Source organism: Crinia signifera, chromosome 11 (assembly GCF_055691185.1).
Source record: "Crinia signifera chromosome 11, ASM5569118v1, whole genome shotgun sequence".
In the NCBI taxonomy this organism is placed as follows: Eukaryota; Metazoa; Chordata; class Amphibia; order Anura; family Myobatrachidae; genus Crinia; species Crinia signifera.
Window position 1 is genome coordinate 37,598,773 of NC_139227.1, and position 72,089 is coordinate 37,670,861.

The following is a 72,089-nucleotide window of genomic DNA, read 5'->3' on the forward strand; positions in this document are numbered from 1 at the left end:
CATAATTGAAATATTAAAATATTCCGAAATTTGGAATAATCCGTTATCCAAAATTCTCCTGGTCCCGAGCATTTTGGATACGGGATACTCAACCTGTATTTGAATTCTTGTGATTGGTAGTATATATATATAGTAATAAAGCATGTTGATATAGATTATAGACAGATTATCAATAAGGCTTGGGTTTTTGTATCTTTACATAGGTTAGCCAATCAGGTAGTTAGGAGAGGTAACTTGTTGACGGGTGTATTAGGATGATTTGAATTAAGTCACTTCCACTTGAGTTTTTCTGGAAGCCCACCAAAAAAATGGCCCGGTTTCCCGGTGGGCCGGCACATTTTAGAGCAGAAGTGGTCACCCACCCTCCCTATCTGGGCCACGGCCGCAGCACTATACCCTAATTGAAATTGGCCGCGGCCAGCCTTGGCTGTTCCCAAATCCAAAATGGCCGCCGGAGGACTGCTGCGCATGCACGGCAGTTCACAGCACCTCCCATGGGCCTTTGCGGAGCTGGTGAGTGACTGCTCATGGGCTCCGTTCTCCTCCCTACTGCTGCTGCCACTGCCTGCACACATGCGCATGCTTGAGGTTTTTAAAACTTCAAGTGCGGTGGCAGCAGGCTCCCAGCAGCTCCCGACGGACTCTGTGCCCACTCAGCCAGGGCTGGCTTCCTGCACAGCATGAGGAGAAGCAAGGGGATGGTCCTGGCCACCTGTCTGGGCTCCTTCGTGCTGGTCATTCTACCTCAGCCTGAGCTCAGGTAAGTGTCACCCCTGCCTGAGGTGGGGGACTGCAGTGATCACAGGCGTCTAGAGTGCAAGCTCTACGGGCCAGTAGCCAGGCATACTGTTACAATAAAACCGCACCGCCCATGGCATTCCAACTATTTCTTCAAAAGGCAGAAAGGAGTTATCGACCAGTGGTCATGTTGAAGTATAAGTGGTCTCTGTGGCGAAATTACCTCTTTCGAGGATGGCTGGTGATTCCGGCCTTTGTGGGGGGACGTTGGGCACTTCTTATCGGAGTGTTCACGCCATGTCATAGTAATGGGTGTGAGGCCTTCACAGCGCAAGTTATGTCTTCAGCTAGATGGGGCATTTAATCGCCGCCATGTTATATTTGGGGCATTTCAGTTACTGCCATTATTTAACAACCGTTGACTGGCGCTGGTCGTAATAGCGCCTTCCTTAGGGTTATACCAACTAATAAATATTATATGACCTTTTAGCTTACACAGTTGTTTACGTGTATATATTTTTATTCATAAGCTAGCGTAAAATTAGAGTAAGGACAATTCTCAATAATTTAATAGATGCCTTAACCAGACCAGAAATTCTGCAGACCAGAAATTCCGGCAAGGTGTTCAATTAACTGAACTTGTCAATGAATATGAATCTATACAGATGTAGTCAGTCCAGATGTACATCATCCTGGCTGTAAAAAAGTCGCACCTGTGTCTATTTGTTCACAGGTAACGTGCATGTGCGTATCTATTTGCACCCATGATACATAGGCATTACACTGTGTGATCGCAGGCGAGAAAAGTTGCAGCCTGACAAGGTCATAGCATAGCAGACATTTACCGGGAACGGCAGCCATTTAAACTGGAAGCGGTCATCTGATGGGAGCAGAGGACCTCACGGTTAAGGGCTTGAACCTGAGCCAATTGGTGGCAACATGACGCACAATATCAGGGTGCGGTTGAGCCATCTGTGAGCTGGTGCCGTGCAGCAGGTACAACAGGGAGGAGAACAGGCACAAGCCATCCAATCTTATCTGGAACTCAGCCCCAGATCGATATCATTGGCGATATCAATTTACTATTTTAAACTTGTAGGGGAGGAGAGGTGCCCACTTGGGAGCAGAAGCCCGGCGGCAGATGACTCCATTGCATCCCAGAGTTCTGCTTTTAGCTAATCTGTCATTTGATATCACTTGTACAGTCATCATCATACAAGGTTTTATAGTTCAAAGAAAAACTAAAATAAACTTTTCATTAGAAAAAATATCTAAAAGGTGTATACAAACTAATGGTATAAAACCATATAAGATTTAAATAGATCTTAACGAAAACTTTAAAGCACCTCGTACCAACTCAAGTAGAAGCAAAGAGTGGACTTGGGTGGATGCTAAAGAAGTCCCTAACTATCCTCCAATTTAAAATGACAAAAAAAAAAAAACAATGAAAAAAAACAGATCATCTGTAAAAAAATCGGTAAAAAATGTTTTTTTTTTAAACCTAGATTTACATGCTGCTAAAATATATACACCTACTGAACAATAAAAGATTGAATGTGTTATCCCTTTTGCTTCAGTCTCAATAGGTATATTCCCCCAGTGTAATAGACAGTGTAATCGACAGTAAGCCAAGAAAATAATTATGTTAATGTCAACACATTTTCCCCCTTTTCACCCCCTTTGGGGTAGAATTTAGAAAAATGCTGAAATACATTTTAGACACTTAGGGGGAAATTTAATAGGATGAGAGATTCAGAAAGTGAGAGATTTGGTAAGAAATCTCCAGGTTTTTTTAAAGCGGCAATCATTTACACTGCAAAACCAGTTTGATTTTGCAGTGTAAATGATTGCCACTTTAAAAAAACTGGAGATTTCTTACCAGATCTCTCACTTACTGAATCTCTTATCCTATTAAATCTCACCCACAGGGCGAGATTTAATAGGATGAGATTCAGAAAGTGAGAGATTTGGTAGTTTTTTAAAGCGGCAATCATTTACACCCAGTTTGATTTTGAAGTGTAAATGATTGCCGCTTTAAAAAAACTGCAGATTTCTTACCAAATCTCTCACTTTCTGAATCTCTCATCCTATTAAATTTCACCCTTAAGGTAGTAAAGTTTGTATGCTAAAACCAAATCTAAATCTCATCTGGATTGAAAGATACAGAAAGAAAAGTACAACTTTTCACCCCTTTCACATATATATAATGCAGCATTGGCGCAGGAGAAAGATGCCGGAGCCTTTGCTACACCACAAGGGATCCCAGTTGCAAGCTTTGACACACCCTCAAAGCGGTCGCGACGCACCTGCATTTGGTTTATCACTCCCCTTCACCTGTCACCAATGCTCTCTGTCTCTCATTTTGCGAGTAAATTGTTACCTGGACCAACATCGCAATAGACCAGCGGTTCCCAACCTGTGGTACGCGTACCCCTGGGGGTACGCGTCCACACGCTGGGGGGTTCGCCGCGGCCCTGCCTGTAATGGCGGCCGTGCAGGGAGACTGTGTTTTATTATGTGCCCCGCTCGGCGCTCAGTCACAGCCGCCTGTCACATTGATATGTAGACTGACAGGCGGCTGTGACTGTCTGTGAGCGGCGCACAGGGCGGGGACTGGTCTGCGCGGCTGAAATGAAGGAGCGGAGTGGGGAGACCACTCATAGCAGAGTGAACCCGGCGTGGAGGCGGAGCTATTTGCATGTCGCACTGTGTGTGTGACATGCGAGTGGTGACTGCCGGGTAGTGCCTCCCCCTTCCTCTGATCCAGACTAGCCAAGCAGGGGACAGAGGAGGGAGGTACCCGCGCGGTTATGCGCAGGACAGCCAGCAGACCCACTCCACACGCTGCTTGGTAGCCTGGAGCCAGCTCAGCCTACATTTATGTAAGTAACAAATTTTGCTGACTATGTGCTTCTGCTGTGGCCGAGGGGAGAGGGGGTAGCCGGGAGGGATTTTGTCTTTTCTCAGGCGTGGGGCATACTTGTTACTGGCACTGTGGGGCATTGCTGGCACTGTGGGGCATTGTTGGCACTGTGGGGGCATACTTGTTACTGGCATTGTGGGGCATTGCTGGCACTGTGGGGCATTGTTGGCACTGTGGGGGCATACTTGTTACTGGCATTGTGGGGCATTGCTGGCACTGTGGGGCATTGTTGGCACTGTGGGGGCATACTTGTTACTGGCATTGTGGGGCATTGCTGGCACTGTGGGGCATTGATGGCACTGTGGGGCGTTGCTGGCACTGTGGGGCATTGCTGGCACTGTGGGGCATTGTTGGCAATGTGGGGGCATACTTGTTACTGGCATTGTGGGGCATTGCTGGCACTGTGGGGCATTGATGGCACTGTGGGGCATTGCTGGCACTGTGGGGCATACTTGTTGCTGGCACTGTGGGGCATACTTGTTACTGGCATTGTGGGGCATTGCTGGCACTGTGGGGCATTGCTGGCACTGTGGGGCATTGTTGGCACTGTGGGGGCATACTTGTTACTGGCATTGTGGGGCATTGCTGGCACTGTGGGGCATTGTTGGCACTGTGGGGGCATACTTGTTACTGGCATTGTGGGGCATTGCTGGCACTGTGGGGCATTGATGGCACTGTGGGGCATTGCTGGCACTGTGGGGCATACTTGTTGCTGGCACTGTGGGGCATACTTGTTACTGGCACTGTGGGGCAATGCTGGCACTGTGGGGCATACTTGTTGCTGGCACTATGGGGGTATACTTGTTGCTGGCACTGTAGGGGCATTGTTGGCACTGTGGGCACATACCCAGTACCATGGGGTCATACCTGGCACCGTGGTGGCATTCCCGTTTCTGGCACTGTGCGGGCATACCTGGCACCATTGGAGCATATGTGTATCTGGCACTTTTGGGGGCATATGTGTATCTGGCACTATTGGAAGGCTAACGTGATCCGTTGGAATGTCTGTTGCTTCAGTAATAGAGATTTGACAAGGTTCTGTTATTTTATATGCCCTCCGCAGAATGGGCTGAGCTTATATAGTGGTCAAGTGGTTGCACTTTTTTTTTTCTCGTCATTGCCAGTATGACTTGCCCCTGTTAAGCCACACCCCTTTTTAGGCCACGCCCCTGAAAATTTCACGAGGGGGTACTCATAAATGAAAAGCCTAATCAAGGGGTACGGGAGACAAAAAAGGTTGGGAACCACTGCAATAGACCATCGCAGCACATGCGCAGTGCAACATATGCATTGGCAAAAAAAGCCTCCACAGCATACTTCTACCTTGCATTCCTCTCTATGTCCCAACTCATCAGTATGTGGAGCCTGTCTCTATGCACACCACACGCTGCTGAGATGGCAACATAGGCTGGAAGCCTCATCTCTGGAGAGCAAACGGATTTCACAAAGCTGTCCCATGTGTGCCGCTCGCAGGACTCAAACTGCAGATTTCTGAGGGGAATTTAGCGAGGAGCAGTTCTGTCAGAAGAAGCATTTACAAAGAAACCATGACAAGCTTGCAAAATAGTGCATTTAACGCCTTCGTGGACAATATGTCAGCGCGTGGTGTCTGAGATTCAACATCCATGGCTGCAATAGGAATTTGTGTGGGACCAGTACAAATGAAAAGTGCGGGGGCCTCTCACCTCCATGGTCCTCCCAGTAACATGTCAGGAGCTTATTGGTTGGTATTCTCCCCCCACTTTATCGCATTCCAAGCAGCTACCCAACTGGGGTGAGAGATAATGGGCGGGATTCTCCAATAACCCCCGCAGCACATCGCCGGCACTCGCATTGTTAATAATCGCATATGCAGTAACATATGCGATTATTAACGCAAAGGCGATGGTCGGCGATGTGCTGCAGGTCCCCCCTCCCTCCCTGAACCCTCAGCCGGCTGTGAGAGGGCTCCTCTTCCTCCTCCCTGCACCCAGAAGCAGTGCAGGCAGGAGGAGATCACTGGTCCGGGCAGCACAGCAGGAGGCTGCCCGGACACAGGTGAGGGAGGGCAGCGCGGACTGGCAGTGTGGCGGGGGACGCAAAGGGAAGCCCATAGGCTTCCATGGGGTTACGCCATATAGAACTGGCGTAACCCCCCCGCAGTGAAGCCCCGGCGGTGGGGCTTTGCTGTATATGAAAATGCGGTAAAAAAACAGAAAACAGGGTTTTTACGGCATTTTTAGTTTGGTGAATCTCGCCCAATGTAACATTTTTAAGCATGCAAATGGAAGATCAAGGAAGAAGGTCTCAGTATCACCTGTACCTAGAAGATAAATCACTGTAACGCCATTTGTTAATATATGCCAATATTTCCTGTTGCCTCTGTTTTCCTGGCTTCCCTTAATTCGTGTGACTAATATGATTAAACAAATTAATGAAGAGCATACAGAATTTTTCTGCGATAAGCCTGAATTTCATAAACCGGTTTATTAAAATGACTAGAATACTTAATTAATAAACGGTGATCTCTTATTCTGTACATGCCTGCGCAGCTCTTTCATGTTGTGAGTTTGAATTACATTTGTTTAATTAAATGTATGGTGGGGGTTTCCTCCCCTTTTCTTCCTCTAGCATCACCATGCCAATATACTGTAGGGCGCCACTTCTTAGCTTGAAGCGCTTAACCCCTCAGCCACCAGGGGGAGCTGTAATTCACTTCATAATAATAGGTGTAGGAGGGCTGATTTTTACAGAGGTGGAACTAACGGTAGTAGTTTACTGTAGTGGGACAGTGTCTCAACCAGGGACGTGCAGTCAGGGGAGACAGAGGAGGCAGTGCTTCCCCTGTCATTCTGTTTAAAATAATACAAAAAATATATCTATTACACATATTCGGAGTCATAACTATTTTCTTTATATTATTTTAGCAGTTTGCAGTATTTAAAATAGTTTGGGAGGCACACTTATCGGTGCCTCGATGAAGTGAGGGGCATGGCTTAGCAGTGGGCAAGGGTGTAACTACCATTGGTGCAGGGGGTGCAGCTGTTATGGGGCCCAGAGCTGAGAGGGGCCCACTTTGCCTGTCAAAGTTACATGTGCTGTATATATTTTTCAGCATTACGTGATAAATAGGGGCCCTTACAAACTTTTGCTATGGGGCCCACATGTATCTAGTTACGCCACTGGCAGTGGGCTAAAATTGCACAATAAAAATAATACTAAAAGTGGCACTTCTAGAAGGTACATACACACTGAGGGGGGAATTTATTCTACTTCACATGTGATGTTGCTGTGGGCAACCAATCAGAAGCTACTTCTTTATTTAGCACCCTCTAGAAGACAGGGGCGAATTTAGGGGTCAGTCCACCCCTAGGCACAACATTTTTGCCCCCCCCCCCCATATTAATGTAATCATCACCCCCAGTGCCCTGCTTCCTGCTTCCCTTATATGCCCTGTGACCCTCCCATGCCCTGCCACCCTCTCTCCCAGTACCCTGTCAGCCTCTCATGCCCCCCTCCCCAGTGGCCACTCTTATTAGTCTGTGTGCAGCTCATCCACGACCAGCAGCACCTTGGTCCCCATGGACAACACCCCAGACACCCCCCGGCCACCGTGCATACCTGGTCACTTTATTGGCACACTGTCTCAGTCAGTCCCTCTCTCTCATACTGTGACTGAGTGCAGGGACAGGCGCGTCGCTGCCTAGTGGTGGCGCCGGCCCTGGCTCTGTCCCTTACACTGCATGATGTGGTGGCAGCTGTATTGATCATATGATATACCAGTGCTATTGTTTTCAATCAGAAACCCCCCTGCATTTGCCTATGGTCTTAGACCACCAACCCAAGGCACCTCTGCAAGAGTGGTGAAGCACCCCAGGGTGCCTAGGCACACAGTTTGGAAACCACTGAGCTAAGGTAGAAAAACCAGGCCAGATGAGTTAGTAGATGGTAATCTCTGGGAGAGGCTGCACCTTTGCACACTGATACTGCTGTGAATACTCCTCCTGTTTGCACTGCTACCTTCAAGTAAGATGAACTGTTATATTTGATCGGTTAATGGTATTCTTTGCAAGAAGTCAGCTGGAAATAAAGCTTACTTGTTTGCTATACCTTTGCCCAGGGCTTAAAGTGGTCCTGGAGAGGTTGTGGAACTCCGTTCCCCTAACACTGCCCACCACCATTAGGCAGAGCCTAGACCAGTGCCATGGAATTTGTGCCCTACCACCCATAAATGGATAATGGTCCCACAAAACATGGTAGCACAATCGTGTACACATTACACCGCATGTAGTGCCCTTGATTCATATTAAATCACACAGTAATGCCCCTTATACATTTAATGTCCACAGTTCATCTTAACTTTACATTACATATGCCTTGCCAGAAAAAGAAGCCACTGGGACCAGGCTTTTCTGTTGGAATTACTGTTCAGGACTGTGGTAGAGGTGGAACTCAGTTCCCCCTATCATTAGAGTTGGTGGAACTCAGTCCCACCCTGTTCTCCCTCACTTTAACCCCTGCCTTTGCCTCCCATTGGTCACCTGGAACTTACCCACTACAGCCATCGACTATCTTTAGATGCCTAACTAGGCGCCTTTGACCAAGAGCGGTCGAACCTGTAACTATCGAACTTAACAGCGTCAACCCGGCTACCGTGTACAGGAGAGAACGGACCATTCCTAAAAGGAGGAAATTGTATGGCAGAAGCAGCAGATGTGTAAAACATTCCTAGACATAACATGTTTGGAAGAATGATATTTTGGTGCTTTTCTGGGTCTTTCAGAACCTTTGCAGTTAGGAGTCGCTTGTAATCGCCTCTTGTCTCCTTTCTGGTAAATGAATATGAGGCATGTTTAAGAATTGCACTTCAGAAGTAATATGAATGAGAATCCAGCCGTCAGTATCTCGGCGATGCCCGGATTCTCGCCAGTAACTTGGCTGCTTCTATTGCGTGTAAATGACAGGTGCACTTTATATGAGATAGATACAGAGATATTGCTCAGCGGACCTTTCAGACTTAATCAGAAGTAATTTGGCTGTGCCCATGTCACTGTCTAATTGGTAACGTGCAACCTATCAAAAAATCATTGGTACCGGTAAGATGTTGTTCTTTGCATTTAATCAAATAGATTTCCATGTCATCCTCAACCCTGGACTGGTTTTATAATTTGCAGAAATCTTTAAAAAACAAATGATGTAATCCAATAAAGTGATTTGGTAAAAACTGTTTTAGGTGTCACAGACTGTGGCCCTCCAGCTGTTGTGAAACTACAAGTCCCATCATGCCCTGCCACAGTTTTGCTACTAGGCAATGCTAAAACTATGGCAAGGCATGCTGGGATGTGTAGTTTCACAACAGCTGAAGGGCCATAGTTTGGACATGCCTGACTTAGGCGATGCGAACAGTCTAACTGATAAGCGGTCTTCATCAGGGACTCTCACAAGGGGCCAGATTCTCTAAGCTTCAAAAGTGATAAAATGGAGAGTGATAAACAGCCAGCCAATCAGCTCCTGTCTGACATTTTTCAAACACAGTCTGTGACATGGCAAGTAGGAGCTGATTGGGTGGCTGTTTATCACTCTCCATTTTATCACTTTTGAAGCTTAGACCCCTTTTACACCAAAATCCCTGGTCGGACCCTGGTCTTTGAACACAGGAGTTTCCAGGGTTGGACCCAGCTTCATACCCCATTTACACAGCACTGTGACCCAGGTCAGACCCAGGTCTGCGCCATTTACACTGAACCTGGGTCAGCCCTGCTTTTCCCTATGGATGACATTAAAAATGTCCATTTGAGGACTGATAAACTGCCAGCCAACCTTCCCACAATGATTTAAAATAAAAATTAAAAGACATGACTAGTTAGCATTGAAAAATGTTGGTTTGTTTATTTTGTGAAATATTTTTCAAAACGTTTTATTCAGTTCTCAAGCACACATAGCGGTATAAAAGTGCAACATCACCCATGTGCTCTCCCCAGCCCCCCTTCCCTCGCCCCCCCCCAAAAAATATAAATTATACTGCATCCAATTATGATTTCTGTGTGCACTGCCCATATCCTTCCTGGCTGCTGTCTTTTGCCACTGCAGCAAACTGTGGAAGGGCGTCCAGCACTTCTGGTATCCTTGCAGCACTACCCGGATGTCCCAACCTGGGTTAGGACCATTTACACCGCCCACGACCCAGGTCCAACCAGTGTTCAACCCTGGTCAGGACCTGGGTAGGAGACCAGTGTTACTGGACCTGGGTTGGCTCCTTTTACACCAACGCTGACCTGGGTCCGACCTGGGTCCAACCTGGGTTATTCCTTGGTGTAAAAGGGGTATTAGAGAATCTAGCCCAAGGAGTGATGGATTTCCAGACGCCCGTAGCAGAGATATATTCAGATCTAAAGTATCCTGAAATTGGGGCGTAAATATACACAATCCAAAGAACGATCTCCCAGAGATCAAAAAGGACTGCTTGAACATAACATACATACAGTACTGTATATGAAAATTGCACAGATAAGATCATTTGAACTCTGTATCACTATAGAGTGTTATTGGCCAATGAGTCTGGGATCCTCACTGCTGCATTATGTAAACCATAGACACAATACATGTGGAGGAGGAAAAGACAAAATATGTGGTGGAATTGTGGTAATGTGATATGGGAAGCCAACACGGAAGACCAGTCCCTGAGTGCAGACATCAAAGAAGATGACGGAACCAGAATCACGACTGCTGACATCAATAGGAATGAACCAGTCACCAGGCGTGCTTATGGAGATTAAGTGCAGCATAAACAAGTAAACCAATTCTACATGTACATGTACAATATACCCACACTACCCATGTATATACCCACACTACCCATGGGTATTGTAATACAAGGTCGACAATGGCAAGGTTGTCAGTCAAAAGGTCGACATGACAGTTTTTCATGTTAATTATATTTTGTCCCCAATGCTGACATAGTTGACATGTACACCATTAAAGTGTCCCGCGTCCCCTCGCATGGCTCGCTGCGCTCGGCACACATTCTATTCTCCCTCCACTCCCTAAAGGATTGTAAGGCATGAAATACCGCCTGTCGTCTAAAAAAAATGTGAAAAACTCATGTCAACCTTTTCTCTGTTGACCTTCCCATTGTCCTAATGCTTACGTCGACCTTGCAACCCTGTCGACCTTAGCCCTATTGATCTATTTCATTAGTCAACCTAAGAAATCTTCAGTGGTCAACCCAATGCATGTCGACCGTATGACCCGTTTCATGTTAGACCGGACTGCAGCATTGGAGGCAGCGTAAAGGTCTCTGTGGTATAAGGATCCTGGATCCCTATGAAACATGTATCCACACTCAGTATGTGCATGACGGAAGTTGGACTGAGCATGATGCAATTATAAGTAATGTTCTGTAAATGCCATCTACCCCCTGCACGTATTCAGGATCAGTGATCCCTATGTAATATGACATCACGTTGTGTTTATCTGGCAGGGAACGTGGCTCAGGCAGAGGAGAATGCTGTTTTGCAGCCATACGGTAGCAGAAGAATGACTGACATCCTCTGCAGGTCATACTAATGTCATCCGAATCATTTGAATGCAACAAGGTTGGACGGACGTCTCTCGGTTAATTGGGTATTGTACTAAAAGACTGGCGGCATGGCCTGGAAATGCGGTACAGTTAATGTGGCTTTGTCACAGGAGTTTGGGGCTGTGGGTGTAGAGTAACCGTTATTTTGCCATGGGAACTCGAGCAGCTTCCGATGTACAATATACACAAACTAGAGGCGAAGGGGGGAATTTACTAAGATATAGCAGGAGTTCTATTTCAGATGGGATCTATGATCATCATCTAAATAAATAAGAAGTTGATTCGGATTGGTTGCCGATAGCAACATCCCATCCGGAATAGAACTCCCATCTTAGTAAATTTCCCGTAAAGAAACCATTTCTAAAGGGCATGACGCCTACAGAGAATTGAACTATGCTGGCAGAGTTCTATTGGGCCGATTCAGACCTGATCGCAGGACTGCTACTTTTTTCTGCCCTACGATACATCAGCTCCCTCCCTGCCAGAGTTAATTCCCGCCCCAGTGCATGGCTGCGAATGGGTGCGAGGAGGGGGAAATCCATTCTAGATCACTCGCCATGGAATAGGTTTCCAGCCCGCCGTGTGCAGCGCTGCATAAGTCAAGAGTTACTGCGATGGCAGTGGGGACATCAAGGCCACTGATGATGTCAGCGTCCCTCCCTCCCAACGTTCGGGCTCGTCAACGGTTTTTGGTGGGAATCCCAGAAAACACTGGGGTGCCGTCCGCAAATGCCGGCAAGCTGTCAATCAACCAGCGTACGGTCTGCGATCATAGGCTGTCGCTGCCTGTGGCCGCATGGAGAGCTCGCGCACTGCGGATTGTGTACAAAGCTGTATCGGATCTTTTGTCTCTACACATAGGACCACCGAGAGCTGAGCCCAGGTACTGGGGGCATGTGAAAGAAAATGCTGTTGAGATGCAAAGCGGGGTTCATTTGTCTCCTCTGCAGCTGACCCGAGTCCCCGCTGGCCCCCTCCAACAAGCTCAGGCATGGGTAATCCGTACCCTCCCCTCGGCACTCATGGCTACACAACTGATTTCCAATTCTTGGAGTTTCCACTTTAGTAACTTATTTTTGAATAGCTGCGTTTCCAAGTGTGAGGGACTAATTTTTACTCCAGAGATAGGCAACGTGTGACACTCCTTGTATAACTACACTTCCCAGCATGCCCTGATGCAGATTTAGCACTCCCTGTCAGAAAAACTATGGCACCATGCTCTACTCTGTCCCCCAGCATTTCATAGTGATAACCAACCAGCTCCTACCTGTAATGTCACACTCTAGTTGGATTGGACTGATGCATATTTTGGACAGGAACCGAGTGTTCTTAGCCCCGCCTACCGTATGGATCGCTCACACCGTCCGAATGATGCCGACCGAATGGACCGCGAGTAGATGTTTCATGTGAACACCTCCTCCATCTGTGGGTACCTCCCCCATCCTCCGATGGTCGTGCTCCAGATTACTAGGTCATTTGTCCGAATGAAAGCAGGGATATGGGCGGGCAGCAGACATCCGGCTATGTCAGCTGTCCGCTCCCCACACGTGCGTCACGGCCACATTACTATACGTACGCCCAGCGTTTTCATGGATACGCCCATGAAATGCGGGACGTACACATATGTTAATGAACCAAAACAGCCCTTCACGCCCCCTCTCCACCCCCCTGATCTGATGGTTCTGTACGATCATTTTCTGCATGGAACTCACGCCATGTTCGTACGTGTGAGGCGTTCGCACATGCGCAGATACGCCTCCGCACATGCGCAAACACCAACCATTGGCTGGCCGGCTGCATTCAGAGCCATCCAACTCAATCAGAATAAGGGCCACTGTGTTTGAAAAATGTCAGACAGGAGCTGATTGGTTGGTTGTTTATCACTCTCCATTTTATCACTTTTGAAGCTTCGTGCATCTGGCCCTTGGTGAGATGCAGCAATGTTTTAAATGCATCCCTACATACCGTTTTTGGAGGTTTGGCCATGGCCACATATGCACCAAGCCCAGAATGCTGTGGGTAACGCCCACCTCAGATCGGCGTTGCCCTGTAAAAGCCAATGGGATTGAGCTGCAGGGGAGAGAGATGAGATGGTGCAGGAAATCCATAGTTGGCGAAAGATGGGTCCAAAATAGCACTAGAATGATGTTTTACTTGTTGGGGGAATTTACTAAGACTGAATGGATCCGGCGTCCGTATTCTAACCGCCTGCATCTCGTGTGCCGGCACTGTCTGCTGCTGTATTAGGCCCATTGTACAGGGGAATGATCCCATCGTGGCAAGTGCATGTGCCACGATGGGATTGTAGCAGTGGTGGCATGAAGGATTTATTTGCAAATAATTGACAGGAGCTGTTAGTGGGAGGTAACAGGGGAATGGTGACTCAAACAGAGGCGTGTTTCAGCCTGCAACTGCGCACCATATGCAAAAAAAGGCTCCTTACTCTCAACAGTCCACGAGCCTCCCAGCATCCCCTTCACCTTTCAGCAAACCACTCCCCATTGGGAAGATGGAGGGGAGACCACCGAAAGATGCAAAGACAACTGGAGGTGCATGTTTTCGTTTATTTTTTTATCACGCACATCCACTATATTCCAAAATTGGCGTGAGGTCTGCTAAACCTTGTACCCAGTTGAAATCCTCCCCTAGGGTGCCTTGAGGACAGAGCAGTAACTAGACATTTTGGTGCCATGTGCCAGAAAGAGAACTGGTCCCCCTCCCTTACATATCTCAACTTTAGATAAAATAAAAGGAGCATGGCTCCATGGGAAGGGACATGGAAACCAGAATGTACAAAATCACATTACTCTGCACAGCTGTGTCCATTATTCACATTACACCACACAGTACTTTCTGGTATTTATGTCATACAACACAGTAGAGCTCCTTATACATATTACGCCAGTCGAGCCCCTTACACAGATTATGTGACAAAGTAGAGCCCCTTATACACATTATGCCACACAGTAAAGCCCCTATACATAATACGCCATAGTAGAGCCTTTTATAAACGTTACCACCAGGGCCGGTGCTAGGGTGTCCGGCGCCCTCCTGCAAACCATAAATTTTGCGCCCTTTCACATTGCCATTGCAACAAGCTGCAGCCCGATTGTGGGAGTGTATGCAACATGCGATCCTATGGAGGATCTCGGGTGCATGTACATGTAGGCATACACCATCTCAGTGCTGTGTCCACAAAATGTTCCAGGCACTAAAGGTGCCCATACACACGGCGAGAATCACATACATTATGTGCTAGATCGCATCGCACGGCATGCATGCAATGTGTGTGCGATGCGATCCGAAAGCAGTACAAAAAGTATGTGCAGCACATACTTTTTGTACTGTGCGATGCCTGCAGGAGCACACATCACATCGCATGCTGCTTTTGCAGCGTATATGGCCACCTTTAGGCACATAACCCAGCCCATTATTTAAAAAGTGTCTAAATTAATAGTAAAAAAATCTACAAGTATTAAACAAATTGTTGTAAACATGTATAATAAAAGACTCAATGTTCTTTTGCTGTTTAACTCTTGTGCAGTCCCTCCCCTTCTATCTGCGTAGGCAGGACGCTGAGGATGCCATTACACCCCTCTCGTGACTGAGAGGGAAAGGAGGGGAGAGAAGGAGGAGATGGAAGAAGAGGGGAGGAGATAGAGGGGGCGGAGTGGTGAGGACTGGCAGTGGCAGTGGCACAGCACACTGAGAATAGGAAAGGAAGGGCAGCGCTGCTACCTGTTCGTCATTTGTTTGACAGCTGACAGACACAGGGAGCAATGGGTAGGGGGCGGATCATGGGGGCAGACATGAAATGTCATCCAGGCATTCACAGACAGCGCTTCATGCCTCAGCGCAAGTGTCCGTGAGGAAGAGGGGGCAGGTCGCAGGAGGAGGACATTGTGTGCGCGGTGCAGGGAGCAGCTCTTTATACTGCCGCCCGCCCGCTGTCAGACAGGCGCTGCGGGCAGCGTGCAGGAGGCAGTGACAGTGTGCAAGTGAGGGCTGAGGCAGCTTTAGCAGAGCAGGGAGGGACACAGCGCCTTTTCAGCATGGTGCCTCCCTGCTTTGCAGGAGCTGCTGAGTGGGTAGCGCCGGCCCTGGTTACCACAAACAGTAGAGCCTCTTATACACATTATGTCACACAGTAGAGCCCATATACTGTACTTGTTATATCACACAGTACAGACCCTTATAAGCATTACTTCCCAGTAGTACTTTTTATTCACATAATGCTGCACAGTATACAAATTATGCCACACAATAGAGACCCTAATACACATTATGTCACAGTAGAGACCCTCTTTATCATCATCATTCCTCTCCCCCCACACAGGGAACTGCTGTGCTGCTTACCTTTTGGCAGCACTCAGCCACAGAATGGCTCCTCAGTTTCCCAAGACAGAGGCCTCCATTTTGAGTGTGAAGTAGCCAGATTCTCCGTCTTCTGATTTCCTGGTATCTTGGTGGGACCTGTGTTGGGCAACCAATGGTGTCGCCAAGTATCCACACATGCAGCACATACAGGAGGTGTCGGGATACGGTCACTAGGTCTACAAGCATTAGGTCGACACCACTACGTCGACACACTTGAAGGTCGATGTGACTGAAAGTTGACATGGGGTTAGATCAACAGGATAATTAGGTCGACACAAGTATTAGGTCAACACAAGCATTAGGTCGACATGGGAAAGGTCGACATGGTGCTTTTCACTTTTTTTTTTTGAGCCGACATGTGCTGACAGGCGGTATTTCATGCCCTACCATCCACCAGGGCATGGTAGAAGAATAAAATAGTGTGCCGAGCATCACGAGGCACAGCACCCGAATCATGGCGAGTGCCGCAGTGCACTTTTTTAGTGTCCATGTCAGCATTCGGGTAAAAAAAAAAGGAAAAACCCCATGTTGACCTTTTGACTATCGACCTTCCACATGTCGATCTAATGCTTGTGTCGACTTAATGACCCTATCAGAATTACCCCATATTGACCTTCAGTCATGTTGATCTTAATGCATGTCGACCTAGTGGTGTGGACCTAATGCTTGTCGCTGCTGCTTCCATGTACTGATGCACAATCTCACCACATCTCCGTGGCTCTGGAAGCCACGGAGAATCAGAATCTCTGTACGCACACTGCCTAGCATTGGGGTATGAGACCTGGGACAACTATAGACAGATCATTATTTGGAATCGGTGTTTTCACGCTACACTGCGACCACCAAACATGGTAGGTTACCTCATAGATACTCATCACACTTTTAAGAAGATATTTGAAGGGATCTGAATACACTTCTGTTTATCAGTATTACATACTCAGAACACATGTAAGACTTTGGTGGCGGGATTGTACTTTATTTTTTGTTTGTTGCACAATATACCACAACCGACGGCCATTTTGTTCTGTTGCACTGTTCTTAATGTTTCCATTGACCATACATTTTAGAATTAAAGTGGTAAAAGTTTATATTTTAGGAACATTTGCTGAATAATTCTCCAGCATGGCATAAACATAATGATGCAATTTATTTCCATTATTCACAGATATCACGCTCTGCACTTTGTATGTAACACTAATGTCTATCATGGTCTTCCCTGGGACCAACTGAGGGACACAATGACAGGATGAGATGTAGGGTTGAGCATTAGATTTGGTTGCTGTCAAGATATCACCATCCATTTGAATGGTTCTCCATTATGTTGTGGTACTGTAGGTAAATGGTCATAGCAAGTCTTCAACATGGTCACTTACAACATTATCAGTTCAGTTCAAGCGCGTTTCTGGTGGATAAAAACTTGGGGACAAAGAACGTGGTGTCCATACCTGTAATGCAAACTCATTTTAAAGCCCGGTCTTCCATCCAACATAGGATTGTGCAGATGCCAGGATTCTCGGTGATCTAGAAATCACGGTCTACGGTCTGGTCTTAGCCTCTGTTTCTTGTCATGACAATGAGAATGTAGTCGTGTAGTCATTGTTGGCCCTACTGTATACCGGCACCACTGCTAGTTACATAAACCTCGAACTAGGGCACAATGTAATGTTAAACAACACTATAATACAATTCCCCTTCCACCCTGGCCTTGTTGGTTTGCTCCGGTACAGCGGCAGGGTTCTCCGATGGTGGCTTCTCTTTCTTCTCCCCTCTGATGTTAGCAGAATCCCTCCTCATGTTGTAGTTACTGGTGGTCATGTACATGCTTCTTCTCTGGCTCTCCACCTGACCACACTTACACAACCTCTTAAAGGCATTGCGGAACTTCTGTGACATAAGATTGTAGATGACGGGATTAATTGCACTGTTAGCGTAGACACAGACACGGCAAAAGAGAATAAACCAAGGGTCTAAGTATGGATTTTCCATGAATGAGTTCACTAGGACTAAAGTCCGGTAGGGCATCCAAAGGAGTGCAAACAGTACAACCACCACCGCCAACATCTTGGTGACCTGTAAGGCAGAGAGAGAGAGAGAGAGATTAGTCAGAAAGAAATAGTTTCAGGTTTCTTTGGTATTAATTGTACAGGGGTAATGCAGGGAGTCTCCCCTAACCCAGTTCTGTGCTTGTTCTACAGATGTAGCGCTGTTCATTTAGCCGGCTGCTGGCGATAGAATCACCAGCCTCCGCTAGCCCCAGCCAGCCGCCGGAAGCGGGCGCCCCATTCCGACGGAGCTCTCCGCCGCCTCCCCACACCGCCCCCTATCCCTGCCCTTCTCCCTGATGCGGAGACGGGCAGGATTTGCACTCCCTGCCGCTGAGTGACTGGGATGCGCGTGTGTGTGAGATGCTTGCGCATCCCAGTCAGATAGAGAGCCTCTCTGCCAGCCCTCGCCAGTAAGGGCATTCTGGCGAGCCCTGGAGCTGCATGAGAGGCGCTCCATCTGTAAGTCTGAGATGCATAGTTGTAGCATTCTGCAATCAAACTTGACAGTAAGTAAGTTTTATTTATATAGCGCACGTTCTCCAACAGGACTCAAAGTGCTTTACGGACATCAAAACAATGCACAAAATACAGAGGATTTGGGTAGTACAGTAATAGGGAAATCACATAGACATAAAATATAGCCTTGACAGGACTGTAGGCATAATGTAGTGTTGGTGCAGACATTTTGGATAATAACTTCCACAAGTTGTGTATACCACTCTAACAAGGTACCAGGTGAGGCAGCCATCTTGGGCGCACTGCGTAGGTTACCCTGCAAAGGTTACCCTGGGTGGAATAGCTTACCCATAGAAGAAATTATACCAAATGGGGTGATTGCAATGTAGAGTAGGGTCCCAATAAGACAGTCAGGTTCATGTATTTTTCATCCCATCCACAAGTGTAGCAGAGGAGGCAGCCATGTTGGGCGCACTACGAGGGTTATATTGTGGGAGTTGAACCGTACAAGGGCCCAATGCAGATATAAAGTGTATCAAAACATCTATGTGAAGCACATCCTGCCTGCAAAGGAACCATTCGAGACAACCAGCTGGGGTGCACTCTGTAGTTCACTGCTGGCAGGGTGTGACAGTCTCAATCCCTTCCAATTGGGGCATTGACAGGCAGGAGCACATTTCACTGACAGTTAGGGGCACATGTATTTGGCAGTTATAGGCATATTTATCACACTCCACATTTTTAAATCAAATTTACTAGCAATCTCAGAAAAGCTCAGAAAAGAGCCTGACCTTGCAAACAGCTGTAGGTAGGGTGGCAGAGTAACTATATCACAATGCTTTGTGGTTCATGTTCCCAGGCGCCAATACGCATGTGTTACTGCAGCCAATGGAGAGGGAGCCAGAGTATCCCTGTCCGCAAAGTTTTATTAAATAGAAGCCCATGGGCTACTAGAGGGTAATGCCATCTGGAGATGGTGTTATCCTATAGAGACCAACCTCCAGACTGCTTAGTATTCTGTAGCTTGGAAAATCTGCAGCCACCAATAAAAGCTATAGTACATTTGGGGGATACTTTGGGGTAAATTCAGATGGAAGATGGAAGTTCTATTAAAGATGAGATGTTGACCATAGCAACCAATCAGATTCTGTTATCTTCTAGAAGGTGCTAAATAAATAAGAAGTAGAAGTTAATTGGTTGCTAGGGGCAACATCCCATCTGCAATACAACTTCCATCTGAGTTTGTTTATCCCTTAATATTTTACTAAAAGATCCTTATTAGCACTTTCAAAAGGCCCCTTCCTGTCAATCACTCTGCAACAAAGTTCTCAGTGCGAGCAGGATAGCAGCGGCTTCCTCGTGCATTGTAATCATGGCACATGCGCAGTATTCGCCATTGTGCACAAATTAGGCGTATTGTGATAGCATTACTATTATAACTGTAAAACTGGGATGCGCAAACCCCAAACATCGGACGGGGTAGAGAATACGGCCCTCATTGGGGGCCAGATTCTCTAAGCTTCAAAAGTGATCAAATACAGAGTGATAAACAGCCAGCCAATCAGCTCCTGCCTGACATTTTTCAAACACAGTCTGTGACATGGCAGGTAGGAGCTGATTGGCTGGCTGTTTATCTCTCTCCATTTTATCACTTTTGAAGCTTAGAGAATCTGGGTCTGAGTCGTACCCTCGCTCTCCGGGTGCAAGCAAATTCCTAGCGGCAGAGACAGTCTCAACATGCCTGTGTATGTCTAACCACCCCCCCACTACCGCCGCCAAACGCTGATTGCCTGTCACTCCCACTGTATGGCCGATTATTTCCTTTGAAGATAGTATGGAGAACATACAGCAGAAATGGCCTGCGGCCATCTGACATGACCGAGAGCAGTGACGCTTCCCCCCCACTTGCGTCTGACTCTCACTACAGATAAATTACAATGGAGTGTTGGGATTAGTAAGCTCTGACAGATCCAACCTAGGTCCCCAGATCCGCAGCACATATGTATATATATATTTCATTGCAATGGGATTTCCTGCGAAGCGGAACGATGGATCTTGTGTCAATAATATACCAGAGCAGAGGAAACTCTTAAGCTGTTATCTCAGTGGGGTGGGGGCTCCACAGTAATTATATAGAGTGGAAAATCAGACGTATCCGTCACGCAGCGTGTATATTGCTGGTCAGTGGGGGCCCCCCTGGCCCCTAAGCAATTTATGGTGTTTGATGTGCTGCGTATACATTTCACTCTGTCTTTTATCTAAAGGAGCCCAGTGGAATTTCTCAGTTCTGTATGTTCCTCTTCTACTACAAAGCACTAACACTTCATTCCATTATGAAGGTGGGCGGTGACTGTCACATGATCCACTGTGAGATGTCATAGCAGTAAAAAAAAATTGGACAAAGGAGGAAATTTACTAAGATGGCAGTTCTATTTCAGATGCGATGTTGCTGTGGGCAACCAATCAGATACTATCTATTACATTCTAGCAGGTTCTAAATAAATAAGAGGTAGATTCTGATTGGTTGTTGTCCATAGCAACATCCCATGTGAACTAGAACTCCCATCGTAGCACATTTCGCCCCAAAAGTTTGATGATTTACTGGCAATTGCAAAAATAAATGTTATCTGCAATTCTGGATGCATTATACCATCTCCCCTATACCAGTAATAAATTGGCCCTTGCCGTCTCCTCTTCAGAGAAAAGTAACCATCAGGGGACTGCAGACCCCCAAGTAAAATCCGCCATCTCGCTTTACCTTTTGCAGACCAAATTTTTTTTTTTACAATTCAAAAATGGGCTACATTGAATGTTGAATGATGTTAATGTTCTTATTTTAAAGTGGCTCACCATTGGATGTGCTACTAGCGCTAGGGCTGTTGAGCCTCACTAGACGTAGGACTTGGAAGGGTTTATACCAGGGTTGCCTACTTTTTAAGTCTCTTTTCTGGGAGAACCCCGCAGAAGAGACTGTCAATAGCACTTCTGGGGGCGGGGCTTGATGTAGACATCATAAAGCCCCGTCCGCAGCACGGCAAATCCCGCAATTCGTGGGTCTTCGAGCAGGGGGCATGGCTAAATAATGTGATTTGCATATTTATCCCCACTCCTCCCCAAAAAGCTGCAAATCGCAGTAATTTAAAGCTGCCGTGGGGGGATGGGGGGGCGTTATCCGGGATGGTTGCTAGCCATTCTGGGAGGGTAAGCAACCCCTGGTTAATATCAAAGAGCAGCAGAGGCTCCAGAGGAGGGGCTACCGCACAGTTCAAAATTTAATAGGGGAGCCAAATCCACAGCCACCAACTGCCATTCCAAACTGACTCACTGGCAGTTGGCATTACTTCTCTATTTGAATTTTGTACTTTTTTGCAGCCCCTCCTCTGGAGCCACCACTACCAGTGAGCCAACTGCAATCTGTGGCTTATTGGAAGTTCTACCTGTCAGTCACAGACACTACAGGCCACAACATTGGGAGGAGTATTCTCTGCCTGGGCCTGCCAGCCTGGGCTGCAATAACCATAGAGGAAGATTCCTGTACAAAGCATCTCCCTGCCTTTTGTGCAGCCCTAGCCAGTTTCCACAGGCTGCAGCTGATTCCCGTTCTGATGCATCCTGGCCTGCTGTTCCATTTGACTTATCTCTTTATGGTAGTACCAGATATACGCGTAACCCAACCACCTGCCTCACTGTCAGCCCCATTGGCCAGAGTACATCTCCCAGCACCATTTGTTGTACCGTAACCGGGGATGTGCTAGAGAGAGCTCCACATTGACACAAGTTGATGCCCGGAGCTGGTATATCATTCCAGAGTCCATACTGTTCCATCTTTTTCCCAATCCTCACACTGATCGGCCTCACAGCATAGGCGTAACTCTGTGAGGCAATGGAGTCACCTGCCGCCGGGCTCCTGCTCCCAAGGTGGCACCTCTCCTCCCCTGCAAGTTCGAATCAGTTAATTTATTTATTTATTAGCAGTAATAGTAGAATATTTGACCATTCACATCAGTCCCTGCCCCAGTGGAGCTTACAATCTATTTTCCCTACCACATGTACACGCACACACAGACATTCTAGGGTTAATTTTTGGGAGCCAATTAACCTACCAGTATATTTTTGGATTGTGGGAGGAAACCGGAGTACCCAGAGGAAACCCACGCAAGTAAGGGCAGAATATACAAACTCCGCACAGTTAGGGCCATGGTGGTTATTGAACCCATGACCTCAGTGCTGTGAGGCAGTAATGCTAACCATTACACCATCCGTACTGCCCAGTTAATTGAAAGTCTGCGGCTGACTCCTCCTCAAAACATAATTTTTGCAAGGTTCACACCTTCTATTAGAACCCGCGACCTGTCTAACTGGAGACAGACACCTTAATGGTTGAGGTATTTGGGGGCACCAATTTTCATCTTGCCTCCGGGCAACTATGACGAACTTACACCACTGCCTCACAGAAGAGACCTCAACATATGTAAGCTTGGATTGATACTCATTAGTATCTGCGCACATTTTCCAATCTATTCCGCAAAGGATGCGACTGAAACCTGTACATTTACGCCTCTGGCATATGCGCCTGGCTTGCTGTACTGCTGGGTGCATAGCATACACGTATGTCCTACAAAGTTGTATTCTACTCACAGGAATGCTGGTGTCATTATTGGCTGATTCACATTATACAGTATCTCCCACACTCATCCTCTGTACAGACGCACAGCACTGTGGTAGTTCAGTATCCCTGGATTTACAGTTAAGGTGGGTATACACGGATAGATTTGGCAAAAGATCTGGGCGTTCCCGATCGATCGAAAAGACCAATCGTTCAAATCGTTCCGTGTGTATGAACGATATATCGAACGATGCGCGTACCCGACGGTCGTTGGTAGAGGTCGCTGATCTTTCCTGCATGCAGAAAGATCAGCGACCAATCGTTAACGATGTGTACCAATCGTTTCATGTGTATGCACGATGAACGATTTGGTAAGGCTAATTGACTGGCTCCCTCTCCCTCCACCATCATTAAAGATCAATCTTTCATGTGTAATCGTTTGCTCAATCGTTCATCATTTGTCACCAAATCGTTTGTGCAGGAGGTTCAGAGGAAATCGTTAATGAGATTGAATCGTTGGACACATCTATCCATGTATACCCACCTTTAGACTGCACATATCCCCCTACCAGGCCCTCATTCATCTGCTCTCCGCTCATCCCATAAGGATATATTATTGATGTTCCGTCAGACCTCTCCTGAACTGATTTCAGGGAATCAGCCAACTGTCTGAAGAGCTTTGTCTCCTTGTCCTGACCTGGAGCCACTGGTGAACTATTTGTGTCTTCCATCGCACAATTTATCCCTAATCCAGGAATATTGAACCAGAAGACTGTGCTCTCCCCTGCAGCTGCTTCATTACAGATCGCAGCCCGGATGCAGAGGGAGGCAGCCTCCAGCACATCTGATGGATGCACAGCTAAACTCTAGATAGAGCGAGGGGTATTTCTGGGCAGCCTATTGCAGGCATGTGCAGCCCTGCTGCGATTACTGGGAAATCCTCTACAGCTCATTACCTAAAGGACCAAAGCAATTCAGTCGTGTTATCATTTCCTACATGTAATGCATTTATTACAGAGAATTGGTGCGATAATGATCTAGCACAGTATAAAAAAATAATAATAATTAGAAAAAGTTTTATATAAATAAATTATATATATATATATATATATATATATATATATATATTTGAGATGAGCGGGTCCGGATCCCGAGATCCGACAGATCCGAATCTCGGGATCCGGGTCGGGGTCCGAGGCGGCTCGGGAGTTCCCGCCTCAATTCCGGACCGAAAACGAGGCAAAACGTCATCATCGCGCTGTCGGATTCTCGCGGGAGCGGGATCTTATAAAAGACGCATGCGCGCACCGCCATCTTCACTCCAATATTGGAGAGGGAAGAGGGTGGTTGGGAAGCTCCGTGTGCCCTGTGCTGTGCTCTGTGCCATGTGCTCCGTGCTGTGCTCCGTGACCTGCCCTGTGCCCTCACTGCCCTGTGCTCCGTGCACTGTGTTGTAGACTTGTATTGAGTCAGTGACTGTTTATAGGCCTGAGCCCTGTAGTGTGATTTAACTAACTAGGTGCTGCAGTGCTCACACGCAGGGGCTGCAGTGTCCACTGTCCAGGGGCTGTCCTGCGGCTCGTGCCCTGTTGTGATTTATTTAGCCCTAAGCCCTGTGTTGTGATTTATTTAGCTCTGAGCCCTGTGTTGTGTGATTTAACTAACTCAGTGCTGCAGTGCTCACACGTAGGGGCTGCAGTGCTGCTGAGTAGTACACTGTGTACAGGGGCTGCAGTAATACAAGGGGCTGTGTCCAGTGTGACGGCCTATATCCATTGTCCAGTGTCACGTGTGACGACATATATCCTGTGTCCAGTGTGACGACATATATCCTGTGTCCAGTGTGACGACATATATCCTGTGTCCAGTGTGAGGACATATATCCAGTGTCCAGTGTGACATATATATCCATTGTCCAGTGTGACGACATATATCCTGTGTCCAGTGTGAGGACATATATCCAGTGTCCAGTGTGACATATATATCCATTGTTCAGTGTGACGACATATATCCTGTGTCCAGTGTGACGACATATATCCAGTGTCCAGTGTGACATCTAACCATTGTGTGACGGCATATATCCAGTGTCCAGCGTGACATATATCCATTGTCCAGTGTGACGACATATATCCTGTGTCCAGCGTGACATATATCCATTGTCCAGTGTGACGACATATATCCAGTGTCCAGTGTGACATATATCCATTGTCCAGTGTGACTACATATACATACCTCCCAACTTCTGCCCGGAGGAAATAGGGACACTCGCGCGGCGAAGCCGTGCGAGCGCCCGAAAAGGGGGCGGGGCATATGCAAATGAGGGCGTGGCTTATGCTAATTAGCCGCAACCTCATTTTCATACGAGAATAGACGCTGTGCGCATGCGCACAGCGTCTATTCTACTAGATTGGGGGGTCTCCCAACTGCCACCCCCCGCAGCGGGACAATGCCTGCCGCGGGTGGGACAGCGGGACAGGACCCGAAAATCGGGACTGTCCCTCTAAAATCGTGACAGTTGGGAGGTATGCATATATCCAGTGTCCAGTGTGACAGGGGCTGTGTCCAGTGTACAGGGGCTGTGTCCAGTGTACAGGGGTTGTGTCCAGTGTACAGGGGTTGTGTCCAGTATACAGGAGCTGTGTCCAGTGTCCAGGGGCTGTGTCCAGGGGCAGTGTCCAGTGTGACGGCTGTGTCCAGTGTACAGGAGCTGTGTCCCAGGGCGGTGTCCAGAGGCTGTGTACATTGTCCAGGGGTTGTGTCCAGGGTAACGGGCTGTGTCCATTGTCCAGGGGCTGTGTCCAGTGTGAAGGCTGTGTCCAGTGTACAGGAGCTGTGTTCAGGGGCAGTGTCCAGAGGCTGTGTCCAGTGTGACGGCTGTGTCCATTGTCCAGGGGCTGTGTCCAGTGTGACGGCTGTGTCCAGTGTACAGGAGCTGTGTCCAGAGGCTGTGTCCATTGTCCAGGGGCTGTGTCCAGGGTGACGGGCTGTGTCCAGTGTCCAGGGGCAGTGTCCAGGGGCAGTGTCCAGTGTCCAAGGGGCTGTGTCCAGTGTGACAGGCTGTGTCCAGTGTAAAGTAAGAAAAATAAATAAAAGTAATAAATAAAATAAAAACACATTTTTGGAGGATGATGGAGGAGGAAATAGTGGGAGATCAGAAACCTGATAGAAGTGCTGAAGCTGCTACCACCAGTCATGACAAGGCCGATACCTCTTTGTATTTGCTCATTGGAGCATTTCTCTTTTTTTGGGATAGTTTATTAAACTGCCACCCTGTCTGCCCCTGCAGTGCCGCTCTGCCAGGTTGGAAATGTAAGGTCCACATGTATGTGATGCCGACTGCTGTCGCTTAGCTTAGTCATCCAGCTACCTCGGTATACCCTTTTGGCCCAACTACAGTAAATGAAAACAATTTTGTAAGCTGTGAAGTGATCAAAATTGACTAGAAATGAGTGGAAACTAATGTTATTGAGGTCAATAATACTTTAGGGGCAAAAACAGGCCCAAATTCTGTTATTTTAGCCATTTTTAGCATTTTTTCATAAAAATCCAGATCCAAAACCAAAACAAAACGAACAAGGGTGGTTTTGCCAAAACCAATCCAGAACCAAAACATGAAGGGAGATCCAGATCCAAAATCAAAACCCGAAAAAGTGGCCGCCGCACATCTCTAATATATATATATATATATATATATATATATATATATATATATACAAGTCCACGAGTATGCCGGCACTCACCTAAAAGTCACAATAAAGGTGCCTTCCCTGAGGTAATAAACAGACTTCCAGGGGGTGCGGGAGGCACTCAAATAAACACAATAGCCAATGGGGTAAGATGAACTGTGTATTGAGGCGCTTCAATACACAGTTCATCTTACCCCATTGGCTATTGTGTTTATTTGAGTGCCTCCCGCACCCCCTGGAAGTCTATATATATATATATATATATATATATATATATATATATATATATATATATATACACATATACACAATTTCAGAGTATCTGCACTTACGCCCAGTAATTTTGAGCTCCGGGTGCCCTCCCTATGATATCAGTCATTGATAGAAGCAGAGACGGGCGGCACTCATGGAAATAACCACAAACATGGCACTTAATGTTTCAATTCCCAATACAAATTTTCATCAGAAGCAATACAACACAATAATAACATGGCTTAAATACAGTCACTTTCACCTAGTGCAGTGAACAGCCACCATCCCCGGCTTCCGCATCCACCCATGTGCGTCCGGGCACTCCGTCACCTACCTGAAGATGTCAAAGGCGTTCCTAGGCAAATGGCTAAGGCCTGTGACTAGGGTGGCCAATATCGGGATCGGCGGAATCCCAGGATTTGGCCCCTAAAACGCCGGAATTTCAATTGGAAACTCCAATCCCGGGATTTCGTGACGAGGCCAGAGGTCACACTGCGCATGCCAAGCAGCTGCGCAGACCCGGCGCGCAGCAAGACATCATTGCCCGTCCGCCCACCTGCCTGCCAAGCTCCTGGATCCTGCTGCTGGCCGCTCACTCACCCGCCTGCCTCCCGGCATCAGTAATCGGCCGCCCACCCTCCCAGCTTCACCGACCACCCTCCCGGCCGCACCGCACATGTAAGCAAATATGCGGGGCGGGTTTTTTAATTAGAGAAGCCAATCCTGGGATCCCGGGATCGGGCATTTTTCAATCCCGAATTCCGGGATTGAAAAAATGCTCCAGGATTGGCAACCCTACCTGTGACGTCACCAGGTAGGTGACGGAGCGTCCGGACGCACGTGGGCGGATGTGGAAGCCAGGGATATATAATTGATGTCCTCTGATGGAGATCCTGGCCCATTCCCTTCTCTGCAATGCTGGCAACATGACGCAAGACCCATGCTGCACATGAGCATTACAGGTCCCGAGCATGCGCATAGTACTTTGGGGCATGCACCACAGATGCTTTGGGATCTGAATGATTGCCTGTGCTGCAGAGACCCTGTGATCAGTGGCATATTTATAATGGATGCCTACACCGCACACACCGCACCCATTTGCAATACTTACCCCTCCAGAGTCTCGCGATGAAGGCCGCAGCGCTGCCGGAATCCGTAAAAGAATGACAGGGGCGGCCCTTTGGTGCTCAGACTTTACTGCACTTTGCACAAGAGGGGCACTGGCCAGAAGACAGGAGGGGCCCGAATGGAGGAGGCTGCACTCGGCACTCCTCTCTTAACGCGCCTCTGCCTGTAATGTCTGATACAAATAATGACACATGGAGAGATCGGGTATAATATTCTGTACAGAGATCGATACACCGGGATCTGCCAACATTTCCCTATATTGCAATATCACCCGCGGCGAAGTACTAATGAGCGCATTGTGTGCAGTGCATATGGGCCCCTGTGCCAAGTACAGCTCCATCTGGTAGGGTACATTAGAATGGCACCTGCATCAGTGCAACTTTTGGCTCCTCCCCTTTTCCATACTGCAATTGTCATTCACTCTGTTAGGACTGGGTATGGGGAGAGGTAAAGTGAAGAGAGATAAAGTGCCAACCAATCTGCTCATAACTTTCAGTTTGCAAACACTGTCTGTATCATAGCAGGCAAGATCTGATTGGTAGGCATTTCATCTCTATTGATTTTAGCACTCTCTAGACTCTCCCCCCTAGATCAGCGGTTCCCAACCTGGGTTACTCGTACCCCTGGGGATGCTCTGCAGACTGGTTAGGGGTAATTGAATAATATTGATAATGGCGTAAGAAGAATAGGAAGTCTCCTGATGGTGGAAGAAGTCTCCCATTGCCATAAAGACGAATCGCCTTCTGGTTCCGTCTGCAGCGTCATCAGAGCCTCCTCATGCTTTTGCCCAACCAGCTATACACCGGGTGCTACCCGCGCTGCCCTGAGATATCAGCGATCATCTACCCCGTGTGACACAGGTGGAGGAAGCAGCGGCATTAATCCTACAGGGGTTATCGGGAACTCAGGACACAGCCAGCGGCCAGACACAAAGGGACTCAGTCCTGACCGCACACTACTACTCCATAAGGACACACATACACACTCAATGCCACTCCAGTCTTAGGGGGAGATTCTCTAAGATTCTCCACCCCCCTTCGCCTGTCTTCGCAATTATAATTATCGCATATGTTGTAACATATGCGATAATTATAGCAAAGGACAGCTCTTGCGTTAAGAACTGTCCTTTGCGGTGAGAGTCGCCGGTTCCCAGCAGGTTCCGGCGGCTCCCCCCTCCCTCCCACACCCGGCGCTGCTGCGCCGGGCTCTCCTCCTCCCTGCACCCGGAAGAGGATCAGTGCAGGGAGGAGGTCACAGGTCCGGGCAGCACAGCTCTACGTGCGGGGCGGCGGGGGGTCGTTGCGGGGCGGCGGTGGGATGCGGTAGATCGCCCAAAATGCGGTAAAAACCCCGATAACGGGGTTTTTACCGCATTTCTAGCTTATAGAATCTCCCCCTTAAGCACTGTGGATATTTTAAATTGAAAGGAGGGGTACATATAAATGAAAAGCCTACTCAAGGGGTACGGAAGAGAAAAAAGGTTGGGTACCGCTGCCCTAGATCACCTGTTGGCAGCATGCATAATGGATAAATCCACCAAAATAAAATAAAAGGTGGGGGGATTTAAATGATGTGGATGTTTTCGGGGTGCTAACATACAAGTATTATTCTTTAGAAATGTGCCCTGTTTATGAAAGTTAGATAAAGAAACACATTAGTTCAACTTCATCAGGTTCAGTTCTGGAGTCTGGGGTGGGAAGAGTCTGGGGTGGGAAGAGTCTGGAGGTGTAAGGGATTGTCCTCGTAAACTCATCTGATGATTACACACTCCTCGTCATCCTCACATATCTGACCATAAACCTCTAGTGTAGGTGCATCAGCCACATCAATACTTTAGGCACGTGGGAACGCTAGGCAGGAGGGATGATTGTAAAGTCACAGGACGCAGATTCCAGAACACGTGTGAAATATTGTATTGACAATGACAAATGTACTGTGCATTCCTTGTACTGTGTCAGAATTGCTGTATTGATCATTTTCTCACTGCATCACTGCAAGTATGTACATGTGATGTTCCAGATGTCATTCATTATAGCAGCTCCTGCAAACTGAGATTGTGCCAGTGACACAAGCACTGCATTGTATATAAGAGGAGACATCTCTGACAGAAAGATCGCAGAGTTTATCCGAAGTGACATAAACTTACCGACATGGGCATGTGACAGGGAATCATACACACTGGCAGCTGGGGGTTGTGCTTTGAAGAGGAGGAACGCTGTGTGAGGGGAGTAATGTTTAATGATTTGCTGATGGAACATCAGGGGAGGGATCCTGCATTCAATATATGCCTGGCTCCAGAAGGTTCTCTCTCTTTCAGTCAGATTCGTTGGCCACCCTCCCGCCCTAAGTGGTTGGGGTACTTATGTTTGAATTTGTTGTGTCGGCTTTATTGATGGCCGGTTCAGAACGGTTATATTTTTTGATTATATTTGAAAGTATTGGTTGAAGGACAGTTTAGTCATATAAGTGGCTAGGCATGTATATCAGTTCACAAATATGGGCATCACCGGTCCAGGTGGGCTCGCATGCCACTTTATGATTGGCTGTCGTATCTATATGAATCATCATGGGGCAGTTGGCCCGATTTTTATCCCTGTATAGGTTTAGAGTGTGCAGCTCTGCCTTTACGAGTTGTGTAGTGGTCAGGGATAGTGGCAGATGGTCGATCCCTGACCATTGAAGGGCAGTTGGTCCTCCTTTTCTTATTTTACATTTTTATTATCCCCGTAAGGGTTGGAGTGATCAGCTCTGCCTTACGAGTTGTGTTGTGGTCAGGGATAGTGGCAGATGGTCGATTCCTGACCATTGAAGGGCAGTTGGCCCGGAAATTTTTAAGGTGGCCAAGGATAGTGGCAGATGGTCGACCCTTGGCCATCCGGGCAGTTTGCCATCCTTTTTGTATTTTAAATTAATTTTATTTTTGCATAAATTTTTGTTCATATTTTAAACCGTTCTTCTCACCGCCACCTTAGATTAGAGGAAGGAACCTTTTTATTGAAGAGTTATTGAAGAGTTAGCTATAAATAGGCCTTCCTCTTCAAATAAATAAAAGCTGACCCCTTTCACGCCAAATTCAGTTGTCCGAGTCTTTATTTTATAGATAAGTGGGTATGAATGAAGTGTGCATGCATCTACCCGTGTAACGTTTATGACAGTATCATATCACATTACATTAAGTTATAGGAATACTGGGCGTAAAAAACAACCTGCTTTGTTTGACATTGCTACCTTAAATAAACCATCTTCTGCTGTGCCCATTCATGTTCCACTCATCATTACCATAACAACAGGCAGAAGTGTAGAAAAACATGTCAATGTCCTCAAATTAGGGTCAACACTAGGTAGAAATGGCCTTTGATGGTTTGAAACTCATCGATGGTCTATGATCAATGGTGACCACTTTTCACATCGATGGGGGGAGAGCCATATGGTTTATCGCCTTCGATGATCCAGCGTTACTGATTATTATTTTGTTTTCATTTTTCCAAGTGCCAGAACACTGAGCCTAGCTCTGCCTCATGACAACCGCAAAGCCCCGCCCAATGAGCTCTGATTGGCCTGGAGCTCTTTCACCACTAAAGCATATGTGTAAGGATCCCATCAGCGGTTACCTTTACAAGACGAATCACCACACTTTCCCTATGACCGGTGGGCAGCGGCAGCCAGCAGTGAACCCTGGGGGTCTCTTCAGTAATCGACAGATAGGCTCCAGCAGAGAACATGACAAGAGTGCCGCCATGACTGAGCAGATCAGGTGACCATTGTCAGCCTACCATCTTCAGTCAATTACTGTTCTGCCAATCAAAGCTCCCTGATAAGAATAAAGGTGAATATACGCTTAGCGTAGCGACATTGCAACAGTTATCACAGTCTAGCTGTGAGCGAGTTCTCTGTGATCCAGAAGTCCCAGTTAGTCTGGTTCTGCGTGTGTGCTACTGTGGTCCAGTCCATCTGATAATTGTCTGGTTCTGATACTCTTTGCTTATTCTATCAAGTCCGGTCCAGCCGGTCTGGGCTTTCTCTGGTTCAGCATTTCCATAGCCCATCTGGCAAGTCTGGTCCAGTCTGGTATATTCCAGTTCCGTTTCGTCTCCGCATTCTCCAGCAATCCTGTTCCAATCAGTCTGGTTATTCTTCACATTGATTATTCCTAAGCTTCCATCCAAACCAGTTCTTCTTCTTCACCTCATATCAGTCCACAGTCTTTTGAATCGCTTGTGTTAGACGACTCAGTCAGGGGGCCACGACCTGCATGCCGGGTGCACCAAGGTCTGTACTTCCTTGTGGGGGTTCCTGGTGGACACGGCGTGTTAGACCCCTGTACTGGTACTTGCCAACCATCTAGCACAACCATTCATTCAGTGCTTGATTTATGCAAAGACCTTATATAAGACCAGCCACAGTTCAAGCTCCGAATCCTTAAAGTCTGCTTTAAGCAAGACAGCTAATCCAGATCCACGTGAAGCCCAAATCATGACAATGTGACCTTAAGGGATGAAACCATTGATGGTTCTTTTACAGTGGGGGTGTTCATTGATGGCTAACACACTGAAAGCCATCCTTAGCACAAGGTATACCATAGGTGATGATCAACCTCTTATCAGAAGAGGCACCACCCCTCGCATTGCACCCAATCCCTGGTGCTTACCTAAGCAGATGGGAGGTGGCCGTGGCATTCTATGCTCCTGGGACTATTTCATCCCAGCGTAAACCTGGCACCGGGGTGCAACAGCCAATCAGCAGTAAGAATTCCCTTCATGTCAGTCACAAGTGCTCCATGTGGGACCCTATATGAGCATAATAACTCATGTCTTGTGCATAAATCTCCATTTTTTGGAGGCTGCAAAATTGGGATTCGTCTATGTGGGATCATGCCCAGCATTTGGGGAGCTTCCAGGCCCCCCCCCCCCTCCCTCCTGTGAAGTGATAACATGTGCACAGTATGCTCACCGCATCTATTGGAGGAAATTTACTAAGAATACTCAGTTGTATTTGTATTCTTAATACGAATGTATACGACTGCCAACCGCTGTATTCTTGGCAAAATACGATTTGTAAATATAGACAGTCAATAGGTCTGCCCCCAAAAGGACGACATTCATTAGGTAGACAGAGACCAATCAGCAACTCCAATGTCCGTTAGTGCGGATTCTGATTGGCTCACCATTAACTCCCCCTCTGCAATGTCACACACACCCAGGTTTCTGGCTCAGAGTGGGGGAGGGTGCGGCTGAGTAAAGTTTAGTGATTGGGTGGAAATGCTGCTTTAATATCTTCAAAGGCGTGAGACTAGTGCCGTTTGCAAAAGCTTTAAATAAGACACCTAAATAGAGCTTATGCCTTGTAAAAAGAAATAATTCATAGCCCTTTCCACGCTGAAGTGAATAATGCACTTTAATGTTGCTGGTTGTCTTCTTCATTACTGATCTCTGCTGTTTTATAGTGATGGTATTTAATCTGCAAGCTTCTGTACCACATCAGGCTGCACACAGAACTGTTGCACTCTCTCCTGGGTTCCCAGGAATGCAGGAGCACCTTACATACAGAACTGCTGCACTGTCTCCCAGGTTCCCAGGAATGCAGTCAACACCTTACATACAGAACCACTACCCTCCCTACAGGGTTCCCAGAAATGCAGTGAGCACCTTACATACAGAAACACTGCCCTCTCTACAGGGTCCCCAGTAATGCAAATACCACGTTATATACAGAACCACTGCCCTCCTGACTGGGTTCCCAGGAATGCAGTGAGCACCTTACATGCAGAACCATTGCCCTCTCTCCTGGGATCCCAGGAATGTAGTGAGCGCCTTACATGCAGAACCACTGCCCTCTCTCCCAGGTTCCCAGGAATGCAGTGAGCACGTTAAATACAGAACAACTGCCCTCCCTACAGGGTTCCTAGGAATGCAGTGAACACCTTATATACAGAACCACTGCCCTCTCTCCTGGGTTCCCGGGAATGCAGTGGTCACCTTAATGCAGAACCATTGCCCTCTCTCCCGCGATCCCAGGAATGCAGTGAGCACCTTACATGCAGAACCACTGCCCTATCTCCAGGGTTCCAAGAAATGCAGTGAGCCCCTTAAATACAGAACCACTGCCCTCCCTACAGGGTTCCCAGGAATGCAGTGAGCACCTTACATACAGAACCACTGCCCTCCCTACAGAGTACCCAGGAATGCAGAGAGTACCTTACATACAGAACCAATGCCCTCTCTCCGAGTTCCCAGAAATGCAGTGAGAACCTTAAATACAGAACCACTGCACTACCTACCGGGTTTCCAGAAATGCAGTGAGAACCTAACATACAGAACAACTGCCCTCCCTACAGGATTCCTAGGAATGCAGTGAGCACCTTATATACAGAACTACTGCCCTGTCTACAGGGATCCCAGGAATGCAGAGAGCACCTTACATGCAGAACCATTGCCCTCTCTCCCAGGATCCCAGGAATTCAGTGAGCGCCTTACATGCAGAACTACTGCCCTCTCTCCCGGGCTCCCAGGAATGCAGTGAGCACTTTAAATACAGAAAAACTGCCCTCCCTACAGGGTTCGCAGGAATGCAGTGAGCACCTTACATACAGAACCACAGCCCTCCCTACTGGGTTTCCAGGAAAGCAGAGTACCTTACATACAGAACCATTGCCCTTTCTCCGAGTTCCCAGTAATGCAGTGAGCGCCTTACATGTAGAGCCACTGTCCTCGTTCCCGGGTTCCCAGGAATGCAGTGAGCACGTTAAATACAGAATAACTGCCCTCCCTACAGGGTTCCTAGGAATGCAGAGAGCACCTTACATACAGAACCACTGCCCTCTCTCCCGGGTTCCAAGGAATGCAGTGAGCACCATTAATAAAGAACAACTGCCCTCCCTACAGGGTTCTCAGGAATGCAGTGAGCACCTTACATACAGAACCAATGCACTCTCTCCTGGCTTCCCAGGAATGCAGTGAGCACCTTACATACAGAACCACTGCACTACCTACCGGGTTTCCAGGAATGCAGCGAGTACCTTACATACAGAACCAATGCCCTCTCTCCGAGTTCCCAGAAATGCAGTGAGAACCTTAAATACAGAACCACTGCACACTCTCCCGTGTTCCCAGGAATGCAGTAAGCACCTTACATACAGAACCACTGCCCTCCCTACAGAGTTCCCAGGAATGCAGTGATCACCTAACATACAGAACCTATGCCCTCTCTCCCGGGTTCCCAGGAATGCAGTAAGCTCCTAACATACAGAACCACTTCCCTCCCCTACAGGGTTCCTAGGAATGCAGTAAGCACCTTACATGCAGAACCATTGCCCTCTCTCCCGGGTCCCCAGGAATTCAGTGAGCTCCTTACATGCAGAACCACTGCCCTCTCTCCCGGGCTCCCAGGAATGCAGTGAGCACTTTAAATATAGAAAAACTGCCCTCCCTACATGGTTCGCAGGAATGCAGTGAGCACCTTACATACAGAACCACAGCCCTCCCTACCGGGTTTCCAGGAAAGCAGGGAGTACCTTACATACAGAACCATTGCCCTCTCTCCGAGTTCCCAGAAATGCAGTGAGCACCTTAAATACAGAACCACTGCCCTCCCTACAGAGTTCCCAGGAATGCAGTGATCACCAGTGGTTCCCAAACTGTGTGCCGTGGCTCCCTGGGGTGCCTCGGGACACATGCAGGGGTGCCCTTGGTTGGTGGTCCAGGACCAACTCAAATTATTAATGGTTAGTTATTAATGAGCAAAACCAGTGCTGGTGCCTGCCAATCATAAAATGTGTACAAACAGAAGCAAATCCTGCCCTTTACCACATAACTGACCCTAAGAATTGCATATAAACCCAATCTAAATTTTATTTTTTTGGCCTAGGGGTGCCGTGAAAAAATTCTGATACTCTAGGGTGCCGTGATTCAAAAAAGATTGGGAACCCCTGACCTAACATATATAACTGCCCTCCCTACAGGGTTCCTAGGAATGCAGTGAGCACCTTATATACAGAACAACTGCCCTCTCTCCCGGGCTCCCAGGAATGCAGTGAGCACCTTAAATACAGAAAAACTGCCCTCCCTACAGGGTTCCCAGGAATGCAGTGAGCACCTTACATAAAGAACCACTTCACTCTATCCCGAGTTTCCAGAAATGCATTGAGCACCTTACAAACAGAACCACTGCCCTCCCTACAGGGTTCCCAAAAATGCAGTGAGCACCTTACATACAGAACCACTGACCTCAATACATTGTTCCCTGGAATGCAGTGAGCACCTTACATACAGAACCACTGCCCTCTCTCCCGGGTCCCCAGGAATGCAGCGAGCACCTTACATACAGAAACACTGCCCCATACCCTCCAACTGTACCGATTTAGCCGGTACAGTACCGTTTTTAATGGTCTGTACCGGCTAAATCTAACTGTACCGAATGTACCAATTTTAGATAGCCGGGTCCTCCTCTGGGAGTTATAGTTCCAAGTGGTAGTTTGTTTGAACGCTGGCTGCTCTTGCGGCAGCGTGAGCATGAGGGGGGATACTACATATCCCAAGGTGCCCTGTGGGGAGACTCAGCAGTCTCAGTGTGCCCGCCTCCCCCCCCCCGCCCGGCCGCTTACTGGAAAGGTAAAGTAACGTCTCCACCAACCAATAGTAGGCCGTGGGCACCTGTCCTGAAGGAGCCAGGGGGCGAGTGAGGGGGCGGGACCGGGACACTCTCCAATCCTGTGACATGGCGGCGGCTCCGTGTACCAGGTGAGACCGGGCCCGCCATGACATCATCCCGCCCTGCACCGCTGGGGAGCTGAGCATGTCAGGTGCGGGCTGTCCCTGGTACTGTACGAAGGGTGACCAACTCATCCCTTTAATCCGGGACACATATTAATTACACAGGTTCTGTGGCAGTTTAAAACCAGGTGAAATGGAGTCTTGAGGTGTGGCAGTTTAAAACCAGGTGAAAGCCAGCCACAGAACCTGTGTAATTAATATGTGTCCTGGATTAAAGGGATGAGTTGTTAACCCTAACTGTACGTGATGTGCTGTCCTATGTGTACAGTATCTACACTGTGCTGTGTGTGTGCTATAGGGGGTATATACACTGTGCTGTGTGCGCGCATGCTATAGGGGGTATATAAAAAATGCATAATAACACATTCTGAAAGGGGGTGTGACCACGCCCACTTTACACAATGATCACGCCCACTTTAACCCGTGGCAACGCCCCCTTCCCGAATGTGTGCCGATTTCTGCCCTTCAGATGTTGGAGGGTATGCTGCCCTCCCTGCAGGGTTCCCAGGAATGCATTGAACATCTTACATACAGAACCATTGACCTCCCTACAGAGTTCCCAGGAATGCTGTGAGCAGCTTACATACAGAACCACTGCCCTCTCTACTGGGTTCCAAGAAATACAGTGAGGACCTTACATACAGAAAGTATCACTGCATCCCTACAGGGTTTCTAGGAAAGCAGTGAGCACCTTACTGTACATACAGAACCACTGCCCCCCCTACCAGATTCCCAGGCATGAAGTAAGCACCTTACATACAGAACCACTGCCCTCTCTACCGGGTTCCCAGGAATGCAGTGAGTACCTTACATACAGAACCACTGCTCTCTCTACTGGGTTCCCAGAAATGCAGTGAGCACCTTATATGCAGAACCTCTGCCCTCCCTATAGCATTCCTAAGAATGCAGTGAGCACCTTACATACAGAAACACTGCCCTCCCTACAGGGTTCCTAGGAATGCATTGAGCATCTTAAATACAGAACCACTGCCCTCTCTACCGGGTTCCCAGGAATGCAGTGAGCACCTTACATACAGAAAGTATCACTGCCATCCCTACATGGTTCCCAGGAATGCAGTGAGCACCTTACTGTACATACAGAACCATTTCCCTCCCTACCGGGTTCCCAGGAATGCAGTGAGTACCTTACATACAGAACCACTGCGCTCTCTACAGGGTTCCCAGGAATGCAGTGAGCACCTTACATACAGAACGTCTGCCCTCCCTACCAGGTTCCCAGGAATGCAGTGAGCACCTTACTGTACATACAAAACCACTTCCCTCCCTACCGGGTTCCCAGGAATGCAGTGAGCACCTTAAATACAGAACAACTGCCCTCCCTACAGAGTTCCCAGAAATGCAGTAAGCACCTTACATACAGAACTACTGCCGTCTCTCTCCCGGGTTACCAGGAATGCAGTGAGCACCTTACATACAGAACCACTGCCCTCTCTCCCGGGTTCCCAGGAATGCAGTGAGCACCTTACAGACAGAACCACTGCACTCTCTATCGGGTTCCTAGGAATGCAGTGAGCACCTTACATACAGAACCACTGCCCTCTCTACAGGGTTCCTAGGAATGCAGTGAGCACCTTATATACAGAACCACTGACCTCAATACTGGGTTCCCAGGAATGCAGTGAATACCTTACATACAGAACCAGTGCCCTTCCTACAGCAGGGCCGGCGCCACCACTAGGCAGATATACGCATTTGCCTAGGGCGCCAGTCTCTGGAGAGCGGCACTTTGAAGTACCGTATGGAAGCGGCACCACCCGAGGAGGCAGGTTAGCGTTACCCTGTCCCCCGTTCCGCCACCAGCCCCGGCCAGACCGGGTCAGAGGTGAGAGAAGCTGCCCAGTGCCACAGGTAGAAGTAGGGAGACAAGCTGCCCAGTGCCGCAGGGAGAAGTAGGGAGAGAAGCTGGACAGCGCCGCACCCGCACAATCAACCTATTTGAGGTGAAGTACCGCCAGTGACCACTAGAGGCCACTCGACTAACCAAATTACTCCTTTGTGTGCTAAAATTTGTCATAACAGAGAGTGAAAGCAATTTTTGCAGGGAAACTGTTCTGTTTCAAACTTTCTGTGAAGACAGAGATTGGAGCAGATAGTGACTGAGGTGGGGGAGGGGGAGTTTGTGGTCTAAAAACTGCCACAGCTCAAATTAAAGTAAAAACTGTCACAGCTGAAAGAAAAAGTTAATTTTGATGGACTTTAAACTAGTAGTAAATAACTGTATTTATATAGCGCTCTTTCTCCAACAGGACACAAGTCTCTAGTTGATCTGTTGTACTTTATAACACAGCTTTAGATATATTACCCTTTTAAGTGCATTTAATATGTTCTTAGATGTCTCCAGCCTGAAACTGAAATAACATAAAATTTGCATGAGGAACGTTGCCGGTTTATTGTAATCACCGCTGAAGAATTACAGCCAGCCGGAGAAATTTAAATAATAAGAAAATAAGCGAAACCTAGTGATATTAAACAATGGTGGAATAATATCCAATATGAAGCATTATCCTTATTCAGAAAACGGCCTCTTATGATTTCGCCTTGCAATAGAAGCATTATATTCAGTAGACAGCCACTCCCTTCTGAAAATCAAAATTGTAATTTGCAAAGGGCAGCTCACCGACTTCAGAGTATTTGTCACAGTTCGCAGGAACAGTAGACAAAGGACTGATTTTAAAAGTAAAAAGTTCTGTTGAATATTTGTTCAAATGTTTTCCCTTTTGGGAGATGGAATGTATGAATTTAAAGGAGGAATTGTTGTCTTTGTGTAACCCCTTCTTGGTAAAATAGATATGAGAGATGAGAAGACCCCTTATGGAATGGGATCATTGGATAGTAGACAGTAACTAGGTCGACAAGCATAAGGTCGATATGACTGAAAGTCGACATGAAGTGGTGTAACTATAATTGATGCGCCCATGCACGCCCGCCCATGCCCCCCTCGTGCCTTACCCCTCCGCTCGGCAGGGACCCGCAGTTCTTCTCTGCGGTGCGGTCCCGGCTACCCTCTGCTTCTGCTATGAAAATGCTCCATTACAAAATGTCCACCCCCATACAGCAGAAAGTTTAACAGAACTGTCTGCTGTATGGGGGTGGACATTTTGGGGGAAAATTACTAAAGGAAATTACTAATGTAAAAAATATAGGTGTATTTGTATCCAGAAATACACTTATTTTTGACATTCACTATCCCGAAAATATGGCAATTCGTATTACACCTGCCCCACCTGCAGTGCACATGGTTTTGCCCATTTTGAGAACAATTTTGTACTGAGATCAGATCTGAATAAGGGCCATTGTGTGTGAAGTGTACAGTACAGAAGTTGCCCATAGCAGCTAATCAGCTTAGAGGTAGCATTTATTTAAGAACATTCTATAAAATGATAGGAATAAGCTGATTGGTTGACAAGTTCTCCCAGACATATAGATATATATTTAACAGTGTACTGACAATGGTAAGTGCAGAAGACAATGGTTCTATACTTGGTAAAGTCGTACCTGCTTCCTTGAGGACAACGCCCCTTTTGGCCGATTTCGATTGTTCATCTTGTTGCCGTCTGTTTTTGTCCCATTTTTTTCCTTGGTGCTTTTCTCCCTCAACCTTTCTGTAGTGCTTTCTGGGTGATCAGGGATGGGACTGAGAAACAAAATCCTGCCGATTAGCCCATATAAGATGGTGGCCACCAATAGAGGAATCACGTAGAATATTGCAAAGTCAGTCAAATAAATGGGCAGGTATAGGTTACGGGAGACCTTGTAGCCACATTCTACCTGTTGGCTTTTGTTCACTTGAATGTCCACCAAGAAGAACCAAAACATGCAGTAGATGGAGGTGAAGACCCACACGATGGCAATTATACGCTTAGCACGGGACACTGTACAAACTGTCTGGGCCTTCATAGGGTGGCAAATGGCGATGTATCTATAAAAGAAGTGGAAACACAACAAATTACTTTTCTCAGCAACAAGACGGGTTCAGTAAGATAGAAGAGGTGCTACTATGGTTTTGCCACCTCAGTGAGGGTGGTAACATGCTTTGGAGGTGTTTGGCTTCTGTGAAGGACAACTGCGGTCTTGCCCATATCAACAAGGGCGTAACTACCATAGGTGCAAGTAGTGCAGCTGCTATGGGGCCCAGAGCTTAAGGGGGCCCATCTTTACTGTCTAAGTAATATGTTTTACATACATTTATTACAAACTTTTGCTATGGGGCCTACGAATATCTAGTTACGCCACTGCATGTCAGGGTGATATATGGGCCTGCTGTCATATGTAAGGGCATCATGACCTAATCCTGAGAGGACACTGATCTGGGTAGCCAACATGGGAGATGCAATATCATACACGTAATATTTATCTCCCAGAATTTACTTAGCTCCTCCTGTACCTCAGGACTGAGATATTCATTACATTGTTTGGTTTGTTGCTCGCCAGAAAGCTCATACACAACATACTCTTCTAGCATATCCCACTAGCCTGCTAATATCCCGCAGGGTTATATAGGCATAAGATCTCTGGTACAACTTGGAATGACAATAATTCAAACCCATTAAACAAAACATTATTACTTAAAATAAGAAAGTTTGGCCGATGTAAACCATGAACCTACCTCTCAACCGTAAAGGCTGTTATGGAACAGGAGGAGGCGTTGATGCCCAAATACTGAAAGTAAGTTATCCCCAGACACCCGGCATGGCCATAGATCCATGTGCCAGCCAAGCTATCTGATACGTTGGGCAATCCAGCAGCCACCAGGACCATTAAGTCAGCCACAGCCAAGCTGACCAAATAACAGTTAGTTGGGGTTCTCATATCGCGGGTAATGAACACCACCAGAACCACCATGATGTTGCCTATTATGCCAATACCGCAGATCAGCAGAACCAGGAATACAGAGATGGCTTTGTATTCGATCATACTAGAAACCAAGTCATTGTTCGCCAATGAGATATTGGTCGGACTGTCAAACTTGCTGCCGTTTTCCATGCTGGTAGGGAATGGACACTTCAGTCCTGAGCCTTTATCTAGAATACCAATTCCATGATGGGCTGTTCAGTGCTGAGAAAGACGTGTCTCATAGTGATGGCCACTCAGATCAATCCCCGGAGCCACGAGCGTTGGGTAACTTGAACCACTATCCTCCAAGTCAACATCTGTAAGTGAGAAGCACAAAGGAGGATTTATACATTTGGTTCCAAATAGTACCTCTTAGTTTCTAAGTGTACCAGTACCAGGACTGGTACATAACTTATATTATCCAGTGACATCAGTGAGGCACCGGCTGACCAGGACTATTTTTCCCATTGGGCTGGGTGGGCTACTGCCCAGGGGCAGAATATAAAGGTATAGAAAAAGAGTGTCTGGGGCTGGTGCACCTGAAGAAAGAACTTTGACTAATAAAACTTAATATTTATTGGGATATTTTTAAAATAGTTGCGATATAAAAAACATACAGTACAAACATATAACAACAATAAAAAGGATAAATATCCTCACTTAGTTAACCCCACTCTGTTATGTTCCTCCAATGTTTTTAATAATGCAGTGCAAAGTCAGAGTGTGCTTAATTAGTATACAATTAAGGGACCATGCCCTGATACACACTTGCAATCAGACCTATTTTAGACCTATTTGGTCTTACAATCACAATTGTAGTAGCGATTGTAGGGTCTATATATAGAAGGGTCTAGCACCAGCCGGCTAACCTGTCAGAGCCGAGTGCGCTAAGACGGAATTGTAAGTCCCGCCAGGCGCTGCCACTCTTTGACAGGAGCCGCCGATGAACGCTGTTTTGCCGTCGGTAACCCGAGTATGGACAAGTGCCGTGCGCACAGTCTCACCGGTACGGGTAGGCAGAACAGCCCAGGGACGTGCTCAGGCGCCTGAGATCACGTCACTATCAGGGTCACTGTGCATGTCTGGACCCGATTCGCACTGTTAATACAGAATCAAATATACATTGTGAGTGGGGAAGGGAGAGTGGGGTATTTCACACACTAAGTGTGTAGGAGGTCTGTGTATGCTTCGCACATAAGCTTCCTTAGGACCACCTGCTGGGCGTCCGGAAGCTCATTAAATACCGTCTGTCTTATGTATATTCATGATATGTAAATTGAAAGAGGGGAGTGTCCGATTTTGTCACTGTTCTCCTGACCAATGACCGCTTAGGCTTGCCTGGCATCATCATCTGACGCAAGTCGTCTAAAGCAAGCAATGAGTTAGAACTGGAATGAAGTTTTCAAACCATCTCTCATCTCCTCTGTACAGGTACATGAATGCCATTTTCCAAAACCTGATGCTTTTCATTTAAAAGAACAGTCTGCAATGGGAATGTGTTTTGCTACTGGGAGCCTACAACATCCCCCACCTTCAATCAGATAAGCTGAGCAATGTGTGCAAACACTAACCCCTACCCCTGTACCAGCTGACCTAACTTTCCTTTAAAATGGGAAATTTGGAGAAGCCTGGCCAAGGCTTGCCTGGCATCATCATCTGAAGCAAGTCGTCTAAAGCAAGCAATGAGTTAGAACTGGAATGAAGTTTTCAAACCATCTCTCATCTCCTCTGTACAGGTACATGAATGCCATTTTCCAAAACCTGATGCTTTTCATTTAAAAGAACAGTCTGCAATGGGAATGTGTTTTGCTACTGGGAGCCTACAACATCCCCCACCTTCAATCAGATAAGCTGAGCAATGTGTGCAAACACTAACCCCTCCCCCTGTACCAGCTGACCTAACTTTCCTTTAAATGGGAAATTTGGAGAAGCCTGGCCAAGGCTTGCCTGGCATCATCATCTGAAGCAAGTCGTCTAAAGCAAGCAATGAGTTAGAACTGGAATGAAGTTTTCAAACCATCTCTCATCTCCTCTGTACAGGTACATGAATGCCATTTTCCAAAACCTGATGCTTTTCATTTAAAAGAACAGTCTGCAATGGGAATGTGTTTTGCTACTGGGAGCCTACAACATCCCCCACCTTCAATCAGATAAGCTGAGCAATGTGTGCAAACACCAACCCCTCCCCCTGTACCAGCTGACCTAACTTTCCTTTAAAATGGGAAATTTGGAGAAGCCTGGCCAAGGCTTGCCTGGCATCATCATCTGAAGCAAGTCGTCTAAAGCAAGCAATGAGTTAGAACTGGAATGAAGTTTTCAAACCATCTCTCATCTCCTCTGTACAGGTACATGAATGCCATTTTCCAAAACCTGATGCTTTTCATTTAAAAGAACAGTCTGCAATGGGAATGTGTTTTGCTACTGGGACCCTCCATATCCCCCACCTTCAATCAGATAAGCTGAGCAATGTGTGCAAACACCAACCCCTCCCCCTGTACCAGCTGACCTAACTTTCCTTTAAAATGGGAAATTTGGAGAAGCCTGGCCAAGGCTTGCCTGGCATCATCATCTGAAGCAAGTCGTCTAAAGCAAGCAATGAGTTAGAACTGGAGTTTGGACTGGATTTGGACATAAACCGAAACACTGCCACATTTTATTTTGCTTTTCCCAAATTACTATCTGTCTCCGCCTCTGAGCTGAGGAAAGCTATGTATTACTCTTTGTTTTATTGTTTCTTTCTATCTTCATCATATGCCTCTACCCCCACTGTATGCAAAACCTGTATGCTGTTCCTTCACTGATTGCACACCCTGCCAGCAACAAGCTGGCAGGGTGTGTCAGCTTTGGAATAAAAGTGGTTCATAAATACAAATATTATTATTACTGCTGCCTTTGAGCAGCATGATCAAGATGGCGGCGCTGATGGCTGCCTAGGAGCTGTGCAGCTCAGTCAAATATATTCCCTGTGTGATAACTGTACTGTCTGCTTGTATTGTTACCTGCCTGGCTGTTTCGGCGACCAGTGGCGCCGCTGATGGCTGCCTAGGCGCTGTGCAACTCGGTGGGCATGTGTTCCCCACATGTAATGTCTTAATGAAATGTATGTAATGCCTTCTCCCCCCCCCCCCCCTTCATCCCTGCTTAATACTGCACTGTAAATCCACAAAAAATTCCTAGTGTGCGCAAGCATACATGGCCAATAAAGTTGATTCTATTCTATTCTATTCTTATCATCGGGAATTTAAATACTATCCCCGGTCATTGTCTAAACGTGTTCATCTCTAACTCTACATCCCATTAGTACTCTATGTCCATTGGTGCTATGTCGGTACTCTGTGTCCACTTTTTCCTTGTTGCACCATTCTAATAATGGTGTGATGGGATTGTGTATTTGTTTCTACATGTGAACTACAGAATTTACATATTGATGTCTCTACTCTGTATCTACTCTACTGCCCAGGGGCCCCAGAACACTGGCATCACTGGCTCGGTGCGGCCCACACCCGGGTGTCACCCTTCAATGGGGTGACACCATGCCCGCACCCCTCACAGCTACTGCATTTCTATGGATCATAAGCCAATCAGAACTCGTGTACTAGCAGCAGTGGTGATTGGCTGCCAGGCTACGAGCTCCGTTTGGCTCACGAGCCAACGCCATATTTGAAATGGCTGCAGGAGGGGTGGGAAAAGCCTTTGCTCTGCATTCCTCTTCTCAATGGGGCGCAGTATTTTATTCACTTGTCCAACTTCACATTTTGTGGGATACCTGGGTGTCATCTGCTCATTTAGGTGGAATGTTATTTTTTCACCTTTTTGGTATGGATACTTTTTATAAATACAGTTTTTTATATTCGCATCTATTAACAGAAGACAAAGGCCGCTGGGTAAGCCCTGACATGGACGGAATGAGAGGTGTGACTCCCAAGCATGGTATTCCCGTGAAGCCACGCACCTGTACACAGGAGGTATGTATATCATTTATATCAGTGGTCCCCAACTCTAGTCCTTAAGTACCACCAACAGGTCATGGCTTATGAACAAGTGACTTAATCTATTTAGCTGGGTCAGTAATTACCCTACCTGTTCCTACAGACAAATCTGGAAAACATGACCTGTTGGGGTTACTTCAGGGTTGAGAACCGTTTTATACAGGATGACTGCCAGTTATAAAACCTGCCTCACAAGTGTAATTGCCTCTAGGAAAATGTCAGTGGAATTACTGTAGATGTAGAAATGACAGATCACAGGCTCTCCTCAGTTAAACCAGGTTGGCATAGAGGTCAAGTTCTGGGCAGAAGTAAACACCCCCCAGCATGCACCTATGATATGTTCCCTGCTTACCTTTGTGGCATCATTTGCCATTTCTGACTTACTTGAGTTGCATTTGATCCAAACAATCATCCACAATTGTTTCCTTATTAAATATTTGCCCTACAAATGTTCCTATCAGCTTTAATGGCGTCATTCTATTCCTATGGTTCTGCCTTACACCCACACAATGAACTGGAAAATTCCATCCACATTTCATACCCGGCTGAACACTGACCATATTATATAAATAAAAGCTATTTTTCATTATTTAAATGCTTCCTGCTACTTCAGTGAGTCACTTTTATCTAGTTTATATCTCTCTGTATATAATTATATAAACACATATATGTCAATAGTCTTTCTATCCATCTCCATAAAACCCAGTTATACCATAGGTATTTGCATTTTGCCATCTACGCAATATCATGTCCCCATAGAAAATACACATGGGACCTTATTCAGATTTGATCGCAGTACAAATTTGTTCTCAAAATGGGCAAAACCATGTGCACTGCAGGTGGGGCAGATGTAACACGTTAGATCTGTGTGGGTTATTTTGTTTCTGTGCAGGGTAAATACTGGCTGCATTATTTTTACACTGCAATTTAGATATCTGTTTCGACACACCCCGTCCAAATTTAACTCGCTCCCACCTGCAGTGCGCATAGTTTTTGAGAACAAATTTGTACTGCGATCAGATCTGAATAAGGGCCATGGGGGGAATGTAGGGGCCAGTTCCAAAATTACAGGAGACGGGAATTAAATGTGGATATGCTTATGTCGTTGGGGCTGCCCTATGGTTTATGTGGCTGTGGGCAAATTAAAAAGTGTCCCAAAAAATAATAATGTACCGTTCGTTCTTGTAGCTCGTTTAACATCATCACCATATCCAGTTTGATGTTAGCATATAGGGCCTTATTCTAGTTCACTCTTTCTGACAAAATCCTTCTTAGATAGACAAAACCATGAGCACTGCAGGTGTGGCAGATGTAACTTGTGCAGAGAGAATTAGATTTGGGTGGGGTTTTACTTCAAAGTGAGATCTATATTGCAGTGTAAAAATAAAGCAGCCAGTATTTACCCTGCACAGAAACAAATAACTCACCCAAATCTAACTCTCTCTGCACATGTTACATCTGCCCCCTGCAGTGCACATGGTTTTGTCCATCTAAGAAGGATTTTGACAGAAAGACTGAACTAGAATAAGGCCCATAGAGCCCTTAACAGTGCATATATAGGGTGAGATTTAATAAGATGAGAGATTCAGAAACTGAGAGATTTAGTAAGAAATCTCCAGTTTTTATAAAGCTGCAATCCTTTACATTGCAAAACAAGTTTGATTTTGCAGTGTAAATGATTGCCGCTTTAAAAGAAACCTGGAGACTTCTTCCCAAATCTCTCACTTTCTGAATCTCTCATCCTATTAATTCTCACCCATAGTGTTCTTTATATCTAATATGATCTCAACGTACATATAGGCCCTTATTCTGGTTCACTTGCAAACCATGTGCACTGCAGGTGGGGCAGATGTAACATGTGCAGAGAGAATTGGATTTGGGTGAGTTATTTTGTTTCTGTGCAGGTAAAATACTGACTGCTTTATTTTTACACTCCAATATAGATCTCACTTTGAAGTAAAACCCCACCCAAATTTAAATCTCTCTGCACAAGATACATCTGCCCCACCTGCAGTGCACATGGTTTTGTCATTTGAGAAGGAATTTGCCTTTGCGAGTGAACCAGAATAAGGGCCATAGAACATCACTCCCAATCCACCAAGCTCCCACAATGTGTCATAAATCCAGTGCTTTGTGGACACTACTCCATGTGCACCTCAGCAGGGGGCTTGAGAAATCAGGGGCCCACCACCGCTATAGCTCAGAATCCGAGGCAGGCTAGGAAAGCCAGGAGGAGCCTGTCACAGACTAATATAAGTCTTACTCGCTAAAAGAGTGCTGGGGTGGAGGTTTGCCAGTCCACAGGTTGGGGGCCAACACTACCTATCCCATGGGATCACCATTCACTATTTCCACCGCTGGCCGGCATAATGAGTCCTTGCATAGGAACACTGGAGATCCAATTGGCATTAATCTGCAGCTCTCTGAGAGGGGGACCTGGGGCATGTGTCCTCCTAGCCCTCTGCTGACCATCATTCAGACCACAACTACTTATTGCACTATCAGATGCTACTTTTACATTGTACTGGGATTTGCCAAATCCTCCTCATCCCCCAACACAGCGGTGCCATTACACACTCATCTTCAGAGCGTAGGCATGACTTTCCTTTATCCCGAAATGTAGACAACTATAAGGGCACAGGCTCTATAAGGAACCTTCATTGTACAGAGGAATGGACATAGGGCTGTATACCCCTCCGCAACAGGAACTGCAAGGTAAGTGCCCCATCAAGTCTTACTGATACCCTTCCCTGGTTGCTGGCTTTGTCACCACCTCTCGCCACCACAGACCACCATACTCTACGCAACTTCTACTTTCCCATCCCTGAGACTACTTTAACATCTTTTCGAGCCTAGAATTGGGAGAACCCAACTCCTGAGACTTTTCAAACCACTGCTATTAATTTCACTCCCTGAAAAACTCAACATGTTTACAGGCAGCACTCCCAATCCACACCATCGCCCACACCAGCCCCTTGCTGTTTCCACCACACAACCTCCAAGTCTAAGCCCTTACCCAACAGACGCTGACATTTCCTTATCAGTGACAGGGAGCTGTGAGAGACATACATGTCCCCACCAGGGAGACTGTAACTCAGCGTCTCAGTAGATGATCATTCTTCATTAGAGAGTTGGCAGGGTTCTGTCACACCGCGGTATATAATTACTAAACGTGGAATTATATGAAAGGGACAGAATTCTATATGCAAAGCATTTTTAACATCTTTACCAAATGCTCAGAATATATTATTGTAAAGAGCTTAATAGCAATTTGTCTCTTGCCTCTGAGGACTGGGGCCCTGCTCACCCAAAGATAGGCATTAGAATACTGTTGTAGATCATTTTCTATGCTGGGCCAGTCTATAGGTTAACACCTCCTAAAGCAATAGACTAATCTGCACCATTCCAAACAGAGCACCCGGGTCCCTACATTAGCTGAGGGGGAAAGGGGGACACACTGGTGACATGGATAGTGCCAGGAAATAAGAAGGAGGGTCCTGCCTGTTAGAGCTTACATACTAAGGGGATGTCAGGAACAGTTGGTGGGTGAACAGGCAAAGATAATGGTGGGGGAACTGCAGAAGTATCACGGAGCCACCACTGGTTTTATCTATCCCTAAATAAGAGTAAGAGGGTAAAAAATCAATAGCCAGAAGTCAAAGACTACACACACGGACAAATTTATCAATGACCGGTTTTAGACCCAATAATTGTAATAACTTAATAAGAATTTCAATACCTCCTAAATGTCAGTATACACCCACAGGGGCTCTGATAAAACCCATTTCTGCTATGTGCTGGGAGTGATCATATCATCATTCTTTTCACTCCTCTACCGGGGCTACTATGCATGGGAGGCCTACTGACCTATTCTCCAGTCAGCGGTGGTGATCAGTGTCGTGGGAAAGGTCCACATGTTTCCAGTAATAGTTCAGAGTTTCGTCCCATGTTTCTGCACTAGGGATGGCTATCAACCAACGATAAATGGCTAACCACAGATGTTAGATGGTTATGACATCGATGAGGGGAATACAATGGTTCTCCGACCATCATCTATGGCACAAAGCCCAGTAATGCATTTTTTTTTTTAACCGTGGGCAAGGACATAGAACTTAGCTCTGCCTCATGTGACCCAAAAAGCCCTGGGTCCATCTCTGATTGGGCCACTCACTGGTAAGTAAAAGAGCCCCATGGTACCCTCCATGGCTAACTCACTGATGCCAATCACCCTTGCAAGAAGAACCAGTGTGGCCCTCCTGTAATTCAGAAGGAACATACCAAATTTACTAAGATGGGAGTTCTTTCGAAGGGGCTGTTGCTCAGAGCAACCAATCACATTCTACTTATTTATTTAGCACCATTTAGAAGATATTGGTTGCTCCGGGCAACATCATCTCTTCAATAGAACTCCCATCTTATACCCCTATCACATTGCACCTAATTACCGGGTTCATGACGGTTTCTTGCTGGTAATTGGTGCGATGTGAAAGTGGTTACCGACTACAGCAAACCGGTAGCAACACGACAATATGAACCGGTAATAAAGAAGGGTTTTTACCGGTTCGTTACTGTGTTGCTTTGTGGTGTGAATGGGTTAATTGGGTCAAGCGACCTGTTTCCCGTTCACACTATGGAAGAAGCAGTGCTTGGATCAGCGCCAGCTCTAAGTACTGCCTCCTCTCCTGCCCCGATGACACTCTGCCCCGCCCCCGCATGATGTCAGCAAACCAGCAATATTGCTGGTTCACTGATGCAATGTGAACGGACCAAAATGAAGGGTTGCACTGGGACTGAACTGTTTCAGTCCCGGTGCGACCCTGTATTTGCGGTCTGAAAGCGGAATAAGTAAAAAAAAAAACCTTATACTCCTAATGCATGCAGCCATGTAACTCCTCCAGCCACTGTGGGAACAAGGACCAGCGAAGAGCTGTAAAATTACTCTAGAATATGGCAGACTTTGGGAAGGATGGATACCGAAAGCAGCTGTGAAGATCACCCCAGAGATAGGTTATATAGGCAAAAGCCTAGGGTGCCATTGTTATAGAGGGCACCTAGCAGTCATGCGGTTCCAACTTATAAGGAACCAACTAAAATCCTGCCTGAATCCTGCCTAGAAGTTGGTCAAGGCCGGGTCTCATTGGCTGGGAGAGATTGGTCATACCTGGGCATGCTACCATTGCAGCAGAGATGTATTAAGCCCATTTATAGACCGCAGTTGGTGCGGCCCTTGGTCCTCCACTCAGACTGGAGAGACAGATGCAATAGAGAGAGGATCCTTGGCTCCAGCACCGACATCCCATGACACCTTTCATCTACACACTATGCTTTCATGTTCCTGGTCTTTAATGATACTGCACAAGGAAATGTAAATTTCACTTCAACCCTGTGCCGCCATCTCACAAGCACCTCTCTGGCAGGTCCGAATATACTGGAAAAATTATTCCCAGTAAACGCCACATAGATGCTATAAAAAATAAATTAAATAAAACAAATATAAATATAATACATAATAGAGATTTTATTTCCAGGGAAGGCAAAGTCAGCCCCTGACGGCTTTGTGCAGCCTCTCTGAAGACACATCGCTTCATAAATACTTTAAACGGCACTTTGAGGAAAAAGACTGGTTCCTACCTGCATGCAGTAACTGGCAGCACTTAGATCAGCAAGTTAATTAAACACTGCGCGGCGGAACGAGCATATATCCCAGCTGGCTTGTCTGGCTCCAGTCCTGGATGGCTTCTGACAGTCCAAATCTTCACTGAAACTGATCCGCAGAGAATGTCAGGCCCATTCGCTTGTTAATTAGAGATCTTTAAACTCTTTGGCTTCTGTGATTGGAACTGAAAAATTCTGAGATTTTTTTTTCCTTTTTTCTTAAAACAGATTTTCTCAGCCAGGTTATTCCTGTGTGAAACCCTCTCCCTGATATATATCAGGGTCCTAAAACTCACGTCCAGCTCTTACGATCACATTTGGCGCTGTTTGGGCCTCTGAAACCGAGGAGATAGAACGTGGCAGAGCTAAAATCTCTCAGTGCTCTGGAAAGCAGACACTTGTTTTCCAGTTGCTGTAATCTGGGCTGAATTAATTATCCCATGTTTAAAAACACCTTTCTCATCCATTAATTCATTCGGCCCATGTTACTGCAATAGTAAAATCGCCGGGAAGTTCTGGAGCAGAACATTTTGTACCAGGTGGAAGGGGTCATGTTGGACATCTGTTTATGCATGTTTTATCGATTTTGCGATAAACAACCTGTTTATAATGAGTATTTGGCTGTGGCCAACACCCAGCGGGTCAGTATTCACCATGGGTCAGAAAAAAAGTATTCATCGCCAGAAAAAAGGGCGTCTTTGTCATTTTTACAGAGATCTCCACCTGTTTTTCATGTTGACGATGACAATGAAGAAATGTGATTTTTTCACGTGTCTATCTTTTCCTGCTGACCTTTTACATTTCAACCTTGTGCCTGTTGACCTTTTGTTGGCAACCTATTGACTGTTAACCTTTATCCACAACCTTGTAAATCAGCACCCAGGGCTCCTCTATGCTGACGTCCATTACACCAAATTTACCTCCCCCCTGGATGTACCAATGCTTGCACAGCATATCCAAATCAGGTTAGCATCTTCCCCCCTCACAGAGCCACCACCGCCCCTCAAATCTCCCTCACTGTCCAGAACACCACAACTTCATCAGACTTCAGTAGTGGTGGCACCAGAGGAGGTTCTGCAGCACAGTCCAAAATTCCAGATCTGACATCACACACCCTCCCTGATAATGCCTGGTCACGCCTGCCTTTTTCCTGATACTTCGAGAACATGCCAGGTCACCACACACCAATGGCAGATTCTTGTCAATAAACTTGTGTATTGCTATGATTAAAAAAGAAGCTGGACTTTATCGCTGTTTGGCCTTTCTTATGCATACTGCGAACCATGCGCAGTTGATCGATAATCGTCCGGCTTGCGAATTAACCCTCATTGTCAGGATATGTCCTTTTCTTCCGCAATCTGCTAACAAGATGCTCTCTTCATCTCCCACCATGACTACTGCTGTATGGCACTCCCCTCACTTCCCCACTTCATCCGCCTTAGGATCCTGGAGCAAGACCATTCTTCCTCTATAGCCACTTTGCTATATCAGTCTGCAAACATTGCACTGACTCCAGAGAACAATGCAAATGAATCACCTTCACCAACAAAACATTCAATACATATATCTCAAATCTCCATAGTAATACTTTCCCACTTCTGACCTGCACCTTGTCTCTGATAAGAACCTCTCCCAGCTGCCTACGCTTCTCTCCCGCGGCTACCCTTATAGATTTATCTACTCTGTCTGACATGAAAACCAATATCCTTATGGGGCCCCAGGGGCAAACGCAGGATTTTCAGAAGGGGGTTTACAGAGGGGCAAAGCAAAGCACAGAGATGGACACTTAGGTGATCCAGTATATGCCGGGTCAGTAAAACTATTATAGATAGACCACATGTATATAAATAATTATATATATATATATTTACATATATATATATATACACACACACACACACACACAGATATATATATATCTGTGTGTATATAGGCATAGCAATGTATTGGGGCCCCTACCGATCCTCCAGCGGTAGGGGTGGGGGAAGCTTTGATGTCCCGCGGGTGTTAGGGGGTATTATATCAATCACTCAGCATGTAGGGCCTGGATCAGTAATCTCCACTAATTACCACAGATGGTGGTAGATGAGGTGGGAGAAGGGGGCATTGGGCTGAATGAAGGGGCCCTGATACATAACTTCCAGGGTGGTAGAGGATGTTTAATACACAGAGGCAGTGGCGTAAGTTCATCCCAGTGGCGTAAGTTCGTCCCATATATATATATACAGAGAGAGAGAGAAAGAGAGAGAGAGACATTTGAGAACTCAGCCACGGAATTGTATTTGATGGCTATCAATTAATGGATTTAAACTGGCTGTGGTTGAGAGTTGCCCCCTTGAGAGCAGGAGCCCGGTGGCAGATAACTCCATTGCCTCCCAGAGTTCTGCCTCTGCGCAGAGGAGGGGTGTATAGTGGAGTGGGCTTATTATTCATCATTTTCTGGTTGGAGGACAGCTTGCTTGACTGCAGATATCTCCAGTTCCCGGAAATAGATTTCTTAGATTTTAATTAATTAAAAACTAGAGAATCCCACCTACCAAATACTACTGGGGACTATGGGATCAGAGTTCAGGAGGCAGAGCAATCTGCCAACGAGCATATCAAACTACATACCAGGTGTGTGGAGTTGAAGCAGTAACCAGCTGCTGGAAGGCTGAAATCTCTGGTTCTGGGAATAGTAAAGACAAGCTTCTAGTGTCCATCAAAGGGGGAGAGTCCCAGCTTTTGGAATATATCCTTAGAAAAACTGTACGTTAAACAGAACCTGAAATATCTGACTGGGAAGAACAATTAACAGGCTTGGATGGGGACCACTGCTTTGGATGTCAGATATCTCCTGTTCCCTAGGGCCGATCATTTAAATTTTGTAGCCATGGAAATAGGGGATCCTCAGCTTTCAGCCTAGGGCCCTTAGACTCCTGGGGGGTTTCTGGATACTCAGAACCCCCCCCCCCCCCCCCCCTGCGTGCGCCACTGGGCCCATTTGCCAATAATTACATTTGCAATGTGATCTGGGCTCATCCCAAATTGCTTTGCAGGTTGTGATTATACCAGGGTTATCTACCCTCCTGGAATGGCTGGGAGACTCCCGAAAATCAGGTCCCCCTACCGACCACCCAGAAAGTTGGGCAACCCTCCAGGCTCCTGAGGGACCCCTTGACCCCCCCCCCCCCACACACACACACACCTGATCGCGCTACCCCCTGAACGCAGTGTTTAAATATGGCAAAACCATGAGTCTACGAGGAGAGGGGTGGAGCTAAAATTTCATAATCACATCATTTTAGCTCCGTCGCCTCCATGGAGATCTGCAAATTGGTTTAGTTGCAGTCATGGGGGCGAGGCTTGATGATGTCGCGATCAAGCGCCCCCCACCCCCAGAGTGCTGCTGAAAGTCTTCTCTCCGGGCACCCCTCCATCGATGTCAAGCATAAACAAATGTATATAGTTTTGTTTTTTTCCCCAAGAGGCAGGGACATGGAACATAGCTCAACCCTTGACACCTGTGAAGCTCTGCCCCCATGTTTTGATTTGCTCACAGGCCAATCAGTCAAAGAAGATTACCGTCGATAGGTAAAAACATTGATGGTTATCCCTTGCATAGTATGCCACCACTGATGGCAATGGCAACAATGGCCATCTCTAGTTCACTGACAATGCATACACGGCACTGGGCAGACATTGATACAGAAAAGTTCTGCAGGGTCCCTCTGCTGGTAACTTTTGAGAAGTGTATCCTGAAGGCTACAATGGCCAAGTGCCATCTTCAGATGGTGTTAGCTGTGGGGAGCCAAGCTCTTGAATGCAAAGGAACCCTAAGCCGGTTACTTTTGCCAAGTGAAGCTCTTATGCTACAAAGTGATAATGGCATCTTTACATGGCATTAGTTGCGGAGTCCAAGCTCTGGAATGCTCAGTAAATCTGTCAGCATCACATCCTCCATAGAAACCTAGGAGAGCGGATACTGCTGTTGTAAATGGAGGAAGATATCTGTTGTGATCCATCTTTCATGCATGGAGTTGATACTGAATATTTGTGGCTATACAGTATTTGCTATATAGTTTGCTGCAAATATTTAATGATATATGGGGCCCAATTAAAGCTCACCCTGCTGTCAAACTAGTGCCCCCACAATCTCCTCCTCGTACTTCGCTCTTTCCTGTAGCTTCAGCTTTGACCTCCTCCAATTAGAATGTGACCTTTGTGTTAATAACTTTATTACATCTTCTGCATCCTTTATGCATTATTCCAACCAATGCCCCCCCCCCCCCCCTTCCCTGCCCGCACTGCGGACAAATCCATGATTATATCGGAAACCACACGATTATTAACATCATTGATTTACAATCACGTCATGCACCACTACACAAAAAATACCTGATCACACACAACAGTCACTGTTGCAATGCTAGCCACTGTGCTAACGTGCTGCCACATACATTCACAGCATCCAGGCACAGATGTCGGGCTCATGTCCAGGATCTCTGCATCTGGAGCTGTCATCAGTGGCAGACACAAGTTTAGGCTATATTAATGTCTTCATGTATCTGGCTTCTGTCTGGGCTTTTCCTCCATGTATCTATATCATCATCCTCTACATCAGTGGTTCCCAAACTGTGTGCCGTGGCTCCCTGGGGTGCCCCGGGACACTTACAGGGGTGCCACGGGTTGGTGATCCAGGACCATTTCAAATTATTTATGATCATTTATTTGTGGACAAAACCAATCATAAAATATGTACAATCAGAAGCAAATCCTGCCCTTTACCACATAACTGAACCTAAGAAACACATATAAACACAATCTACTTCATTTGATATATTTTTGGGGGGGCCTAGGGGTGCCGTGGAAAAATTCTGCTACTATAGGGTGCCGTGATTCTAAAAAGATTGGGAACCCCTGCTCTACATCATCACCATCATCTTCTTTATATGATTCCACCAAGATGTGCAGCTGTCAGCACTGCTGGAGTTTAGTTGGGTCTGGGTCATTGGGCCACCCAATAGTAAGTTGACCACTGAAGGCCACCATCGACACACGTAAGCTCCAAAAAAAGTGAAAAATCCATGTTGACTGTCAACCTAGTCATTGATGACCTAAGGCTTGTGTCGACCTTCCAACCAAGTTGTCCTCAGCCACGTCGACCTATTGCATGTGTCCACCTAAGCCATGTCAACCTAGTGGTCGACCCAATGCATGTTGACCTTATTTGTGTCGAACTAAAGACCGTATATCGCCAGGTCAACCAGGAGTACAATTATGGTCTATAGGTGAGCACAAGGGAAACAATATAAGCAAATGCAGGGAGAACATACAAACTCCTCATTATATATATTACACAGATACTTATTTATTTTCTTTGCTAGTCAGATAATTATATAAAACTAGCAAACAATGGCTGCTCGGGTGCAGTACCTGCAACAACAGGTGTGCAATAACTATACCTTATTATTATCCCCCCCCCCCCCCCCCCCACACACACACACACACACTAATTGAGTTATGCTCATTAATGTGATGCCGGTCCTTGATTGATCAGCCCATTGCTGGGATCACCATGGAGCATATTTATCATCTAGATAAACTGTTGCTATGTTTAGTGCTCCATATACAAGTAACAAAATCAGGAACTAACAAATTAATCCCAACCTGACATCCAACATACTTGTGTGATGAAAGATTACATACTGTTCTTTACAACTTTAAAAATAATAATAATGTATGTAATATGTATCAATATAAGACAACTCAATTGTAAATCCCAGTCCTGCTTAACAATGGGCACAGAACACGTATAATGACTGTTCACTGCCATAAAACATAGGAGATAGCGGACTGTACTCTGCAGAACCCAACAGCCGGTTCAGTGTAATTCCTGTTCTGTCTGTAACTACACCAGTATTATACCGGGGATTATCTGATCTGTGTGTGTCAGAAGAAGCAGAGATACAGTATAGCAGTTGTGTGGTCACAATGATGATCTGACCGGACTCTACATTGGAATTTTGCCAACAAAACATTTAAAACACCTAATATACAGTAGTCCAACATGCTGCATACATCTCAACTCCCTGATCTGTACTGTACATGTATGTAATCAGATATCTAGATAGTACATAGTAATCCTGTGCTGCTCAGTAATATATATATAATATATATATATATATATATATATATATATATATATATTACCGTACACGTTTTCCTCTCTCTCCAGGGACCCCGATTCACTGATAGGGGGGCAGAGTACAATGCACTGTCAGGGTGGCAGAGTGCAGTGCACTGTCCGGGTGGCGGAGTGCAGTGCACTGTCCGGGTGGTGGAGTGCAGTGCACTGTCAGGGTGGCAAGGTACAGTGCACTGTCAGGGTGGCAGAGTACAGTGCACTGTCAGAGTGGCAGAGTGCAATGCACTGTCAGGGTGGCAGTGTGCAATGCACTGTCAGGGAGGCAGAGTGCAATGCACTGTCAGGGTGGCAGAGTACAATGCACTGACTGGCTGGCAGTGGCACGATGCTTCTGCAGGAGCTGATGGAGCCCTGTTGCAGCTCTGTGGCTGAGGACAATCTGTTTGTAGGTGGAGAGAAATCACATTCCAACAAACCAGCACCAGAAAAGCATGTTTACTCTAAGTTATAATGTGACAGTGCCAGACAGTGCTCTCCGGTGTCTGCCACACCCAGTGCCCCCCAGTGTCTGCTACAGCTAGTGCCACCCAGTGTCTGCCACAGCCAGTGCCCCTCAGTGTCTGCAACAGCCAGTGCCACCCAGTGTCTGCCACAGCCAGTGTTTTCAGTGTCTGCCACAACCACTGACCCACTGTTTGTGCTATGCTTCAGTCAGTGCCAACCTGTACACACACCTACTCCATGTTCTGCCACAGCATGTACCCACCAGTACACACAGCTACCCTGTGTACTGTCACAGCCAGTTCCCACCTGTACACACAACTACCCTGTGTTCTGAGACAGCCTGTGCCCACCTATACACACACCTACCCTGTGTTCTGCCACAGCCAGTGCCCACCTGTACACACCTACCCTGTGTTCTGCCACAGCAAGTGCCCACCTGTACACACACCTACCCTGTGTTCTGCCACAGCCAGTGCCAACCTGCACACACACCTACCCTGTGTTCTGCCACAGCCAGTGCCCACTTGCACACACACCTACCCTGTGTTCTGCCACAGCCTGTGCCCCCTGTACACACTTACCCTGTGTTTTGCCACAGCCTGTGCCCCCCGTACACACACCTACCTTGTGTTCTGCCACAGCCTGTGCCCACTTGTACACACTCCTACCCTGTGTTCTTCCACAGCCAGTGCCCACTTGTACTGTACACACTCCTACCCTGTGTTCTTCCACATCCAGTGCCCACTTGTACTGTACACACTCCTACCCTGTGTTCTGCCACAGCCAGTGCCCAAAACTATTTGAACTCTTCTTAGTAGCATATAACATAGAGAATACTCCGATCTCTTCTCCATTACCAGCCCCTGTACACAGCCAGTACCCAGCCAGCCCCTTATACAGCCAGCGAGTCTCTGACCATCAGATGGGGAATATAATTTCACTGCAGAAATATTTAGCAAGAATACCAAATCCTACCGTGTAGAATGCCCACCGCTGCCCGGCACGGAGATGCTGGGGGATCACCCGGCTGCTGCTGGGGCATTGTGCAGAGAACTGTAACTATCACTCACCTGTACTGTAGGCGGCCGCCCGGGCTCAGCTGGGAGCAGTGGTGAGGACTCCGGTCTGTGTGACTGTCACTTCCCTCCTGTCCCTGTCCCCAGCCTTACAGCTTATCCTCTGTTGCTGACAGTTATATGGGGACTTGTTACCAGTGATAGCTCCTATTCCACACAACAGCCTATGGGAGAGGAGACCCATCCCCTACACATCCACAATCCAGGGTCACCCAGAGAGAGACATGGCGGGGCTCCTCCGTGTGTGTGGGGGTACGTTATATACTTAGCACCATGAGTAATCACATGCATGTGCAGAAAAGAGGATATCCATACCATCTGCATCCTGCCATGCTAACACTGGGTATACTTAACATTTTCGAACATATATCTGTCACTCAGGAGTACATGAATGATGATTTCACCTGGGATCTCCTGTGACAAATAATTATACTGCCCAGAACTTCCCTACAGGTGTCATTACAATACAATCAGCTGGGGGACAGCAGCAGCGTCTACCGGGTATAACTCTGAGTATGGAGCTGTCCCTGGTGCTGAACCCTTCTGCCTGGGCAGCGCACAAATCATTCCTCCCACAGTATCCTCTCTGTATTATTAATATTGTTATTACTATTATCATTATTATTATTATTACTATTGTTATTACTAGTATCATTATTATTATTATTATTATTATTATTATTATTATTATTACTACTACTATTGTTATTACTAGTATCATTATTATTATTATTATTACTACTACTATTGTTATTACTAGTATCATTATTATTATTATCATTATTATTATTATTATTACTACTACTACTATTATCATTATTATTACTATTATTATTATAATTAACGAATTTCACTTCTAGAGCCCCCCTTCCCCTCTTGTTTATATGCTCAGTAAATGAACCTGCTGTCCTTGTCACGGACATTACTTTGTTAAATATAATAATAAGAATAATAATAATAATAATAGTAATACAGGTAGAAACCCAATTATTCAGCATCGTCAGTTCCAGCACTGAGCCAGAGTACTGATTTTTCTGGATTATTGGTGGTATCATCTGCATGCACTGAGACCCCTGCAGCGTGATCCCAGCAGCATGATTCCCCCCTCCCCCACCCCGCCCTGCAGCAAGTCCCTGCATGGCATCTCAGCCCCCACAGCACCACACCCCCACAACCCAACTCCTCCTTGCATTCCAACACTGCCCCCTAAGCCCTCCCACATCCCCTTCCACATCTAACATCCACCCGAATCCTAACTTCCCCCTGGCACCTGATGTGTCCGTATGAATAGTAGATGTGTCAAGCTTAAAAAAGTGATAAAATGGAGAGTGATAAACACAGGGTTGCCGACTTTTTAATGCTCCTCTCCGGGAGAAGCCCGGAGAGGAGACTTTTCTTACCCGATCGGGGGGCGGGACTTGACAGTGACGTCATTAAGCTCCGCCCCCACGACGGGAAAAAGTAGAAATGACTGATATCCATGGAGGGGGCGGGGCTAAAATGACGCGATTGTGCCATTTTAGCTCCGCCCCCTCCTCTGAGACCCGCGGATTGCGGCATTTACATGCCGCGATTCGGGGGGTTCAGGGGGGTCCGCCAGATTCCGGGAGGGTTGCCCACCCTTCCGGGGGACCGGGAGGGGGACCCGATTTTCGGGAGACTCCCGGGAATTCCGGGAGGGTCGGCAACCCTGGATAAACAGCCAGCCAATCAGCTCCTAACTGCCATGTAACAGGCTGGGTTTGAAAAAAGTAAAGGTAGGAGCCGATTGGCTGGTCACTCTCCACTTTGTCACTTTTTGAAGCTTGATACATCTGACCCTAAAGGACGTTTCGGACCATCAAGTGTCAGATAATTGAGGTTAAACCTGTAATAATAATAGCTGGATATTTACTATATTGTATCCACAGTATGGGAGGGTTAGCAGAGCATTGCCCTGTTTTCTTGCATGAAAGGGGTGTTCACAAGGCTCAAGAATATGATTGGCAGCCCTGCTTTGCACCACTCCTTAACCCTTACCAATTGGGTACCCTTGGAATAATTTTAGCTGGTGCCCATTAAACTAAAGCCAATGTCTCTACCATGCTTGTTGGGCATCCCCCTGAAGCAGCTGCACTCTAGGCATTCGCCTGTATTGCCTACCTTTATAGATGCCAGCTGGTGCTGCAAATAACCCCCCACAATTGCTGCTGGTAAGTAATGGCAGTTGGGGGGTAGGGGAGGCAGGGTGCGTGCAGGCGGGCACGCGCGTGCGGGGAGGGGGGGTGCCACTGTGCTGCTTCCCCCCCCCCGCACTTGCACAAGGCCTCACTAAAACCGGCGACCCCCCAGCCAGGCACGCACAATACACAGTGCAGTCTGCAGAGCGCCGAACCTAGAATACAGAGGGGCTCGGCGCTCTGCAGGCTGCACTGTGCAGTGTGCGCTCCCGACCGTCCGTAAAGAGGGAGATGCCGCACCACCACTGCTGGTTGCTGCTGGTAAGTAATGGCAGTTGGGGGGTAGGGGAGGCAGGGTGCCAGCAGGCGGGCACGGGGGGGGGGGGTGCCACTGTGCTGCTGGGGGCCCCGGACTGGAGGTCAGTCCCAGGCCCCAACATTTCTAGTGGCGGCCCTGACACTGATTACATTCTTTAGCAATGTGACTCTGGGCAAACATTCCTCCAGGTGGAGAGTGTTCTACAGTATAAAGTATATTCTGAGAGTAAATAAAGTGAAATGATATACTTTGCTTCTATGGATTTATGTGTTTTGACCATGATAGATTGCGGTTGTAGGGGAACTACAACCTTTATAATATATAATATATATTGCTGCTAGTAGGGTAGTTTGTTACCTGCTTGTGGCTGCTTCCAGCCTGATTGGACGCTAACCCTCATTTAAGCGACAATACAGTAGGGGGTGCAGATTATTCTGTATACAGTACAGTTTGTACAGAGACCAAAGATCGCTTTGAAACCATCATGTGTTTGCAATATGATTTTCATGCCATCTCCTGCTGGGAACCGCCTTATGTTCCCTTGTATTTGTATAGAACACCGCTGGCTTCAGGTAGGGACGGCCAAAATAACAGTTGAAGGGATAAAAGCGGAGTCGTGGAAATATTTCCGGAACAGATGGCAAATATGATCCATAGATATATTTATGTATGAACGCTCACATATTTATTTATTAACAGTTTCTTATGTAGCGCAGCAAATTTACAGAGACTGCATGCACACTACATGCTGGGACAGTTACTGAGCATGAGGCTAGTAAGCCAGGGGTGTGGGGCTTTGCATATAAACCAGTGATGGCTAAATAGCATTATAAGACACTTGTATAAGTTGGGTTGCCTACCAAAAAATCAGGTCCCCCCTCCTGGCCCCCTAGAAAGGTGGGCAGCTTTGCGAGTCCTCTAAAGGCCGTTTTCACACCAAATATCCTTGCACGCATGCGAATGGGTGTTTAGCATAAATGATTTTGCAAGCGCTCGCAGATCTAAGTCACCTCTGTAGTGCTGCAGGGGAGCGAATGAACCAGAGTAAGGTTGTAGAAAGGCGCTGTATAAAGAGAATGATCCAGGATAAGGTTGTAGAAAGGCGCTGTATAAAGAAAATGATCCAGGATAAGGTTGTAGAAAGGCACTGTATAAAGAGAATGAACCAGGATAAGGTTGTAGAAAGGCGCTGTATAAAGAGAATTAACCAGGATAAGGTTGTAGAAAGGCGCTGTATAAAGAAAATGATCCCGGATAAGGTTGTAGAAAGGCGCTGTATAAAGAAAATGAACCAGGATAAGGTTGTAGAAAGGCGCTGTATAAAGAAAATGAAACAGGATAAGGTTGTAGAAAGGCGCAGTATAAAGAAAATTAACCAGAAAAAGGTTGTAGAAAGGCGCTGTATAAAGAAAATGAACCAGGGTAAGTTTGTAGAAAGGCGCTGTATAAAGAGAATGAACCAGGATAAGGTTGTAGAAAGGCGCTGTATAAAGAAAATGAACCAGGATAAGGTTGTAGAAAGGCGGTGTATAAAGAGAATGAACCAGGATAAGGTTGTAGAAAGGCGCTGCATAAAGAAAATGAACCAGGATAAGGTTGTAGAAAGGCGCAGTATAAAGAAAATTGGTACTTGTTTCCTAGCACGGCCACAACGATCATGATCTTGGGCATCGTGAGGAAAAATCGGGGGCATCGCGGCCATCGCATGCACTAAAAAATCGGGTGCGATGGTACCGACGCGATGCCCGCGATTTCCCCATAGGGAACAATGTTAAATGCCTCAATTTACCCGCGATGCCCCCGATTTCCCATAGGAATCAATGTTAAATGGCTCAATTTACCAAAATCATCATAGGGAACAATGGTAAATGGGCCAGAAAACCCCAAAAACACCAATGTCCCCCCAAAAGTAGTTGACGCCACCCCACGTTCAACGCGAACCTGAAGCGTGGCGAGTGCAGCGAGCCCGCGAGGGGCGGCGGTACGCGTCCTCCGACCTTTTCATACCCCCACTATCCACGTCGGCGTGGAGTTGAGAATAGAATAATGTGGCGAGCGCAGCGAGCCACCGAGCCCAAAGCGTGGCGAGCGGATGCGGATACCTGTGAAGCCCGCGAAGGGACGCGTTTACCTGTGAAGGTATCCGCGTCCCCTCGCGGGGCTCGCTGCGCTCGCCACGCTTCGGGCTCGGTGGTTTGCTGCGCTCGCCACACTATTCTATTCTCAACTCCACGCCGACGTGGATAGTGGGGGTATGAAAAGGTCGAAGGACGCGTACCGCCGCCCCTCGCGGGCTCGCTTCGGGTTCGCGTTGATCGTGGGGTGGCGTCAAGTACTTTTGGGGGGACATTTCACTGTTCAGGGGTGTTTTTTGGGTTTTCTGGCCCATTTACCATTGTTCCCTATGATGATTTGGGTAAATTGAGCCATTTAACATTGATTCCTATGGGAAATCGGGGGCATCGCGGGTAAATTGAGGCATTTAACATTGTTCCCTATGGGGAAATCGGGGGCATCGCGTCTGGACAGGCGCTGTATAAAGAGAATGAACCAGGATAAGGTTGTAGAAAGGCGCTGTATAAAGAAAATTAACCAGGATAAGGTTGTAGAAAGGCGCTGTATAAAGAGAATGATCCAGGATAAGGTTGTAGAAAGGCGCTGTATAAAGAAAATTATCCAGGATAAGGTTGTAGAAAGGCGCTGTATAAAGAAAATGATCCAGGATAAGGTTGTAGAAAGGCGCTGTATAAAGAAAATGAACCAGGATAAGGTTGTAGAAAGGCGCTGTATAAAGAAAATGAAACAGGATAAGGTTGTAGAAAGGCGCAGTATAAAGAAAATTAACCAGAAAAAGGTTGTAGAAAGGCGCTGTATAAAGAAAATGAACCAGGGTAAGTTTGTAGAAAGGCGCTGTATAAAGAGAATGAACCAGGATAAGGTTGTAGAAAGGCGCTGTATAAAGAAAATGAACCAGGATAAGGTTGTAGAAAGGCGCTGTATAAAGAAAATGAAACAGGATAAGGTTGTAGAAAGGCGCAGTATAAAGAAAATTAACCAGAAAAAGGTTGTAGAAAGGCGCTGTATAAAGAAAATGAACCAGGGTAAGTTTGTAGAAAGGCGCTGTATAAAGAGAATGATCCAGGATAAGGTTGTAGAAAGGCGCTGTATAAAGAGAATGAACCAGGATAAGGTTGTAGAAAGGCGCTGTATAAAGAAACTGAGCCAGGATATGGTTGTAGAAAGGCGCTGTATAAAGAAAATGAACCAGGATAAGGTTGTAGAAAGGCGCTGTATAAAGAGAATGAACCAGGATAAGGTTGTAGAAAGGCGCTGTATAAAGAAACTGAGCCAGGATATGGTTGTAGAAAGGCGCTGTATAAAGAAAATGCCTAATATCAGCTACATTGTCCAGTGAAACAGTGCCCCTAGTGGCTGTAAAACAACAAGCATCAGTAAAAACGTTTTATTCAAATCTCAGACATGTGAAAATCCAAAAACAATGATCTGTACAAACACATATATATTTTTAATGTTCCACCTTTCAGTATATGGTCCCCTGTAGTCCAGATACAGTCACATCTGTTGTATATATCACATTTCACCCATTGCTAAACCTAGGCAGAATTGCTGCAGAAAATATGTTTATTAATAAAAGATGCTGTTAGCTCCTGGAGGCTCCATTCTCAGGGCATAAAGGGTCATGGAGTAGCCAGTTCAATATTTAAGTGATGCCGTTTCTACCATCGGGCTGAGAAACAGCAAAATGCAAAAGAAGATAAATAATATAAGTTTCCATAACATTATGTACCATGCCCTAAAGTGATGATACTGCGAGACATGTTAGATTAATAGACACCTCTCCGGGGAGAGTACAGGGGCTTTCAAGGTGATTCCTTAGCAGATTTGTTTATCAATGTCGCAAAAATTTTATTTATGGATTAAATGTCAAGTTATAAAAAATGTATATCTCTCAATCTCTGCGTCTAATAATAACAAGCTGCATGTATGACATATGTGTTATAGTTAAGTATTTGTGTTGTGCTGATTGATTCTGTTCAGTGTTCCACTATGGAACATTTTCTTTATTACCGGTATTCTATATAGCGCACACATATTCCGTAGCGCTGTACAGAGAATATAGGCACACTCACATCAGTCCCTGCCCCAGTGGAGTTTACAATCTATATTCCTTACCACATGTACACACACACACACAATGTGGGAGGAAACCGGAGAACCCGGAGTAAACCCACGCTAGCACAGGGAGACCCATGACCTCAGTAGACTGACGTAGGAGTTCCAACTGTTAAATGCCAAAAGTCATGATCCCAACTGACAGGGGCTATTCTCCCTTGTGGAGGTCCATGTCCCCCATAGAGGGAGAATAGAACCTGTCGTGAGTGCAGCAAGCCACCGAGGCTGCAGTGTGGCGATCCCGCAAGGGGCTTCTTTGCGCTCGCCCCCTATCAGAGTTTTATGAGTCTAATGACCATTGGAATCCCGCCTGCCAGCAGCTCATACCCAAGAGCCATAAGTCCATGGGAGCAGATGACGCAAAGCTCATCTTTGTAGCCCTGCCAACCCCCCACCCCCCTGTGCAATGCCCAAAATACCGACATTGCACGGTGGGGTGCATTGCCACGAGGATGTGATAGTGCTGGCCACGCACAGAATCTGGATGATCCGCCAGCCACTCAGCCCCTGTCCCTTTCCCACTCCAAAAGCGCGCCCTCCCCCCCGCCTCATTGAACTGGCAGCCAGAAAGTAGGCAACCCTATGCAACCCTGGTACAAATGGCACATTATGATTTCTTTGTCTATACTCGATATGAGATATGGGTACTTATGTATTAGCAGGGGGCGCCCATTACCACTATGCTGGCTACGCAAACTACGTCATTTACAAAGTTGGAGCTGTGCTAATACATAATGGGTCACATCCCCACTATCCACGTCATACCCCCATTATCCACGTGGGCGTGGAGTTAATTTTATAAAGTGTGGCGAGTGCAGTGAACCACCGAGCCCGAAGTGTGGTGAGGCTCGGTGGCTCGCTGCGCTCGCCACACTTTATAAAATTAATTCCACGCCCACGTGGATAATGGTGGTATGACGTGGATAGTGAGGACATCATTATATTAGCCGGCACTCGGCTCCCCGCAGTCGCGTCCTCCATGACAGTCCCTGGTGGCAGCAATGTACGCAATTAGCGTAGTGTCGCTGGGGGAGCAGGGAAACCATGTGATGCTCCCCCATCAGCAGTACGCTGAAATACGTACATTGCTGTTGCCCAGCCAGGACGCGTCTCGTCCCCCCCCCACAGCAGCGCCGGTATCTTCCCCCTTCGCCCCGCCGCCGGTCTAGCCCCCGACGCCCGCCCTTCAGCCCGCCGAGCCCACCAGACAAGCTCGCCCGCCCTAAGTAAGTGTAACTGCACAGCCACATATTAGCAGGGTCCACAGCTAATACATAAGTACCGAGATATGTACTAAGACAGTCGCCATAGTTACTGTAAATATTATTACCTTTGATGACTAATGATGTCAGAGGGAGATACATATATGTCATTCACAGCTCTTTATACCTGACTAGTCAAGCGCTGCCTTATCATGATATCTGTCAATGGGTGGTGTGACAGAACCAATGTGTTACAGCAGATCCCTGGAGAGGATGATAAATAAATGTGCAGTAATATAAAGGTAACTGTGTATAGGAAGCACTCAGAGGTACTAGGTTTAGTAGACAAGATTTACTGAGACAGCGACCTTTATATGGACGGAAATGAGCATATTGATCCCTGCTGAGAGGTACATACTGTATGGTAGCAATCTGCACCATACATCACTGGAGACATATAGATATTACGCTGGCCGGTCATTGCAGCTGGCAGTCTAATAATGTGAGGAGTAGAACGAGTTATTGACACACAAACAATTTCCTTGGCTGTCTGATTTATAAATGAGATTTTCTAAACGTCAAAGGTCAAGTTAATGATGTTCTTCCAGACACGAGTGTATAGAGATACTGTACACGGCACGTGGCTCATGTGTAATACCCAGATGCAACGGATTCGGTATGAAATCCCGACGGTTAAAATCCCGACAGTTAAAATCCCGACAGGGTCGAAATCCCGAATGGGTCATAATCCCGACAAGGACAAAATCCCGACATTTAAAATCCCGACAAGGACAAAATCCCGACATTTAAAATCCGGACAGGGTCAAAATACCGGCATATAGAATGTACAGGTGAAACAGTCAACATGACTTTCCGTTGACAGGTCGCAAGGTGGACTTGGGTTTTTTAACTGTTTTTTGATCCAAATGTCGACACAGTGGACATGGACACAGTTGGAGGTGAACCGCAGCCCCTCGCATAGCTCGCTTCACTCGCAATGCTTCGGACACGGTGCCTCGCTGCGCTCGGCACACTATTTTATTCTCCCTCCACGCCCTAGTGGATGGTAGGGCATGAAATACCGCCTGTCGGCACATGTCGGGTCAAAAAACAGTGAAAAAACCCATGTCGACCTTGCAACCTGTCGACGGAAAGTCATGTTGACTGTTTCACCTGTACATTCTATATGTCGGATTTTGACCCTGTCGGGATTTTAAATGACGGGATTTTGTCCTTGTCGGGATTTTAAATGTCGGGATTTTGTCCTTGCCGGTATTATGACCCATTCGGGATTTCGACCCTGTCGGGATTTTGACCGCATCCCGATGCAACATTGATACACTGTACAACATTCAGATACAACACTGGCATATAATATAACACCCATCCACAAGACCTTGGAGAGAGATAAAGTAGCAGCCAATCAACTTCTGTTATTTTTCAAACACAGCCTGTAACCCGGCAGCTAGCAGATGATTGGCTGCTACTTTGTGCCTGATTCAGACCTGATCGCATGACTGCGAATTCGCACAGCCACCCTGCTCCAGTGTTAACCCACCTTGCAAATAAATCTGTACTCTGGGCCTGATTCAGGCCCTTTCAGAGGGCTGTGAATTCGCAGCCCATCTGAACATCGATAGAATACACACGGTACGCTGTGCACATGTAATGGGTCCCCTTGTGTATAGAACGTAGGAAGGGTAACCTTCGCTGGCCATACGCTGTATGACTGAATGGCAGGGGGCGTTCTGTGGTGGACCCCCGGCATTTCATGGTCGTGCCCATAGAAACATTCTGTGCACCTCAGCTAAAGCAGGCGTACCCCTGCCTGTTCAGGATGGGAGCATGATGTCGGTGGCTGCCCCAAAATCATGTGGATACGTACAGTCTCCGAGTGAGTCCTGAGTCACGTGGCTCTGCGAGGCCAGGCACAGTTGGAGAAATCATTTGAAGGTAAATAACGGCGGTCACATGCGAACGGATTAGTTCATACGGGGATGCCTTCAGTGGGGTGGGGAGGTGAGGGTTGAAAATGTCCAAAAACCATCATAATAGGCTCACTATCTAATGCTTTTTACACTGCCCACAAGTCATCGCAGCCGCATAGCCCAGGACGTGCTCAGCAGATGCCCTTCCCTCCCTTCTGTGATTTGCAAATCCCCCCCTTCCGGCGGACCTCGGCCAGTGAGGGGGGGATGCCTTGTCGGCCCGTCAGGTGCCACCCATAGACCCGTGCCTCCCGGGCCTAGTGGGATATCTGGCCTTGGTCAAGGCCCCTCAACAGTTCAGGTTTTAAGTATTTATATGCTCGGCCACTGGTTACAGTATCTCAGTCAGTTGGATTTAACCATCTGTGCTGAGCCAAGGATATACTTATAACCTGGCCTGTTGGTTTTCCTTGAGTGCCTTGTTTGGGAACCTCTGCTGCGGGGCGCCTGTATTCTCTACTAGAGATTTAAGAAGAAGAATCCTTTATGCTCGGTAAACGTTTCCTGTTCTGCATTGCCAAACATGCAAAGGTCACTATTGAACGAAGGAGATTATAGAATAGATGCGTCTGAGAAGAGTAATCTGATGTTAATCAAGTGTATTTGCATTCCTCGTCTTTGTCTTTCCTTTAGAATCTCGCCTACCGATATGACACAGAATCGTGTTCTCATGAATTGTATTCTGTTCAAAATGGAAAACTTTTGTTCTAGTAATGGTTTAATTCATAGGAAATAATCATATCTCAGTGTCAATGTTTGCTGTGGAAAAGCAGCGCACATCAGGTTGTCAGGCTGTCAGGCCGCCGTGACATTAGTGCTTTTATACCAGCGGAGATGGAGTAATAACTAGCTATTGTATGCTTTTTCATGCTTTTTCAGCACCTTGGCAGGCACAATCGGCGGTTAGAGAGTCCGAGTTCTCTCCCGCGTCATATCTGAATGCAGTACTTCCATCTGCAGGTCAATTACAGGCGCTGAAAAATAAGCATGTGTTCTTCAGCGTGCGGTATAAGTGCAGAAACAGTACATAGGGGCGCTTGTGTGCGCAGCATTTAGTCAACAGATGTCCACTTACCCCCCATTATCAGGCAACCAATTCCTTGTAGTGAAATAAAATAAAGCGGAACAAAAGAACAAAAGGAAAAGTTTCCTCTGATATCTCATGGAATTCACACGCACAGTGGCATCACCGTAATATCCAACAGGTGCTACAGTACATCTACGGCCCCCGTTGGTCCCTGCATACTACCCGTCTGTGTGATCTGTCCGCTGGATCCATGTCATTTAGCCAACTGAGGGGGAGATTTATCACACCGATGGTCGGAGATTGCGGATTTCTGAGCAGGGCAGCACGGAGGGTATAATGGTAGCATTACTGCCTCACAGCGCTGAGGTCATGGGTTCGATCCCCACATGGCTCTAACTGTGCGGAGTTTGTATATTCTTCCCGTGCTTGCGTGGGTTTCCTCTGGGTACTCCGGTTTCCTCCCACAATCCAAAAATATACTGTAAGGAGGGACACAGTGGCGTAAGTTCGTCTCAGTTGCCCGGAGGCAAGATAAATATTGGTGCCCCCCAACACACACACCATCTTATATAAATATATGTATCAGGGCCGCCAATAAGGGGGTGCTGTGGGTACAGCTGTCCCAGGCCCTGGCCTCTGGAAGGGCCCCGGCTGCTCAGTGCGCTGAACAAAGCAGGTCCTGGAGTGCACGCTTATTCGACCCAGGACACCGGCGGCCAATAAAATGCTGCACCGGCTTTTGAGTCAATCAGAGCTCGCGTACCAGCAGCCAATCAGAGCGGTTGCCAGTACATGAGCTCTGATTGGCTCACCAGCCAGTGCTGCATTTTAATTGGCCATCGGCATCCTGAGTTGAAGAAGCCTGCGCTCCAGGACCTCCGGGCTGTAGCTCAGCGGAAGAGGAGATGGGGGAGCAGGAGTGGGGTTACGGCAAGTCAAGTGAGGAGGGGGGCCCAAACTGGAAATGAGTCCCGTGCCCTAATATTCCTGATGGCAGCCCTGATATGTATGAATGTGTGTATGTTATGGATATTATGTTTAGAATAAAGAGAATGTGACATCTATGGTCCTGCTAGGAGGAGGAGTCAGCCACAGAACCAATATCAACTAGAGATGGGCAAAACTGGTCACTAAGAAGAGCTGGGATCAAGTGATCAGCCCGTAAAAAGATCCAGATCTTTTAAATGAACCATTTGTTTTACAATCTTTTATTGCCATTTAAAAAAAAAAATATTTAGAACAGTGAGCTGAACAAATAAGAACATACATGACCAAGTAAAACACTGATCGATAGATGAGTGCAGAATTGCCATCGATGGCAACCATCGATGGCATCTGCACTGATGGGCATCCTTAGCAGCAGCAGCCTTGTTATTCTTTCTTTCACTTGCAGTCGCAGCACTGTACTGTACTCCAGAGTTAGACATTTCAGCTGCCATAAGGCGTCTAATGCATTATTGAGATGAACCTTTTCTTTCAACTTAAACCTTGATTACCCCTAGCAGTAAATCACACGGACACATGACCTGAAATAACTCACACGGACACGTGACCTGAAATAACGACACGGACAACCCCTGCATAAGTTTAAAAGGTAAAGGGTATTTATTGTGGTATGACCCTATTGAAAGGGATGGCCTAGAGAGCGCTTGGAGACCAGCCAGTCATAAAACGTTAGCAATGGCGGCGACTACAACGCCCCAACTTGTAACCAGGGCGAGGAACCGCCCCCATTGAATTCAAAGCCAGCCTGCGCTGTGACTGTCTTGCCGCCCCTCCTAGGGCATGATGAGGACAGTTCTAAAAGTGTCCTGCGTCCCCCCTCGGGGGCAGAACTCACCAGCCTTCCTGGCAGAGGGTGGCAATACCTCACAGTGACCACCTGTACTTCAAACTGGACTGCTGATCGAGAGCGCCCTCCCGCCAATTAATATTTAAATTGATGAGAGCCAAATTTGGGTGACGGCCGAAAGGCCATGTGGTAGGTTAGCACAAGGGAGGGAGGGTGGGAATCCAGACTCAAGAGGAAGATGGATCACCTGACTACCTCTTATATACCTCCACCTAAGCTACCACCCCTTCTACACCTGATTGGCTACCCCATCTACACTGCACCTCTATGGGTAAGTGACACTCTGATTTCTATCTTTGTCATACCATCCCAAACTGCACCGACTCTTATATTCCCTCATGCCTAGGCAGCCCTCGCTCTCTCTAGATGGCAGTGCTTAGCTCAGGCAAATGCATTGTACATACCTCCCAACCGTCCCGGATTCGGCGGGACATTCACGATTTTCGGCCGATGTCCCGTCGTCCCGGTACTGCTTACCGCAGTCCCGGCTTCCCGAGACGGTTGGGAGATATAAACCACGATAATGGGGCAGATGTATCATAGCAGCGCTTATCGCGCCGCTATGATACTTCCTGCTTCGCCTCAATAGCGAGGCGAAGCAGGAAG

General features: G+C 46.8%; 1 protein-coding gene across 3 annotated transcripts; it reads right to left on the bottom strand.

The window, feature by feature from the left end:
• Positions 1-16,131: 16,131 nt before the first annotated feature.
• LOC146045264 (thyrotropin-releasing hormone receptor-like) lies at positions 16,132-58,971 on the bottom strand. Of its 3 annotated transcripts, none has more exons than XM_083164000.1 (4): positions 58,737-58,971; positions 41,165-41,708; positions 40,054-40,477; positions 16,132-17,666 (listed from the first exon to the last, which is right to left on the bottom strand). In XM_083164000.1, the coding sequence occupies exons 2-4, from the start codon at positions 41,539-41,541 to the stop codon at positions 17,262-17,264; spliced, it is 1,206 nt and encodes a 401-aa protein (XP_083020126.1). In that variant the 5' UTR covers positions 41,542-41,708; positions 58,737-58,971; the 3' UTR covers positions 16,132-17,261. The 3 variants fall into 3 exon arrangements, with proteins under 3 accessions (XP_083020126.1, XP_083020127.1, XP_083020128.1); XM_083164001.1 differs by lacking the exon at positions 58,737-58,971 and adding an exon at positions 58,642-58,725; XM_083164002.1 differs by lacking the exon at positions 58,737-58,971 and adding an exon at positions 51,012-51,201.
• Positions 58,972-72,089: the final 13,118 nt, after the last annotated feature.

What these genes read in the sequence shown, in the direction of transcription:
- LOC146045264 (XM_083164000.1), bottom strand. Translation starts at nt 41,541, where the DNA reads ATGGAAAACGGCAGCAAGTTTGACAGTCCGACCAATATCTCATTGGCG. An exon ending in ACAGCCTTTACGGTTGAGAG is followed by an intron (nt 40,478 to 41,164) that starts GTAGGTTCATGG and finishes CTTCTTTTATAG; the next exon opens with ATACATCGCCATTTGCCACC. An exon ending in CGTTGTCCTCAAGGAAGCAG is followed by an intron (nt 17,667 to 40,053) that starts GTACGACTTTAC and finishes TCTGCCTTACAG; the next exon opens with GTCACCAAGATGTTGGCGGT.